Source organism: Athene noctua, chromosome 13 (assembly GCF_965140245.1).
Source record: "Athene noctua chromosome 13, bAthNoc1.hap1.1, whole genome shotgun sequence".
NCBI lineage: Eukaryota > Metazoa > Chordata > Aves > Strigiformes > Strigidae > Athene > Athene noctua.
Window position 1 is genome coordinate 6,982,092 of NC_134049.1, and position 71,904 is coordinate 7,053,995.

Below are 71,904 nucleotides of genomic sequence, written 5' to 3' on the forward strand. Positions count from 1 at the left end.
CCACTGATACCATTTTTAAAAAGCAAAAGCAAAAGCAATCTATTCTCAAGTATTTAGTTTGACCCATCCAAATGCCAAGTCATTGTGCTGATGTGAAAAGCAAAACCCTCGTTCTAGATGGAAAAGAAAAAAATCACTCAAAAAATCACTCAGTTTCACTAAGTACATTCAGTGACAGCACCAGTGTTGCCAATTCTGGCCATTAGGTCTTACAGTATTCCCTGTTTTTCTGAAAACAAGAAATTAGGTGTAGCTCATGAAAAATGAATGCCCTGAATTTCTAGTCTTAATGGCTGTAAAGAGCTTGAAGACCTTGAAATGGGTGTGCCTCAACCTTAGAAAAAACAAAGGCAAATTGAAAATACGCATTTCATTGTTTTTGATCATCCTTGTGATTTTAAGTCACGCATGACTTTTCTTGGAGGCCTGATTCACAGCTTTGAAATGTTCATATGGGGCCATGAAGTGTCCCATGAAGAATGAAATGCAACTAAGACCTTTACCCAGGTGACAGGTATGAGGCAACCAAGCAAACATGAAGCATTTTGTATTTGCCAGCAAATTTTGTTTCATGTTGGCAGACACGAGGATTCTAACGCTTCTGGTGTTTTATGGGAGCAAAGAAAGCTGATGAAGAGCAAGGCAAGGGGAGGAAGGATTCCTGCCTAACTTGAAAATAGGTGAAAGTTGATCCTGAGAAAAAAAATAAACTGAATGTAACTGCTACCGCTGTGTTAATGAATGGTTGGGAATACAGTGAGGGAAGGCATGTGTTTATATCACAGAGCTGGTAATAAGGGATTTTTGTTCTTGCCCTGATTCTGCCACTGACTCATCCAGTAGGGTTAGGCCTATTTCGATTCTCACTTCAGAGTAGATTAGACTTAACTATAGACCCAGCTGCTGTCACATTTACTCATATTGAGTAACGCTTTCTTCTTGGTGACACTACTTGAGAAGGAAGAAACTCCATAGTTCACAGAAGGTGAATGACTGAGCCCCACTGTAGAAACAAAAACTGTAAGAAGCATCTGCAGCACAGAGGTACTCTAAGGCTTAGCTAATTAGGTCTATGCCTAACGCAACTCTTAATTAGTTGAGCTGTATGTAAATACCAGGATCAGTTACTGATCTGCTTCTCTCCAGGCTTTCCTTTGGGAACAAACGATCAGGACCTGAGGAAGGTTTGGGAGTTGAGATGTGCTCAGTTGAAAAGCCCACACACTCTTCCCATGGAGCTGGCAAGGACTACCTAGCCCCTCTTCCATGCTTAACTTTGAACTAGCAACAGAGAGGGTGAAGAATTCACAGTATCTTTCTAGAAATGTTTCTAAAAATCCTTTTACTTAAGTCTAAAATGTTCTGCTCCAGAACTGAGCTGAATTTGGAGCCCAGTATAAACCCCCTGTTCATAGAAGTTCTGCCAGCCTTTAGTAAACACGACGTACCAACACTCAAACTCATTAGCAATCACTGAAAGCATGAGTGCTGTCACCTTACAGGGTGTGCTTAACCCCACATTTGATTGAAAAATAAAGTTTTACAACTCAATCAGTTACATAGATCCCTGGATATAATTTGTTCAGGAAATTATTTGGTTAATACTGATGGGTATTATCAACATAAATATATAGATATTATTTAGAAGTGCCAATTAATATAACTGCTTTTGTCCATGCCAGCACTGCGCTATGCCTCCATTCCCACTTGGAGGCATCCTTTGTAAAATGGCTGCAGATCTGTTAATAAGCACCAGATTAGAAACTAAATCTCATAGAAACTACATCTACCATAATTGTATTATTGTGGCTATGTTTAAATGTAAGAAGTGAACTTTTCTCTTGATAACCCCTGAGATTTCAAATAAACTACATGTAGAGTGAATTCAGGCCAGTGACTCATTTGTGCTCTTACGTTTTTACTTTTGATTTTAAATGTTTTGCATCGTCTTCCTTTGCTCAGAGATCTCAAAGAAAACATTGCCTTACTACACTTCCCAATTCCTAAATTATCTAGTTCACATTTATTGTCATTAGCCTGGTACACAAAAATCAGACTGGGCAGCTAAAGATCATCCCTATTAAACACACACTTCAGAACTTAGAGCTGCCATAAAACCCTTACCTTTATGCTTACTGGCTTAAGAACTCCATGTCCCCCTTTTATTACACATCCATAACTTAGAGCAACATAAAAACACATCATTGTTTTTCCTGATAATTTTGCCATCCTGCTATTTTATGAGCCAGTCAGTTGGTCTGCAAGCACATGCACCAGGTACTGTATCTTGACAAAGGAACGGGATCACTGCCAAGTAAAACAGTCAGACTGTTATTACAGCTAATATGCTCGAAGTGTTTGCAACGGGTTTTTAAATAATCCTCTACATTTATATTGCACCATTCGTCCTGAAGAGCACCAAGGTGCTGTGGAGGCTGATAATGGGTCTTTTTGCTTATTGCTAAAATGTAACTGCTGCTAAACTGAAGAAATAGTGACCCTCCTGCACAAACAGCATTATACAAGTGCAGTAGGTAATGAAGCAAACAATAATATTGCCATTTGAAATTGCCAGCTAATTACTTGATTTGGAATTTGATGAGGACAATAAGTGCTGATATGCTGCTGCTTGTAAACATATGCCCCAAAGTATTTTGGGGGTGTTTCATCGCTTGAGCGATGCCACTTCCACCAGCGTTAGGTTCCCCGTCATCACACCCGGTACACTTTTTCCAGCTGAGGACAAGATTATAACTTGAGCAGTGAAAGCTTCATTTCTAGCAGCACATGAGTTCCTCTAAAATATTTCCTAAGCAGTCCAGTGACTTGTCAAGCCCAGCTCCCTTTGGCTTAGGGGAACCTGAGCATACACAGCTTTACTCACTGCAGCCCAAACACGATACACGTGGAAGGTGCGTGACAGGCAGCCTTCAGCCAGGGATGTGTAGGTGCTTTCCTGATGTCTGAGCTGTAATGCAGATAATGCCACACTATTTAACAGACAGCAAACCTTTCCTAAACATGGTAGGAGGGTATGTAGCTTTCTACTGGACTTCAGAGATACATCATTAGTTCACTCCCTCAGTCAGCTCTAACTTCTGCTTTGGGGCTGCCTCTGCCACACATACTTGTAGGAAGATCAGAGTTGAATATGAGGAGGGTGAAAAATTCTTCTATTATATAATTTTTTTATTCACGGTGTTGCTATATGTAACTATGAAAGGACTTAGTTATTATCCAAAATAACAGATGGTTCCAGACAGACTGTCTATATCATGTTGCCTATATAATCTATCATTATATGCGTGGAACTGTACTGCAAGGGAAGACAACTGACCAGACCTTCCCTTTATAAAAATATTGCCAAAGGCAGATGGGAAGTACCAGAACAGCATACACCAGGGCTGAAATCTTGCTTACAGGGAAGATACTGGGAAAAGTCACTACAGAAGAAGTGGTTTGTGTCCAAATTGGACCCAATGCCAAATTCTTTGCCAGGAGCCCAACTCAGTCAGGAGTTGCCCAACTGACTCTTGAGTCCTAGAGTAAGAAACTCTTAACAGCAGGATAAAATCTGGATCCATGGTACAGGCTTTGGATCCATTACAGTGAGCACTGATGTCCCAGGACATCTTTATCTTAACACCAGTCTCTACCCCTCACTTTCAGTACTGGGAACAAAGGTATTGTATTGCAGTGCTGCATTTTCTCTCTAGCTCCCATGCATCAAGCATAGTTATGTCAAAGTTTCAGATGGTGCTTGTTTTCTCTGCTTAACGAAAATCATTAGGCAAATTATTTAGCAGGGTGCACAGGGATCTAGCAGCAGGATTTCCATCAATATGGGCAGACATACATGGCCAAATCTCTGCACTAAAATTTCCCTGTACCGTATTGCCTTAATCTTTTTAACTTCAGTAGTTTGTTCTCTCTATAAAGAGATGCTATAGACAAACTGAAGGCAAGGCTTCACACATTTTAATCACTCAAAAGTCAATATTCTCTTTCTTCAGGTTCCTCAAGCTAGAAGAAATCCTGTGATGTTGCATGACAAAAGGACAACATGCCAAATTAAAAGCACTGTAATAGCTGAAACCAATTGCTATCGATCAGTCCTTTCTAGGCTGATAACTCAACCGCTCTTTGGAAATAAATTTCTACAAATTCCTTAGGAGTCAACACTGACTGGTGCAATTATTTACTCACAATAACAAGGGATAGCTGTGCTGACTCAGCATTCTTCCCAATTTAAATGTCAGAAGGCACCAAAATCCCAAACTTTAATAAAGAGGGATGGGGACTAGAGACATCAGTGTTAGTTTGTGTACTGTTAAAGGTGACAGTATCTCGTCAGTACAGGGACATACAGGAACATGGGCAGAAAGACACCATCAGTAAAGGTGTTTAGTTTTAATGGTGAACTTCTTATCTATCATTTTGGTGGTTTAACCACTGAACCTGCTGCAAAAGGTACCACTGTACAGAACAAACTGTCACTAAATATCAAACAGGTACCTCAGGGTGGAAAGCTGGTTTACACCATTCAGATAGCTCCAGAGTCACACACAAGGATCATCTATCGAAGGCTCTGATGGACAAGTGGAATTGATTTACAGTAAGGCAGCAAGAGAGATTTGCTTTTGCCATAAGGATGGCTCAGCTCTCGCATCACAGCTACTGCACTACTCCAAACTAAGATCTGGGTTATTACGGACAACTGATATCAGCATTTGTCCACCTTGATCCACAGACCTCCAGGTTGCAGTGGTTCAGATTCTGCTTGTCTTTGCAGGAGGGGGGAGAGGTGGGAGGGAATGACTTCTGGGAGAAGGAACCACAACAGTTGGTTGCAAGTCATCAGCATGTATGAATCAGCACCCGTTCTGGATTGTTAGATCTGTGCAAAACCATTAAAAGGAATGAAAGGATAAAGCTGTGGGGAATTCATCTAGCTAGCAGAGCCTGTCTTAGCTGGGAGTCATGAGCTACACACAAGAAGGTACTAACTGAAATCCTATGGTTTGTGTTATCAAAGAGGGCTGGCTAGATGATCTGGTTCAAACAGCCATACATTTGTCAGAAAGATGGAACCTATTTTGATCTTATTCGCATCCAGTTGCAACCTGGGTAGTGTAAATATAAAGGCAAAGCACTACCAAACCATGACTGCAACACCTACCTGGGGAAATGACTACACAGGGTATAGGGCAACCAACCTAGAGAAAACCCCTTTTTATAGCTGACAGCTAAGAAATAAATATTGTATTTTTGTTTGTAAACTGAGCACATTCGGTCTGGACTCAGTGAGAGCCAGTAATCCTGCAGCTTGGAAGAGACATTTTTAGTGAGTCACTTTTCACAGCAGAACACCACTTTCAGTGTATTATGGGGGTTGTAAACATTTGTCTCAGCACTCTCATGTGGTTAGTATCACCAGGAATCAGGGAATACATTTGCTAAAAGTGAACCTTATTCCAGAGTGTGAACTTCTGGATCATATTTTGTTATCCAGCCCTGCTTCCTCAGAAGATGACAGAAGTAGTTGTAACTCTTAGGAATTGAGACAGAAGCTTTAGAGCTTGAAGTCTGCAGCTCCATACTCCCTCCCTCCACGTGGGAGGATGTGCCATCAGTAAAACTTAGATGTGTGCGTGTGAGGCTGCAGGACAGGGCTTTAAAGCCACAGAAAGGAGGAAAGAGGATTGGATTACATGGATGTTTTAGGATGAAAACATTGATGCCTCAAAGAGACACAACAGCTGGACATCCCCAATGCACCTTAATGGCCTCCTGTAAATTAGGAGGGCATGTTAAATTAGATAGCGTTGTCTGGCAAGGAATTAATACAATAAAACACCAGTTATTTTCTTTGTTGGGTATCCAGCTGGACACAACAAACAGAAAACCTGACTACATCATGCAAGTGTGTTATACTTTAACCTTGTAAGGGAGATCAGTTTCTATTAGATTACAGGTTAATTAACTGTAAATGTAGCTTATCGCTATTACAATTATTTCCAATTTTCACTTTGCAAAAGCTTACTTACTGACAAAACTATTTTAAATTATATTTTTACCCTTTTATGAAATCTATCATTCTAAACTATTTTGGAAAGCTACAAAACAAATTAATTTAGTACACTAAACACTAAAAAATCTGACCATGGCTGAACAAGAATCCACTCACAAATTGACTCTCCAGAAAAAATGATTAGCAAATAACAAAGGAGATATTAGCAGAGGATGATGTTGCTCTACACCAATTTCCAAATTATACAAAATCAGCTTCTATCCAAGTAGTGAAAAAGGAAGAATATTTTCAGGAGCAAGTACCTTGGATCAAAAATCAATGAGCAAGAAAAATTGCCTCAGAGTGTGGTAACATAGTTTATTAGAATAATTTTACAGCTAGCAAGCCTTACTGCAAAAGAAAAGTGACTTGAAAAGGTGAACTTGATAAAACTGCCTTTCAGATTGCCTCACAAGCACTCAGTCTTTGGTGACTTAACCAAAACAGATGCTCAAAGAATTATGAACTCTACATCTTCAGCATCTCTAAGGCAGATCTATCCACTAGCTATGGTGTCATGTGGGAGAAGAATGGAATCCAAGAGGCATACACACACACATATAAATGCCAAAACCAGCATCTCACTCTACAACATGCTACATTAGACTATATATTCAAACTAGCACCTAGGCCTTGCTTAGATCAAGGCCCCAGCACACTAGCTGCTGTACAAATAAACAGCTCTGCTGACTTCCAACAAAGGAGAGAAGAAAACAAATATTATGGCTCTGACTCACACACAGATGGCAAATGACTGGAGTGATGCGCCTTTGAGTCAGCTCTTACCTGCTTCAGCTCTCTTTGGCTCGTGGCCACAGACAAGTTGTCATCGATAGCCCGGGCTAAGGCATCCCAGCACAGCCCGGGCTAAGGCATCCCAGCACAGCCCGGGCTAAGGCCCACACATAAACTGCTAAATATAGGCAAAGGACACACACCTGAATGTAATTCTCTTATTTCCTCTATTTTAGAAGTGGGGAACTGAGTTACAGAGACTAGTTGTTTCCTCAAGGTCATGTAGGAAAGCTGTGGTATAAGCAGGAAATTAAGCTGTATTTGCTGAATCAACAAACCTTTTGGAGAAGCCTCTCCAGCAGATGGGGAAACTAAAACTCTGAGAGTTGAAGGGGTTTGCCAGGCCATAGGAACACCAAGTTTTATATTGAAGATAACGACTTTAAGTTTTGTGGTTTGCCACCTTTTGTAGAGAACGCTGGTCCCTGCCAGTGCATCCAGCAAAAAACTGAGTTGTTCTCAAGTGAGACAACTCTCAATCCCCCGTAGGCAGCCAGAAAAACGAACTCCCTCTGGAACTGCAGTGCCCATTTATTAGCTCAGGAATATAAAGGAGGGATGTAAAGCGAACTAATTATCTTTGATAGGGGCTTTTTGGATCTGGGTTCTGAGTTGCAAAATAGATTGGGAATGGCTATTTATTGTCAAGCCTCCAAAAGGAGATTAAGGGCAAAGAAGAAACAAGGATGTTTCCATTATTTACGTTGCTTGAGCACTGGCCATTGGAAATGTGTTTCTCATTGAGTGATTAACAGTTATCCAGCACAAAGAGCAAATAAAAACCTTGTCTAAATCAGTCAATCCCATTCTCTCTGGTCTTGCTGCATTAAATCATGTGAAACTGCCTGTTTTATTTACTGTTGCTCCTTAATATCATTAGTCTGCTGTGATGTCATGTTTCAAAATCAGGAATAATTAAGAAAACATAAGAGATCTTTAAATAAAGTTCTTTTCTCTTGAAAAATCGATAACTTTAGGCTTCATTTAGCTCCCTGTAGATAGATTCACATCCCTGCACAGATGAAGTTACCAAAATCAATAGAGCTTTGCTGAGGCACAGGGGGTCAGTCTGTGCAGAGCTCCTCTGATTTCATGAGTAAAGCACTCGCTGCTGGGTCCAAGCTTCCATCTGCATTTGGGTTTAAAAAGGTTTCTCGGCTCTAGAATACACTATGAAAGCCCTTGATTAAGTCATTATGATGCATAATTCCCTGGCATGCCAAGAATCTAGTCCCAAATTGATAGAAAAGCGAGTCTGCTAAGGATGAATAAGTATTCTGGGGTTTTATTGTGGAAACTCAAAATTACATACACTGAGCTGCTGGTGTGGAGTTTGCATGCTGTTGCTACCGATAGCCATTAAAATGCCTCACAGATTAAATGCAATCATCCTCACTGTTGCCTAATGAAAGTCTATCACGGTCTCACTCCTGCTGTTTTGTGAAGCCAGTGGGCTTTGTGTCGGCTCAGCGCTTCTCCCCACGCTCAGTGAGCTGGGGCAGGAAACTCCTCCTGGCTTTAATGGGTGAAACACCCAGCACAAGACAATCCCTACTCCCAACCGGGGCATTTAGGTGTTGCTTCATTGCTTATAACAGTCAGCACAAATAAGTAAATGCTTTGCATTGACATTATTTGAAAGGGTCTAAAAGAATTCGGCTTTCTGAAACACAGAGAATTTGAGGGCCTGAGCAGGCACCGGTAGTAGCATCATTACTAACACGCTTACAGGCTTAATTCCCTCATGAACCGGGGACTCTACACGCAGCCATGACAATGAAGTGATGGGCAAATGTAATTCAAAGCACGGAGCACTGTTAAGTTATAAGATTAAAAAATGAGCTCAAAAGCAAATTTCTTTTTGCTTTGGTTAAATAATGGCAGCAGGTTTGGATAACTAGTCATGGTAGCATCAGCTTCCTTCACACTTATTTAATGGGACGTCATTTCACTTAAAAAGATTGAGGGGATAGTATTACATGCTCAGACAGCACAGCAATGAATGTGATATAAATACCTGGGGAGACAGATTAGTTAGCTATTTCTGCTCACAGCCTTCTCCTAGGAGCACAGAAATGCCATCTCAGCATGCTTTTTTTTGAGGATCAGAAAAATCGTAATAAACACAAGGATAAAAATATATCATGGGAGTTACAGCTAATTTCTTGCTATAATTTGCAGCAATTTACACATAATCATTGTGGGTTTGAAAATACTGCACAGTGCCAGCAGCAGAGTGTCTGATGAAATGGTGCAAATCAGAAGAATGAGAAATGCAGTTTGGGTTAAAAAACCCTCCAGAAGGGTTGTTTGGGATGTTAGGTTCACAAGTTTTTCCTTGCGGTTGACTTATGCAGGAGATTTTATTCTACCATATACAGTCCAGTTTCTTAGGCTATGGGTAGATGGAACAAGTTTCATACCAACTGGTTTTAGACTTCAGAAGAGTCTTACCAAATGTCAGTGTAGTCTGTGTCTTCTTTGTATGTTAGATGAAGGGCGCTTTTTTTTTAAAAAAAGACTGTAAACAGCAGGCCCTAGCACCACAATATCTTCATGCAAATACACATTTGAGAAGGTAATTAAATTGTAGCAAAAATGCTGAATTAGGGTTCAGAAATGTGTTTTAATATATGTATTGTCAGCATATGAAAATTACTGAAATCACATTACACATTAATTTCCTTAAACATAATTTCTATTCAAAGATCTGTATTGATTATAAAAGAGGAAAATATCTGTACACTGTACATTTGTATTTTTGTCCATTTTTATAACATAAAATAATTCAAGTCAATTTGAAAGGGGAACAAAAACAAATATGCCCCCAGACTGGAACATTGCATATAAAACAAACTAAAGATGAGTTATGAACCTCCATGAGGAGTGATTTATAGTAGAAATACTAATGTTGCTACAACTCTCTTTTATGGGGTCATCAACAGAGGGGATATTGTAAAAGGGGGGTAAAATGATTTATTAAAAGAATACATTATCTTCTAAAGGAAAGATATTTAATCTATGAATCACTAACACTTGACCCAGTGTAAAGGTTTCTAGTAGTAACGAGAGCAGATGCAGTTTTGATTTAAGCAAGAGACAAGTACAGGAGCAGATGCAGGCCTGATTTAAATGAGGGAGAAGCACAGAAGCAAGCACACTCCTGGGCTGATGTAGAGGACTGCAAACCCCCGAGGCATCCAGGTAAATTGTACCTGGGAAGTGAGCTTGAATTTTAAAGCCATTTATTTTAAAAACATGAGATACATAAGCTTCCTGTGGAAAATCAAATAGCAAAGAATTTAGAAGCATGTCTAACTTTAAACTCTTAGTAGCCTTATTGAATAGCTGCAGGGTGGTTTTTTTTTTGAAGGCATCTAAAGGAACTGGGCACTTATATCCTATTCAAACTCTTTACCTAAATCTTGTTCATATTTTGAAACTCCCATCCAGTGGGACTCTGTATGCCAAGTAAGGCTCAGATACGTTACTGAAATGCTGTCTCACCACTTATTGAGTATCACCACCATCTAAAGTATCTTTAAAGCACTGGTGCAGCTGATGTTGAATGCCTGTCCTCCCAATGGTATTATCTCTTTGGAACGCACAGATCTGAACTAAAGCTGCAGATGTGTACAAAGGACTTTGAACATGTTCACACTGCACCTGCCACAGCAGAATGAACCAAAAGACAAGACCACCCTTGACTTGTGGGTTGCGAGTGACACACAAAGTTTTGGTTATCATATTGAGGCATGAGCTCTTGACCTCTTGTTTCATGAATATGCCCCAGAAGACTTTTTTTTTTTTTTTTTTTCCACCTTCTGGGAGCAACTATTTTCAGTAATCAAGTTGGCTTCAGCAGACAGATGTTTCTGCTGGCATCTGCAAGACCTTGTTAAGCTTCTACCAAGACTTTAGTTGTTCATGCTGCATTGTCTGGGAAGCTTAGGGAGCCTTACATTTCTGTGGCTCGCTGCTGACAACTATGAGTATTTGTTCAAATTCTCCTAACCCTAGATAAACCTTTGGAAAGGCTTATGAGAATGTAGGACATGTGTCTGCACATATGCATATGATGACACATAGCACGTGCATAGTGGAGCAGTGTGTTTGGCTCTCCTTTGACTCATGATGATGAGAGAAGCTGGGATCCAGAAGCCAAGTTCTGAGTTGGGATGAGTTACCAGAGGAAGTGACGAGGCAGCAGCTGAACCCTGAGTAGCAAAGCCAAACCTGGCCCTTCCCATAGTCCCCTTATGTCACTGGAGTGCTATAGAGGAGTCATAAGGGGAGCAGAATGGCCTCTCAGATAATTCTTCTCATGCTTGAGCAATGGAGAGCCACAGTGTGCATCTTCATATGATCCATCTTCCCAGCCTTTGCTGTGTGGTATTTTGGGAGCAGGAGAGAGCTTATGCCATATTGCTCAGCCCTCAGTCATTCTGGACTGCACCACAGCTCAACAGTAAGCTGGAGTAGCTACTTGCTTTAGCTGGGGACCCCTTTGGCTCTACAGTTGGCCCAGAATATCTCAGTTGGCCCAAAAGATGCAAAACTAGCTACATCCTCCTGTCTTTCTTGGAGCTTGTCTTCTCTGCATCTCTGAGATATACTGAATATAAGCTGGCTCTAAGTCTCTGTTTCAATTGCCACAGAATTTGAGATCCAGGATCCTGCTATTTTATCTCCATCCTAGAAAAATTAGGAGAAGGGCTGAAGTGTTTTAGAATGAACTGCTCCCAAAACTTCTTACGGAGATGACCTTTCCAAGCTTTGGACAGGAGACTTTGGTGCTTCCCGGCTGATGCAATTCTTCAGGAAACTCAATATAATTTATCAGTTTAGATCATTACCGGGCCTGAGTCCCAATCCTATTGTATTTTAGTTCTTTGTTGCATACAGAACTTGAAAGCACAGAAGACCCGCACGTGTATTCGAGACGCAGGGAGGTAACGGATTTCTCCTGTGCCGGGCTCCTTCCTCTGCGTGCAGCCAGCCCGGCTGCGACTAGGTGGCAGCACTCCACTGGGCAACCCAAGCCTCTGCATTTAATACCAACTAACCATTTCAGTTCACAGAAAAGCCAGCTTGCATATTCCAATTTACAGAAAAATAGAGGGTAAATAAAAGTCACCAAAGCCTCCTCAAGTCTTATATCAGGGCTATGCAGGACAGCTGGAAAGCTACAAGTGAACTGAGCTGTTCTTCTGCAATGAAATCCAATACCACAAAAAATCACCCTGGTTTGGACACCAAAAAGGGAAGAAAACCAGAAAAAATCTGCAATAATTTTCTCAAGGCCTCAGACTGTTCCTCCAGACAAAGCTCTCAGATCCCATATTCACCTGGAACTGGAACAACTCTGGCAAGGCAGATGCAGCATGAATAGCTCAATGAAGCTTTTGTCATTTTGGCTTAGTTTTGTCTTGAACACGATGAGATAACATCGTCTCTCACAAGTCAATTTTATGAGGATCTGTCAACTCAGTTCCCATCTGTTCTGGAAAATAATCCTTTTCAGGTTAGGGTAGGATGTGAAGTGAAATCCACAGAGCACAGATTTAAATTAAAGTATTTGAGGCCCCCTGCTATTTGCCAGGTAGCGAGGGGAGGGTTTGCATTTGAGCTTCCATGTCAAGCTGGTTTCTGTTTCAAACCTTTTTTTACCACTTATCATTTATAAAGACAAAGTATATACAGCAAAGAGGAAAATAAGGAAGAAGCAGCGCAGTGTATGGGAATGCAGTCTATGCAGCACTGGGGAGATACAGCAGGTAGGAAGAAAAGTAGAGTTTCTTTAAGTTAAAGGTATTCAATTACAGCTACAGAATGTGAATAAAGTCTGGTAGGAGAAAGGAAGACACTGCCTAATGTAGAACATGAGAATCAGAGTGTTGGAGTGGCATGATACAGGCAGCAGATCCCAAAGCTGATTTCTTACAGCGCTCAGAGTTGACCGTTAGAGCTTGGGAAGATTGGTCTGTGCGCTCTGGTCTGACTCTGTATATAGATATATAAACTGTCATTGCTACTAACTGTCCAACACCTGGAATTGCACCCTCAACTACATGCTATTGAAAAGCAAATGTGTCCAACATTGCAGTCGATAGACCTGGGGCAGCTTCAACAGCTACATCCTGAGCTCTGGTCACCAGTGTCACAGCTTGCTGTTAGAGATGTCTGCTCAGAGCTGCCCCCCCCTTCTGGGAGCTGGGCGCTTAGCTTCACCTTACAGCCCTGTAAGAGATCAAGAGACTGTAAGTGGCTGCATTTGCACCAAAATTGCCAAGGTATTAACATTGATTTTTTTCAATAACGGTGACATATTCATAGCCTTATTTCATCACCCTCCTTGGAATCCTAAACGCTCTACTAATGAAGAAATATCTGCTTCTGCCTGTGCTCTGCTGCTGTCGATGGCGAAGAAAACAAAACTTGTCTCCTTAGGTATTGTGCACTATTCTCATATTCAACTATTACTTACATTCACAAAGACTACAAAGAGCTTTTCATTAATCAATTATTAAGAGAGGCAGGAGTGATTTATAACTTCACAGACTGTGCTATATAGAAAAAGGATTCTGGGGATTGTTCCTCGAGTAGCTCTCGCAGCCCTGTTTGCAGCAAGCATCTGCCAGAAGGGAAGCTGTCTGAGTAGAGCAATGCCTTCCCTCTGCCCCAGAAATTTCTGCCCAGATTTAGCTGAGCTGTGAAGAGTTAATGACTGTCACATCCTTTCATCCTTTTTTTTTTTTTTTTTTTTTTCGTGTACATTCCTCATAAAATGTTGGCAGTTTGCTGAAATCACTGAACATAACAAAGGCAAAGCGAGCCTAACAGCTCTGCCAAAGCAGCAGCTGCAGGTATTGGATAGAGGACACCTCTGAACTTTCAAAATGAGCTTTGGTAAGAATGTGAGTGTGTATGGAGGAGAGGAGAGCTAGCTTCCCACCTCCAGCCCATTCCCAGTCCTCGCCTCACATCCTTCCCTAGGGTTAATAACATGAGAGTTTTGCCAGCTCACACTGCCCTCCTAAACCCATTCTCTCCCAAAGGTGAACACAGCACCAAGCTACCTCTTTACTTGCTTCCAAGAGAAAGTGGGGGACATATTTTCCTGAATCACCGAAGTGATTGATGTCTGTGCTATGTTGGTGATAGCTTGAGGTTTCAAACTCTGCTGTGCATGGACGACTACTGTGTCATTCTGAGCCACACTCACCACATGCAGAAGAAAAAAACGAAGAAGGAACTGGAAACTACCCTGGTCTACTCAATGGGTTTCTACGAAACTGTGATGTCAGAGCAGCAGCATACACTTTGTGGGGGGCTAGCTAGGGTCAGCAATATACGGACACCAGAGCTGTATCACGATGTAGATATGCTTTGCTCCAGTAGGCTGAGGTGCCAGTGCTATCCTGACATCTGAGACTCGAGCCCTGTGCTGGCCACCAGGCATGCAGCTTTGCTCATCTTCCATAGATCTGAGCATCAGGGAGTGCTCAGGACCAGGAACAGGCTCACTGACATTCCTGGAGCAAAGATGAGCTGTTGGTGTGTGGGGCTGGGGGTGCCTTTTGCTTTCAGAGAAGGAACAGTTGTGAATGAGAGGTGGGTAAGAAGTAGGGGGATGAAGACAGGGGGATGGAGAAAGAGGGGACCCCAAACATCAAGTTGCTTGCTGCTCTGAAGCCTTTGCAATGGGGTGAGGTCCTCTACAGACACACCCTGACCCTTTAGCAAGATCAGGTTGCCTCGGGGGAAGAGGTCTGTAAGGCGCTAGACATCCCTGCCCCTTCTCCCCAAAAAATAACTGCTTGATTGCAAATTTGAATCTAAGAGCAGCTGTTGTAGGTATCATGACACTTCTTTGTTACTTATCATGAAAGATTCAGATGGTATCACACATCACTGGCTTGGCCCCATATTTTCCATCCCATGTTCTGACATGCTGACTGCATTAGCATTGTCTTTTACAGTAATAATGTCTTTTACAGCAGAACTCCCCGTGGGGGAAAGAAATCTTTGAAGCTACCCATTCAAATCTTCAAAGAAGGACCTTGAGGAGCACTCACAGAGAGAGTGTGGGAAAGTCTAGAATGGGATAATGTTATAAAGCTAGCATTCCCCCTTTTTATCCATACTTGTACCACTGTTGTGTTCCCACTTTTTGCAGTTATGTAAAGCACCCTGAGTGCTGAAGAAAGTTTATCCATTCTTCCATCCTGTTGAAAATGTCTAGCAGCTTCTTCAAAAAGTTGTGAACCAGAAATAACCCATTAACCTGCAATATGGATTGCAGCCTTAACCCCTGGCAATGAAGAGATTGGAGTGGGGGGAAGATGGGGCTGGAGGGAGGGGCTGCACACTCCTATAGCATACACTTTTTAGGCATGCTTTTTCAAGTCAAACGCCTAACCTTTGCTAGCATACACCATTCTCAGCATTTTGTAAGCCAAATGCCAAACCTTTGCCTGTGTTACATAGCAAAAGTCCCTAGGAAATACCAATTTATGCTGCTAAAGAATGTGGTAGAAGCTGGTAGATTTTAGTTGTGGAATCATACTATTTAGAGAAATAATAAATCACTCAAGAAGACGTGTTGTCTCCCTTGAGCACATACTTTTTCTTTCATTTCCGCTGTGACATATTCCACAACCCACACAATCATTAAGTCACTACGTTTTTACAGGAACTTCTGTGGTAAAAGCAAAAAAATTCCATCAAAACCAGATGATACAAAGCTGTGTGCATGTCTTGTGGCTGCTCATTACTGACCCCGATTAAGAGCGCTGCACTGCTCTCTGCATTTCACTCTAAATGGAAACTGCTGAGTTCTATTACGTTTATTACTTAGCTCAAGATTATCTACAATATGTTCTTCAGGAGTCACATCTTGGACCAGCCCAAACCAGGGTTGCTCATGTCTTGCGAAACATTGCATCTTCGCTGCAAGATCAAACCGAGGAGGCTCTCAGACCATTCTTGGACAGGATTGATATTACCTCTGTAGCTGTTGCCAAGAGAATTTTCAATGGTGTCATGCAAGAAAAATTTGCTGATGGAAATACTAACTGGGGACGAATTATGACCATATTTACGTTTGGAGGTCTTCTCACTAAGAAGCTTCAAGAGCATGGAGTTCAGCTCACTGGAGAGGAGAAGGAGCAGATTTCTTATTTCATCACAGAGTACATAATAAACAACAAAGCCGAATGGATAGATGCAAATGGTGGCTGGGTAAGTTTCTCATTTTCCACCAAAGTCTAGATTAGCAGATTTTGTTTAATTAAGGGAAACTATTGTTATAGACACTGACAAAAACTTTTTATTTAGGGTTTTATTTAGTTGTTTAATATTTGATGTCTGGAATGTCTTCTTGAGACTTACAATGTAAGCTTTGCTTATGCTTTAAATAGAACAATGCTAAAAGACAAGTTTATTTTTAAAAATGCTCTTCCTGTACCCGTAACGGTCGAAACCATATAGTCTTGAATTGTAGGACCATAAGACAATTCAGGTTGAGAGGGACCTTAGGAAATCAACTGTTCCAGCCTCCTGTTCAAAGCAGGTTAAACTATGCATCTAAATCTAAATTTAAATCTAAAATTAAGTGGAATCCTAAGGTTAGTGCAGCAATTTTGCTTCCGTAGAGGAGCTGGTCCAAAAATACTGAAGCTCAAGGTAAGGGAAGAATACACAGGTGTGATCCTCACAGCTGAAGTCAATACTTCTGCTGTGGATTTCAACAAAGCCATTATTTAATACCCCAAATCAGTTTTAGTTAAAGAATTCTACAGGTAAGTGCAATTTGGGTTAAATCTTTTCTGTTTGGACTGGGATAATCCTAGAACTTTCATCAATCAATAGTCAACGCTTAGAAAAGCATTTGTCAGTATGTGGATTATTTTGCCAAGCTGCTGAAATTCCCTTCTGCCAGTGGAGGGAAGGTCCCTTTTGCTTTGCAGAGTTTCATCACGCCAATACATTTTTCATTTTCAGTTAGGGGAAGCTGAGTATCAATGACAATCAGTTATTTCCCTGGTACTTTTTTCCTTTACCTATATGTAAATGTTACTTTCTCTTTACACCCCTCTCTCGTCCCACTTCTCTTATACTTCCTATTTGCTATTACATTTGTTCCTCATTTGTTTTCTAGTGTCTTGCTTTTCCTTTTTTCTTTTTGCTTGTTTTGATCTTTCTCTGTCTGGTAGCAGTTTAAAAAAAAAAAAAAAGGTGATAGTGAGTCATGGACCCTTGATGCATCAGATTTGTTGTAAAGGCTTCTCTCTCCATCTCTTTCAAATAGAGTCAATTTTATTTAAGAGAAGTATCAACTCCTGGCAACATTCTGTCATAATATGTGTCTCATCATAGTAGAATAAGGAGGCTTAAAGGAAGATATTTGTAAGTATATTACTACATCAGAAACATAGTACTTGTATCTTCCTTGAAGATCTAGGCTCAGATGATACAGTTCACATTCATTTTCTATTTACACAAGGAGGGCACAGTCTTGACTTGCAGATAAAACAAACGTTCAGCAAGGTGCAGCTATTTGCAGCTACTGTTTTTAAAGCCCTATTCATCTTTTGGAAGTAGAGCTCTGAAAACCTGTGCCTCTATGCACAATGCTCCAGCACTCCGTTACTCTGATACCAGCAGTGGGAGGTGCATTTTTCCTACATGATATTTTTAAGCTGCCTCTAACTGTGTATGTTTTCTTCCATAGGAAAATGGCTTCCTAACGAAGTTTGAAAGAAGATCACTACTATCTTTCTCCAAAATTACAGCCATATTCATAGCTGTTTTCTCCTTATTCAGAGAGTACTACTGAAATAAAATGGACCTGCCATTCATGTATAATCTAGATATTGCCACAAGCTTCATGGCTAAGCTTTCCTCCAAGCAATATCAATGAGAAAATAATTTTCATCCATAATTTGTTTTTAATTTATTTGTATTTATTTTTACTAAATACAATGTTTAACATGCAATCCTAATTGTCAAACCTTCAAACAAGGTCTTTCCAAAGAGGTATCAACACAGCATCATGCAGCAATTCAAGCCACCCTTTCCAGGCAGGTCTGCTTTGAGAGGGCAATCATTCTCCACATCCTGACAGCTCTTGGAATCTCTGTTGCACCTCCATGAAAGGACATTATTTTATTGAAATACAATCCAATGGGTTAAGAAACAAGTTTTAATGTCATTTGTTTTGTAAATGAAATACTACTGTAATGCATTTTATTGCAACCTTTGTATAAGCAAAAGCGGGGGGGAAGGGCCTGTGAAGAAAAATGAAATGCAAATTCCAGGGTAAAAGGGGGTACAAATTACAGAAGCAGACTAAGCAGTTTTTATGGGAAGAACAATTTGTGGAAGCTGGCAAAAAATATGCACTCACTTACTGTTAATGCAATGGTATGTGTTTCTTTGTTGTATTTTTTTAATTGCTCATATCTACAGTGAATGTTCTTTCAAATTTGTGTAATGTAGTCATCTGGCAGAACTTTTCTTAAACTAGATTTTTTTAATTAGGCAAGTACAAAACATTTTTTAAATTATAAATTTGTGTAAATACACTAACATTTTTTGAAAAATACATTAAAATATGTATTAAAGTCTTATGATTGGTCTCACTTCTTTCAGAAAAATTGGAAGATGGGAAAAGTTACATACCTGAGTAAGATAACTCTTAGAAAAGCTATCACAGTGCTACTGGAGAATCCAAGTGGTATTTGAAGTCCACAAATGTTAAGACTTTAATTTTCTATAGTACTTCTTTCATTTTCTATAGTATAGTAATTCTTTAATTTTCTATAGTACTTCTTAAGTATTATCTAGTAGCTTTTATAAGAAACAGCCAGGTTGTGGCAAAATAAATGAACTGGATCAGCTCTGATGACAGTAATTAGTGTTTTGGGATACACTGCAAAACACAGCAAATTTGCAAGTAGGACCTAACAGTCTTCCAGGCTTTTATACTCTGGGGCAAATATTGTTCTGACTCAAATTCCATTTGCTTTCAAAGATTAAACAGTAGTTCTTCAAGAATTCATTCTAGAAGGGCTTTCTTTAGCTGTAGTGACTCTCCATCATTAGGGAACTCAAGCTGAGTCTAAACACTCTTCTTTTGTAGGTGTATTGGGAGGTGAACCAAACTGAGGCAACAATTGCCTGTGGCACACAACAGCATTATTCTCTGAGACAAATCCTTTAGACAAACAAAGCTTTATGATACTGGGAGAACGAAGCAGCCTCCTTCTGGCAGTGGCTTCTCCATCTTTCATCCTTCTGGCACTGGGTTCTCCATCTTGCATCTCAAAGTAAGAAATTTTTTACAGTAAGAATACTAATTTTCAAAACCTAGGTGATGCAATAATTTTAGAACTTGCCTTCATGGTAAGGCCTGGGTTTAATCAAAAGAAACCTGGATCATTAATGGTCCAGGGGCTCCAGATTATCTTCACCAAGGACAAAACCTCCATTTGCTCTGCATTTAAGAGCAAGAAAAGCAGTGGTAAGATATACCACCGAGATTCTAAACATTGTAAAATGTCTGAAAACAACAAGGCTATTAGCTAAGCCTTATAAAATAGTATAGATATGCTTTCTTAACTGTCATGAAATTATCCATACATGACAGTGAGTGGTGTTCAGAGTCTCTGGGCAGCCGTTTAAGGGATCCTTACAGCTGCCAGGCCATACACAGGAGAACACAATGCTGTTTCTAGAGTGAAAGATGAGGTCAAAGAGCTGCGGAGTGGGACAGCTGATGACTTCATCAATGTGCACAGTAGCTAAATTGAGATGTCATCAAATGCCACCGAGAATAGATTTATGAAAACAACTATTCTACAGAAACGTCTCTTTCTGTGCTTACAGGCTGGTTGGATCATTAAATGTGCCGAAAAGCAGCCCCCACCGTCTTACGAGGCCGAGGGCACCCCAGCCGTATGCCCCACCATGTTCATGCACAACCGCCCCTCGGGCCAGGCCCGCTGGTGGATGCCGTAGGGATGTGAAACCATCTGGTAAATAATTAGGTAAAATATCTCGCCGGAATGTAATTTCCCTTTCTACAACAGAATTCGGAAAGGGGAAGTTCCTCGTAATCTAGGCCAGACAGAAAACCAAAGCCGGGCCTTGCCAGGGGGGCGGCCGGGCCCGGGCTGGCCCTCCAGCACCCTCACGGGCAGCGCTGGCTGGCGCCGAGCGGAGATGGCGGCCGGGCAGGCCTGTGCCCCGGCCCCGCGGCGAGCGGCGCCCGGCGGCGGGCCGTCCCCCGGGGGCCCTGCCCGGCAGCGCCGCCACCCCGCGGCCCGCGGGGGCGAGGCCCGGCGCGGCGGGCCCGGCTCACTCGGCGCATGGAGCCGCCGCGGGAGGGCGGCGCGATGGCGGCGGCGCTGCGGGCCGCTAAGCGGGCGCTGCGAGGGGAGCTGCGGCAGCGGCTGCGGGCGCTGGGCGCGGCGGAGAAGCAGCGCCAGTCCCGCCTGCTGAGTCGCAAGGTGGGTGCGGGCCGCGGGGCTGGCGCCGCGCCGCGGGTCCCGGAGAGAGCGGCCCGCGGGCGGCGGGCGGGCCGAGGAGCCGGGCCCGCGCCCGGCCCTGAGCGGGGAAGGCCGCCGGGGACTTTCCAGGCCGCCGCTGGGGACCGAAGCGGGTGACTCAGGGGACCCGGCGGCCCCTCGGCCGCTCCCCGGCGCTGTGAGCCGAGCGCGGGCGGTGAGCTCCGCCTCGGCCCCCGCCTTCCCCCCTCATGGCGCCGGGGGAGCGGGGCTGGCGGCCGTGGGGTGAGCAGCGCCGGCCGCCAGCGGGGGGAAACACGGGGGCTCTGGGACACCGGCGACAAACGCTAAATAAACCCCAGAGCTGCGGGGTTTCGCCCGGGTGCGTGGTGGGTGTTTATCTCCAGTTCTGTTTCACATCGGGCTAGCTTTATGGCCGCCTCCTAGCAACGCACAGGAAAATGTAGCAACTGTCTGGGTTTGGCCTGTGGTTTAACTGGCTGTCCTTTCCCTTCTGCATCTTTCAGCGGTATTTCTACCATCCAATTTTATTTCTAACGTAATTTCTGCACTTTAAAAAGATATCAGGCAGGGTTTACCTAACCGCTATCCTAGCACAGCATGATCTCGTCATGTACTTTTGAAAAGTCCTGTTTGCGTTTGGATTACAAAGTTTTTATATAGATGTAGTTCATCATTTTAATAAACACAATAAAATTTTATTTTGCAGTCACTGCATGTAATAGAGCACAGTTCTCTTTTTTTTTTTTTTTTGCAGCACCAGCGGGTACTTCTAGATGATCTACATTTATATTGTTATTTTCCTGCCAGTATCTCAAATCATTTTATAGACTTCACTTAATACTAATGTGTAGCCATTTCATGAGTGGGACATGGCAGCACACAAACTTTAGGTCTTAGGAGGGTTAACTGGAACTCACATAACTTTTTTTTTTCATTGGGAATGCTTTTTAAAAAAAAATATATATGTAGTGTCCTACTATCATATAATGCATTTTAGTAATCACACATTCTAGACTTAAATCTCTCAATTTTTGGAAAATACTGGCAGACATCCTCTTCAAAAATGCAGAGTCCCCTGTCAACTTTATAAGCACCTAGCCCATGTGTTACCATATTTTTAGGACTCCTCAGCCTTTGTCTAACTGCTGCGGATAGACTCAGCAGCAGAGCACTCATTTCTGCTAGTGAGAGCACGCTAAAAGATACAGCTTTTGTTTTGCTTAAAATAAGGCATTGGGAAATAGGACATATAAATTGATGTTATCTTGCCATTTTAATAACCTGACACAAATTGAAAATTCTGAACTTGCCGGAGACAGAGTGGTATTGTGCAATTTGCAGGAAGCAGAGTCAGCTTCCTTACAGTCAGCTTCCTTACAGGAGGGTAATCCAGCAGACATGAAGAAGTGTTTGAAAATGTTGAGAAAGTATTTGGGAAAATGTAAGGACAAAAATGTACCTTTATAGCATATATCAATGCTTGCAGCTAATAAAAGTGAGTAGGTTATTTTATAACACCTGAACTATATTTTTAGTCGTAAAATCTCATCTCAAAATGGTATTTAAATTCAAAGCGAAATAGCTTCACAGGCTGACTAGTATTTAATTAGCTACTGGATGATTATTCTTTTTTAATGTTTATGTTCATGGTTAAAGTCATGATGTTTGCATGCTCTGATTCTGCAAAAATATCTATCACTTGGTGAACAAAGGGCAGATAATATTTGTTAAGTGTGGAAGTTCTTTCACTCTTCTCAGAAACTGCTCTGGGTCACAGCAGGTTTATCTACACAGTTCTGAAAACATCGAAATTGTGTCTTCCTGCTAGCATGTGGTTTTATATCAACCTCATTTTTTTTTTCTGTATAGCATAATCAATGTGTTACTGGACACATCAGAGCAGATCGGACCTGTGTGGTACCCACAGCACACAGCACCGCTTTGAAAGAGGAGAGTTTGTGCCTCGTTTCTTGTCCAAACCCATGAGAAGATTTGGCTCTGGAGGCCCTCAACAACATGAATCACCAGCATTGTCTGGAGTCTGCAGTTTGACTAAATAGTCTGTTCTCTCAAACAAAACCTGCCATGGAAATTCTGTTGTTTAAGAGCTTAATCACTTAGTTGGAAATATCTAAGTGTAAGGTTGGGCAAATTACAAAAGGAAGTAAAATATGGGTTTGAATTGTTAAGATATTTATATGGCCAAACAACACATTAGCATAACTTGGTCCACAGTGGGGTTTTTTTCCTTACAAAAATATATCCATCGTCTGAATATTTCACCTGGGCTTTTAACTGCTGTGCTGGAAAGAAAGAAAAAGGAGTGAGAACCATATCTCAGCTTGGATGGGGGCACTTATCTCTCAAAACAGGGCCAGGGCAAAGGCTAAAGCTCAGAAGAGCAGGTTACCCTGCAGTTATGCAAACACAGAGCAGAGGATTTGGTGCTCTCTGTTCTGTAGATAAGCACAGTTTCTCAAGTGTCTGATACTTTTGACAGATTTTTGCAAGTGCGTAGAATAAGAATAAAGCACATTTAAATGAGAAGAGACACATTTGTGTTTGTTTTGTCCAGATGTAAGTAACAAAATTTGCAAGGTACTAGAGAATGAGAAGACAAGCTTTTAAAAACCTCCTCTCAAATTTTAAAGTGGAATTCAATCTGGAATGGGATGGAGACACAGTGAGATATGAATCTGCTAACACTTTTTCACCATTTAAGTGTTTTTTATTTTCCTTCTATATCCAGTCTTTTATAAGCCCAGCACAGAGAACCTCATGAAAATCAAAAAATGGCAAGGCCATCTTTCTTTCAAGCTCTGAAAAATGTGTGGTAATAAGATCACCTATTAGAAGCAGGTGATGTTTGAAGTCATATATCTAAACTTGCTGTAGGGAAGGCGTTTCAGGTTAAAAAAAAGACAGAGGGACCTGGTCTTGGAAGACTTTGTGCTCTACAGTCATCTACTCTGATGCTAATTTTCTTTTGAATTATTATCATCGATGTGCTTCTCATTCTACCTAGGCCTGGATGAGAGATGAGCCATGTAAAAAGGATGGAAGAAAAGGAATGCAGAAACCTTATGTCTTGCATAAGCTGTCTGTTCTGACCCGCTTTATCTTTCTTCGGTTATGTTGGGCATTTGCGGATGTCTGTGCTATATGGCACAAATATTTAAAGGATCAGAAGATCGTCTCCAAAATTGTTTTTTGCTGACCCAAACCTGTGTTACAATCTTTTGTTCACTAGGTGCAAAAATTTGCCTGTTTTGATTTTGCTGATATAGAAATGTTGGAGTAGGAAACAAAGTCAATTTATTCTCTTTATATTGCATGGTTGTTTGTGTCTCTACCCTTTTCAATTAATATTTTGCTCCAATTGTGTGTTTAATTGAAATAAATTAAGTCCATCTTTTCGTAAACTGATTGCATCAGTTTTCCATGTAGGTGATTGGCCATCCCAAGTACCAAGAATCCAAAAGAATTGCAATCTTCCTGAGCATGCCAGATGAAATTCAGACAGAAGAAATCATTAAGGACATTTTTGAGCAAGGCAAAGAGTGTTTCATCCCACGTTACAAGCCTCACAGCAGCCACATGGACATGCTGAAGTTGTCATCAGCTGAAGACATTTCTTCACTTGCTTTGACATCCTGGAATATTCTTCAGCCTAGTGATGATGACAGTGCAAGAGAGGAGGCTCTTGCTGGTGGTAAGTATTTTCTTCCTACATTGTGGGGTTGTTGAGCCGGAGTGGCCTGGAGGCCAGTAGGAAATAATCTGACAACAAGAGTGAAATGAAATGTTACACTTTGGTTTTATATGCTGTAGAGGTGCTTAAGTCAATGTAAGCAGATGCTCCTTTTTCTTGACTGCTTTTCTCTACCCTGTGCTACCCATGTGATACATCAGCAGGGCAGGAACAAGACTGCACAGCTGATCCAGCTGAAGGAAACTCAACTCTCCAGATAAATCAGCTTCTTAGTCTGATTCATGAACATCCTCACTGCAGTCTCAGCAAGCATAACATGGAAGCTCGTGCAGGAGACAGGGGCTTGCCAGGAGTGGCTTAGGCTGCCCTTGAAAGTCATGGGGATTCACAGTTTTAGGATGCACTCTGAGAACTTTAGTTTGTGCCACCTGAAAGGTAGGGGACTTTTCAGGTAATGCCTGTAGGCTGACACAAGAATTTCCTGAAAACTTTGATCCTGCAAATTGTATTGCATGGGTGAATCACAGTGCTGATACAGAGCCTGTCCATACAGAACAGCTCTCCAGACTGAGACCTTAGACTGAAAATAAAAGGACTTTCTTGTAGGCCTGGATGAATATTGTAAAGTCTTTTCCATCATTATTCTCTCACATTTTTATTTTGATCTTACAGTGCTGTCTCAAGCACTGGATTCTTCATAGGGTTGAAAAGTTAAATGTTTGTTTAGATCTAGCTAGTGGCATGTGTGTTTCAGTCCCAAAATAACCTCTCTTTTCTAAAATTCTAACCTGAAATTCCCCAACTTCTACAAACTTGTAAAAAAACTTTCTGTGTCTGGATTCATTATTTGCATACTTTTTGTAAAGACATTAATATCTTTCTGAAACATCTGCAGAAATATTTAATGTTATTAATGGAAAACTCAGGTTGAACACATGCTTGAAACCTCAGTCAGAAAATTTTCTCTTAAGAGGAAATTCACCCTGCAGACAGCTTCCACACCTCACAGACTTGCCAGCTTTTTAATGCTTGATAAAGGAACATAATACTTATATGACTCTGTTTGGTTGAACTTGGGTTTGTATTTGCTTTTGGTACTTTCCCAGAACGCTTCACTGTGTTTGTTTCTCCTTTATTTTCAGTCTCTCTTTCTCAATTCAGAATCCTTTCTGTGTCCATATTTTAGCTAGCAAGGGATTTCACTGCTTCATACAACCATCTTTTTTACATTTAATACTTAACACTGTTACTTGTTTTCCTAATTTTTGCCAAAAATTTGTGGGTATCGGTGGGATTTAGAGGCTTCTGAAGGTAACCCTTAACAGGGTTCTGTTGATTTAATTTAGTTCAGGCACTTGGGGCAAGCTTTTGTACTACCATTGAGCTGCTATTAATTAATTTAACAAGTCCATTGCAGACATCACAGAGTAAACACACAACAATTTTAGTTGTGATGGGAGCGAGGACTGCCTGGTGCGGAGCGCACTGAGATGTACCTGCTGGGGACAGCCCAGGTGTCCGGCAGTGAAGGTGGGGGAGGCAGGAGCAAGCTTTGGTAGCTGTCTAGTTCTGGAGCTGCTGTTTTGTCCTCTGCACCAGGGTATGGTTATGGGCACAGAGCAATGCCAAAATGCTGCTGCAGTCTACAGAGAGATGCCAAGAGAGCAGTTGTAACAACTGGTGTATGTCCATGTCAGACTTGTTCTGCCTGAAGCTTGATTTTAGTCTATTTGTACTCAGTATTTTAGGAATAATTTGGTTTGAATTGGAAGTCAGAACTTGGTCCTTTATCCTTGGTCAGTTTTTGTAGTCTAGAGATTAAGTTTAAGGTTTTTTTCACTATTGAATAATCAGACTCCACCCCCCTCCCAATTTGTCCCCACAGAAACACACACTGCATCTCAGTGTGTCTTTAAATTGCTGTATTTTTTTGGTGTCAGTTATTATATTTTTTGAACTTTGGTACATTTTCAGGAATGTAAATTGCCTTGCTACTACATCCATCCTCCATTGTTGGAATTATGCATGGATGAAACATTTATCTCTGTGATGTTATCAAATACTGTGGTGATCTGAGGCATTTACATTGTTATAAGGAGATAACATGGTGTTACATTAGTAATGTTCCCATTGCTGGCATAAGTTGCAATGTAATTTCCAAGAAATACCCTGAAGGTACATAAATAAGTCATGTCATTTCTGAGTGTATTCATTTTGCATGACAAAAAGCTTAAATTCACACTGTCCTTAAAACTTCAGGCATGGTTATTGCGCGAAGAATAACTCAAATATAAGACCAGGTATAATTTTTGCATAGAGGTTCCAGTCTTTGTTAGGACTCGCAGACAGTGTTGAACAGACACGAACCCTTCCTTTTGGAGATGGGCCTTTTTCTGTTGGATCAGGGTTTCCGCATTTTCATCTTGGCAGTACACCACATTACACCTTGTTGGCATAAACAAAGATCACTGCAGTTTTGGTAGTAGAAAGTCTGTCATCTTCTCTACTATGCGTAGATAACAGTAACTCATGCAAAAAGTTTCTTTCTTCAGGCTAAATGGACACAGTAACAGAAAGAACAAAGGTGGAAGAAGCTCAGATGTTTTGTTTGGAGTAGGGGTGTATGTAGGTGCATGACTTGGTTCATTTCTACCTGCTGAAAGATTTAGACAACTTCTGGAGCAAGCCAGTGGTACATTTTCTTAATAGGTACCAACTCCCGTTTGTATCCTTGCCCATCAGAAGTATAAATATGCACTGATTGCCCAAGGTAATACTTTTGATGAAAGTTCAGGTGGGTTGCAGTAATTGTTTACAGGAGTGTAGATACCTTGCACAGCTTTGGAAGGAGTAAATCAGATAAAGCCGTGCTCCCTGTTTGCTTTTTAGCACAACTCCTACAGAAATTTAAAGGACACTTCCCCAGCAGCTCTAATTTCAATGTGGTTTAGGGAGGCGGTGTGATTCAGCGGGCTGGACATGGGTTTCCTCATTTGTAATGTTATATATTATTACTTAAACCTGCTCTGAGAACTATGGGCAAAAAGCTAAGTCGTTCCTTTGAAAAAGAGATTATTATTCCTGGGACTCAAACAAAAATGACTGGATTGAGTATCTCCATTTAGTAAAATTCTTGGAGGTCGCCTCTTTGAAGGGAGGCAGGTGGCCAACTTTGGACTGAGGAATCTCAGCTGGAAGTCTTGAACCTGAGCAAATATGCTTAAATGTTCATAACTGAACTGAACTACTGACTAGTAGTTGAAGGTGTACAATAAATTATAGACAACTTTTAAAACATTCACCTGGGTGATGGGGAGAGGGGTTTTGGCCTAGACATTTTTCTTTGGCTGAAAAATGAAGACTTACTAGAAATTATGTCTCTGAATCTGCTTGTTCTAATGGATTGTGAGATGCTCTCCTAAGAAATGTAAGAAAAGAGATTATGTATACAAACCTAATTCAGCCCCTTTATCTGTGTAAATTCTGCCCCAGTGTTTAAGTACATTATTATATAGTCCTTGCCTGTTGGATCTGGGTTCATTCAAAGATGAAACTAGATGCAGTGATCTGGGCTCTTTCAAAGATGCAGAAGATGTGCACTGCTTGCTGTTAATGAATGTGGCTAACAAGTATGCAGTCATTTGCTTTTCCTCTGAGTTAGAGCTGCAGGCCTTTTTTTATTGTGCATTATTCAAACCTTGGTGTGGGGATGAAGGTCTTCATTTCTGTATGAGCTCTTCATCACGTCAACACTCTACGACTTAAAGATTTTAACTGATGTTTGCTGATGGAGACGCAGCAGAGGCTCAGGGTCCTGGTTCCAGCCTGAGCTGCCCCTGCTGAACACAGACTCTTTTGCTTGTTTTTCCAAACATCACTTTTTTTTTCCTCTGTTGCCTCCAAAATGATCGTTTCCCAGACTTGTCTCATCCTTGGGCTAGATCCCCTTCTCCAAGTTTTAATTGCTCTGCCACCATAATGCCCCTTTCCATGCTTCCACTTGTTGCCCAGTCTATCTGAATCTCTCTCTCGCAAGTGTCCGTTTCTGGCCCTTCTCACCATATTCCCCATTTCCTTCTGCTCTCAGTCCTAGCCTGTCATTTCAGGGGCAGCTGGGCCAACATAAATAGCTTGCCCCTGCCAAAAGGGAGGAGATCATGTGCTTTGTCTTCTTTCACTTGTCCACTTCCAGACATACAAGATTCCTCATCTCAATTTACTCATTTCCTTCCTCACTGTGCTGGCTTCTTTCTCTTTTTTATTGGCTTAGAAAAACTCTTTCTCTGTTAAATAGTACTTTTTGTACTGAACTATACAAAAGACATGGTTTTGTGATTGTTTCTTTTGTCCAGTGCCTGACTGAATAAGTGGCTGCCCTCTCTCCTTCTCTTGGTCCTCACCCCTCCTCTCCTGTGCTGGCACAGATGCCCCTGCAGCCACGTTGGGAGCTATACGGGGAAAATAGTCTTAGTTGGAAGTAACCCAGCCCCAATAAAAGGCTCTTCTCTCAGACAGGGCCACCACACAGATTTGGACTGATGCAGCTGAAGGGCTGGTAGGAAGCTGGTGATGAGATCTTGTGTAAATGCTGGTGTGCCAAAAATGTCATAGTGAAACTTCAGTCTTCATTTCCTTCCATGTTTCAGTTCCCAGTCTTGCCCCAGTCAGCGGGACTAGGAGCAGCCACAGAAATGAAAGTCCTTCGGAGTCCTTGCAGCGGAGAGCAGGGCTGGCAGGAGGAGCTGAGTCTGCAGCTCCGTGTGCTCGGTCTTTGCAGCAATACTGGCTTAAGGTTGTTTTCCCTCCTCATGTTTTCAGTATATTCCTGCCTCTCTGTGGTAAGCTCGATCAGTTTGCTGCTCTAGATGAAGGGTATTCCTCCTCTCCTTCACCCTCCAACCTGTTTTGCTTGGGATGTTTTTAGCCCAGATAAATGGGTCCAGTTTACTGTGCAGCCGTATCAGTGAAACATGTGTGGGGTGAGAATGAGTATCCAGGGTGGAAGGAACATCCCCTGTAAACTGGCACTGGCTCCTAGAGAGAGTTGTGAGGCCACCTCTGCCGCTGTGACTCCAGCAGTGACACAGAGAGGGTAGCATCTTCAGAGAGGCCCTGCACTAACCCTGACACATCTCTCCTTTTTGCCTGTGCAAATGACAGGTTTTCAGACATTTACAACATTGTATAAGGCCAGCTCAAAGGCACATCGTTGACTAAGAGGGTACTATGATCAAGATTTCAAGTTCTTGCCTCAGAGCATGGAGCAACAGAGCTTTCCCCATTGTTTTTTGCTAGCTTTGTTCTTAGAAACCAGTGAACCATTTTGCCTGAAATAAAAGAAACATACCTCCCCAGCCCCAGTTTGGCATAAATACCCAAGCTAAAAAATGTCAGCACTTGAAAATATAGCATCTTATATGTAATGGGGAATACTGAATAAGCTGCTACTACTCTACTAAAGCACAATGTAGTTTTGCTCATGGAAATGAATGTATTAAAAACTGGACTTGTATTTTGTAATTTAGTTTGGAGACTTCCAGCATTTTCAGTACTAGAAACTGTGGCCTACCAATCGCAATATTTGTGTTGTACTTTCAAGATAACTAGTGAAATATTAACTAGATAATCCGTGCTTTAAATAACAGTGTATTTATTATTAATAATAAGGAAAGATCCAAATTTGAAACAAAGTAAGGAAATACTAACATATGTCTAGCAGCAACTTCTTGCAGCTTAGTTTTCACATAACCTTTTGAATGTTGGCTTCTAAGATTAGGATGGTTATATCTTTCTCCCCTTATAACTTCCAGAACACTTTGAGACTTACTGTAGCATACATGACAACAACATGCTGGTAGCAGAAACAGACAGGGACAGCTTACCTGTGTGGATTGTATTTGGTTTTTAAGGGCGATTTATGCTGGGAAGTGTGACCCTCTTGCAAGGAAAATGCTGGCTATCTCTAGGCTACAGTTCCAAGCAACCTCAAGTAGTTTGAAATTATTCATGAGTGACCATTAGCCCTATTTTAAACTTTGCCATTGGGGTTTGCCCTGCAGAAACATTGTAGTCCACAGAAGTTCTTTTCTACCTGTCTTTAAACTCCTGCTGTTTATTCATACATTCAAAGAGGCTGTATGTGCTGCCAGGACTGATGGCCTTGTGATGCCATCAGCATTCTTAGTTATTCTGAATTTTAGCACAGTTCTCTAGAAGTGTGACTGAAGTGGTGACAATACAGTCTTAAGAGGAATAGGTTTAACTTAACAGCGGCAAAATAAAATGGGATGTATAAAAAAGATAATGGGTTCCCCCCCCCCCCCCCCAGATGCACCAGAAATGGGAGTGTTTTGAAATACTAGGCACATTAATGTTTAGAAATAAAAAGCAGTGTGAGGAGAAAATGCTATGTCTTGAAGCACAGGAAAGATCTAATACACTACTTCAACTCCATTAGATGTTGTATAGCTGTACATGAAGGCATAATGGGACCGTACAAAATGGTGCTAATCATTCTGAAAAAAGACTTGTAGTAAATAATGCTTAGGGGTAACTGAATATTTAAATAGATATATGCAGATTGGAATGTATCTGGAATAAATGAAATATGGGTATGTGAAAAGCAGAGAAGTTAAATATTACTGCTTAGGAAAAAACAAAAAAAATACCCCAAACAAGATTGTCAAGTGATTGAGGGTACTGTTAGATTTTCTTTTCCTCTGGGACACTTGATTAAAACTTACAGTGCAAAATATGTCAAGGGATAGATTATAATTTAAAACCTTTTTACACTGGTCATAAAAAAAAGAAAACCTGAGAGCATGGCACGAAACAAAATTGAAAATTGAGGCTTAGCTCTTAATGTAATTTATTTTTTAATGAAATGATTTGAAGTTTGGAATGAACTTCTGCTTGGAGACAATGAGCCATAGTATTTTGATATGCGTAAGGAGAACAAATTCAGTGCAAGGGAGGCATTAACATTCTGGTGATGTCTTCTTATGGAGAGGGGATGGTTCCCCTCACACAGTGCAGGATCAGAGCACTGGACGTACAATCCAGCATCATGTGTTTTACAGGAGACAGGAAATCTCACAACTTGTAGCTATGGAGCAATAACTGAAATGTCTTCCTAGCTCTGCAGCTGCAATCCCCAGCTTATCCCCTTACAAACAAGTTCTGTTTTCTCTTTACCTGTGGGCATCTGGAGCGTTCCTCTAAGCATCTAATTTTATTTGTATTAAGCCCTTGGCTCCCCTGCCTTCTGACAGCTGTGAATTGTACTGGTTAGTTAGTTGTAATGTGAACTATTAGGTTCCTTATTATGTTAATATTATATTATGTTCCTACAATGTGTGAAATACTATGTTCTTTGTATTCCTTTTAAATTTGTTGCTTTCAGTTCATTCTTCTATGATAAGTAAATAAGGATGTTCGGTTTACTTACTTTTTATTATTCACTGTGTAGTTAAACCTCTATTATATCTACTGCATTTATTTTTTCTCTCAAACTTTGCCTGTTTTCTTACTCCAGCCATTGCTCTTTCAACCTTTGCAGTCTCTTTGATGTGGTTTTGGAGAAAAGATGCCTGAGAGAAAATTTTATGCCCAGGTAAAGAAATACTGTGAAATATATGTAGTGGCACTGTAGACATTAATTCTTTCTGTATATACCATAACACTGCTTTTGAAATCAGTTCACTGGGCCACCTGTTTTGCTGGTTTCCACACAGGTATCCCACAATGACGCATCATTACAAATATGCCTGTTCCAGTATTAAAGATCCATAAAATAATTTTACATTATTCTGTCTAGCATGTTCTGTAACATGTAGAGCTAGGAAAATGCTTGCTTGGAGATAAAATATTTCAGGTGTTGGACCGAGCTGTGATAGCAACTGTTTCCCTCATGGTTCTTCTGCATCCCAGACTTCGGTTGAAAGATATGGGACTCCATCCCTGGCACTGGGATTGCTCTCCCCTTCAGCTGGCATCTGCCTTTCCCCTTGATGTCTGCACCAGCTTCCTCGTAACAACTCTCTTAAACAGCTTAACAATTTCCTAGGTGAATGCAGACACTTTGCAGAGCTTCTCCTGGTGAATCTTTAGAAACAGGTATGGCATAATTAGAGTCTCTCTCTTTGAAAGGCTTTTGAAAAAATGCTCTGAAATGCAAAAGCTGATGTGTTTATGTGCCATCACTTTGGTGTGCTTCTGTCCTGAGCTTACTTGGCACGACTAAACCATGAACACTGTGTGGTTTAATTTTAATACCGCTGGTGCCAGGGTATCCTGCAGTGAACCTGAAGGGCTAAGAGCTCTGGAACACTACAGCTTTATGCTTTCATAAGGTTCATTAAGGCTTTAAAAGAGTGCTTTTCCTTGTAATCATCTTGAGTGTCACATCAGTGTTTGCCTTCTTGCAGAAGACATTCTCCTTGCACTCAGCAAAACAACTAAAAAGATTACTTCTGCTGTAATCAATTAAAGATTAAAGAGAAGTGAAAGCAACATAGGCAATGGCTTTAAATTAACTGCAAGTGACTCTCAAGTGTTTTGTTTCAAAGAGCTAATTTTGCTAAGGTGAGTGTGAACAGTAGCATTGTCACTTTCTTCATACTGTTTCCTAGAAACGAGAGTCTCTCAAAAGCAAATAAGAAGTTAGGTTCATTTCTGGAGTGTGGCATGAGTCTGTACAATGAACTCATACAGGGGAAATGCAAACATGCAAGGATCTCTGGATGTGGTAATTAATCCGAACAGACATTTTTGTCTCCCTTTATTTTCATTTTTGGAAAGGAAGAGCCAGCACCAAGCTCATCTCAGTGCCATTGTGCACGTAGTCGGTGCAATCTGAAGAACAGGAGAGGAAGCTCTTCCCTTCTGCCCACCTGTGTGGACCAACGATGTGGTTTGGTGAGACAGATGAGCCCTGCTGGCTGGTGCCAGACAGGGCAGTCCTGCTGCCTTTTTCTTGCTTCCAGCTCTTGTGCTCCTCTCACCCTCCCAACCCCAGTGCCATCTCTGGTGTTCACTGCTGAGCAGATTCAGCTCATGGATCTGGCAGAAAATTACTACTTTTTTTTTTTTCTTTCTTTTTCCTAGTGTTGGTTTTCTGCCAGTTTAGTGGGCTATTAAATGAGGTCAGCACTTTTCCAGCTACAAAAGATTTTTCTTCCTGGCATAGTTAATCCCTGCTGTCTTTGCTGGGTTTCAGAATACACTGTCATTTCCTCTGTATGGTGGGAAATTCCTTGGACCTGGCCCGGAGTCACTGGCTTTCAGGGAGCAGAAGACTCATGCTGCTGTTTCACTGTGTAAGGATAGCTCTTGGTCTCCATGTCTGGCATCTTAACTGGACTCAGTTCCTGTTTGTGCTGGCTGCTGTGTATGTGAGATGGGAATCGGCTTTTGCGGGGTAGATGGAGGGCAAATTCCTGTCCGGGAGTGACATGAAGCCCTTTGCCGGCAGGTGTCAGTGTTCCATACACTCACTGTGGAGTATTAGTGTCATTTAGGCTGGGTTTCTATAATTAAAACCTCATCCAGACATTGTACTCACACGCACAGGAGAACAAGTGCTCCAGCCTAATGTCTTCAAAAAATCAGGGGTTGGAGTGAGAGGGGTAGAGGATTCCAGGGAGAGTTGGGTTTTTTAAGCTGTGCAAGCTTAAAAAGATAAAAGAAAATCTTGTGATGGAAGAAGGAGGATTTCTCAGCTGTTGTGATGTTAACTGGTTTGACAGTAACAATGAAGGTGCCATCACCTCCAAACCAGCTGACACGACAGGTTCAATAAACCCTGCCTGTAAGCATGCCTAATGTTCCCATCAGGTGGTGTAGCTCCTCAGAAGAGTCGAGTTTGTGCACCAATGAAGAAGTTGGTATCTTAACTGTTCATATTTCACAGTTCTGTGTATTTTATGATAGGCTATCTGCTGACTGAGTCAAAGGGCGTTGGAAATACTGATAGTGATGCATGATGTATTGAAAAAAATCCCCAAATGATTCACTTCTGTCATATTTTGATTTAAAAATAGCCAGACAGCAGCATGCAAAAGAGGACCAAGAGTGAAGAAATGAAGTAGTGCACATGCACATGTACTGGGTGGAAGTATTTAAATAAGTGCTCAGATAAACACTATGGGAAGTGTAGCTGATAAGATCTTAAAAATTTCACATAAAAACACATAGAAACACAAAGATCTGTATATTTTAGGCTGCAGCAGTGTTATGACAATCCTGACATAAACAGTTCAAGCACCAATGCCTTTTGAGTTTCTCTATAGGAACAGATTTGCAGTCAGCATTTGCTGATTTAACAAGATGTGTTGATGTGATGTAAAGTGGCTCTAATGCCGTTTGTCCTCTCTTTGGAATTGCTCCTTGGTACATCTTGTTTCAGAGGATTTTGGTGGTTTAAAATCACAGGAGAAGTCAGGTGCAAGCCTTTGAACCAAACATTTTTCGTTGCCCATGTTTTCCCAATCAGACTGTTCTAACTCTGCTCACATATCTGAATATCAGGAGCAGTTAAGTCATTTTTCTCAGACAGATAACTAAAGCATTATTTCCTTTATTCTGAATTTGCAAACCCAGACATTTTTGTAGGTGGCATTGAGTGATTATGGTTTATTTACAGGTCTTACGCAGACTTGATGAATAATAGTGAAACAGAAAAGTACTTGTTCAAATTTTCTTTTAGGTAGACATTTGGCAAATCTGAAAATGAGACACTAGTTAAACCTCAGGGGAAATGAGTGATGTTTGTAGCCTCACACAGTCTTCCCACGTTGTGAAACCAGCTAGATTGGAACACAAGTCTTAGCGTTACGCAGTAGCTTCCCTGATGACACATGAAAGGATATTTATTTGTGGAGCAGGATAGGTCTGCAGGGCAGACGTACTGATGCTGTGCGGTGCACTTAACCTTTCAAATGCATTGGCACTAAATTTATAAGATTTTAGTTTAAATGAATTCAAAATAGGAGGTTGTTTGCATGATCACAGCTTAGTAGCACAGGACCTGATCAAACGGCTTTATTGTTGTGTTTTGTAGATTTAATAGTGGGAGAGTGGCTGCCACTCACTTGTTTTAAACCTGTATGACTGATGGCTATCATGTAGCTTCTCAGGGAGAAGTATAAATATTTTATTCTGTAGTTCAGAAGGGCAAGTGTGAACTGTGGATACCAATGTTTCATGCTGACACAAAGCACTGACATGGATGAGTAGACAGATAAATGCTGAGTTGCTCAGTGCTTGTTTGTAGATTCTGCTGATGGTTCTATTTTCTGCAAAATACTTTATTGAAGTAATAACAGAAGCTGTCTCAGTCATACTAGTGGACCAATTACCTGGGGCACATGGGTTGCAGAGGAAATAGTCTGCTTGGCATCTGTATGTATAGAAAAGGTAGATTGGTAGGTTAGGGGGTGTGTGGATTTGGGTAAAAAGTTTATTAGAAGACAAAAGGACACAAAACCTTCCTGGTGCCTGCCATTCCCATACGCAAATAGGAATGAAAATAAAGCAAGTGATTGCCCCTGGTGTTGAAAGCATTTCTCTCTGGATGAGGTGAGCCTTGAGGGCCTCAGGGTTTGCCGTAGCAGGAGACCATGGCTGAAGCCTGTGGGATTAGGATGATTGATTTTTGATTCCTGTGCCTGGCTAGTGTGTGCTGGGTAAAAAGCGAGCATCTCTCTGGCTCTCCTAAAGCAACAGATGTCTATGAATAGTTAGAAAAGAGTAAGTCCTGCTGAAGTGATGCGGTATTGCACAGTTAAAGGTGTTCACACAGGGGAAACACCCGGAGAAAAATACCGACTGCAGTTAAAATTACCTGTTTTTTCAATCAGATGCAACTTTTAGTCCTGTTAGGTAACCGTTTGGAATCATAAGGAGACTACAGAGTGAGCACTAGAGGAGAGCTGTTTATGAAGAACCAACAACAAATATCTGCAAGAGGAAAGATTTGATTTTTCTCAAACTCGTAGCAGTAACCCGGGATATTTTTCATGTGGTTCCCAGGGCTGGTGCAGAGGGGAGTCAGTGGGGCAGTGCTGATTTATAGTAACTGAGGTTCTGATCCTTTGTGTTGTAACTTGGGTTTCCAAGAAGACGAGAATTCACGCTGAGTTTCTGATACTGGTTTTCAAAGGTGGTATGATGTGATCAAATAGGAATTATCGGATAAGAGTTTCTTTTTTGTTTAAGGGATTGCATTTGCGTTTTAGCAGACTGTCTGGGGTAAAGTTAAGCAATGTAACTGTGTATGTCTGCGATCCCCTGTGTTACTGGAAGAAGTCAGCATCATTGTTTCTGGATGAATTACTTTTTTTCAAATTCTTATCAATTGCAGGAAAGGGTAATGTTTTTGTCTCTTTGCTCATTTGATTGGGGATATAGCAGTATCTGGCTTCTCCAGGGTTTAGCTGGGATAAGGAGTTGGTTTTCTCTGGAAGCAATCCCAGCCCTTCCAGGAACCTGTGGTGGGGTTTGGATTAGGCCAGAACAGATCTGGCATTTCCCTTTTTGACTTTATACCAAGGTAAGTGTGTAACAGCAGAGATGCTGTGCTTGAAACCAACGGCACATTTTTTCCAAAGGGCAGAAAACTTTTATCTGGAAGAAAATACCAAGCTATTTGCAACATCAGTAGTGGTGCGAGGGGCACCCAGGATGTTCTAGGGAGAAGGCTTTGCACTAGTCATAAAGGGAAAGGGATTTGTTTTGCTGCTGCATAATTGAAATATTTACTTCTGTGGAGTTGTTTTCCCTGAGGTCTGGTGATTAACCCAGACCACAGTGTTAGGTGCTCTGTAAATACAGAACAAGAGGATGATCTGTGCCCCATAGAGTATATGATGAGAAGTTAACACCTACCCCAGAGGCCTAACTGTGCTGATGCTGACAGTAATTAAGGTTACAGGAACAACTCTGTCATTAATTAGAACTTTCTGAGTTACTCCATCTCATTGGCTCATATTCTGCATGTCACTGAGACTGATACTTAAAATGTTAGTATCAAGTGATTGAGTTAATTTTTGCCTCTGTGCTGGGGTAGCAGATACAGAGGCAGCAGATGGTTACTGCACCTTTTTCATACTGAAAAGTAAGGCTTTCCTACAAAAGGATTTGGGTTTTTTTTCTCCATTGTGGTCCTTGCTAGATCAAAAAAGAACCACAGTAAGTTTTCATTCCTGGTGAATGAACAGCTTTCAGACATTCGTCAGCTCCCCAGAGGTTGTGCATAGACTGATCTGACATTGTTATGGCATAAACACTCCTTTCCTTTCAAAAGAAAGCTGTTCATGTCCTGGTTCTCTGGTCCTGCACTGTATGTAATCATTTACACCTGAGCAAAGCAGGGGGAGACCCTGACTTCCACCGCAGAGTGAGCTGTGTGTGGAAAAAAAACAACCACTGAAAAGCAGGTTCTTGCCCAAAGTACCAGGCTGGGAGGATCAAGCCATCCTTGTGGTGATGGAGTAAACGATAGACAAACTTCTGTGCTTGAGGGAGAATCTCAAACTGCACAGCTGCTGCTATGAGGCACAGCAGCGGTGGCATACAGAGCTGACTGCTGTCGACCTCTTGTAGGCTTGAGCTCAGGAGGCGTCTGTGCTGCCAGCATGATTTTTATGAGCACATTGCCGTTCTTTACAGGGACACAGGAGTTGCTGCAGCTCAGCCTCTGCCTCATCCTCTTGTAAGTGCTTTGGAGGAGAGGATCAAGAGTCCTAGCTTCTGCTTTGATGGGTCCCAAGCGCTTCACTGTGTCCAGAAAGCAAGTGACGGTGAGGGATGAGAAGGTGGGATGACAGAGTATTTCAGTCTGATCTTCTGTTAGAACCGTCTGGCTGTGCAGGGGGAGATCAATGACCCACACAGGGTGGGTGGCAGTGGGCTGGTGGAGCCCCTTGAAACCTGGGAGGAGAGGGGCCATGCTGGCTGCTCTTTCTGAGGGCAGGACAAGTCCCAGCAGTCTTTACTACATGACCTGTATCTGTGCAGTTTGATGGACTCTTCTATAATTAACCATTGTCAAGAACACTTCTGAATATACCGGCTGACATTTCAAATAGGAACATCAGATTAAGAAGAAGAGAGGTAATGAGGTGCAAGGAGAAAATCCTTCCCTGGGGAACAAATCAAACCTGATATGATCATGAAGGGTAATGAGAAATGCACCGCCGAACCGAGGAGGTTCACCACAGCTGCCCGGAGGAAGCGAAACCAGGTACTCCTATTTAAACCACCAGAGAGGGTATGCTAGTGTTTTGGTCTGCTGGTTAAGGCAGGGGACGCACAGCTTGCACACCTGCCTTTTGTGTCTAGTTTTGCCACACATTTCCTGAGTCCTTGGGCAAGTCATTTCACTTCTCTGTGACATAAGGTATGTCTTCATAGATGTACGCAAGTCAGTGCAAACAGAGTGTGCCTGTACACCCACATGGCAGGTTCTGAAGCTATGACTGCATCTACACTGCTAAATAACACAGGGCCATACGACACAGAGAACTTGGTCTGTCTCTTCTTTTTTTGGTCTCACATGAAGCCTCTGTCGCCCTAAGGCAATACTGTTTTTTTTCTCTTTTCCCCAGTTCGTAGTATCTTTAATAGCATGAGGCCTTGTGGCAGACCATCGCAGCAGTATTTTTGTAGCATCAGTCTGAGGATTTGTGTTGCTTATTCTGGCATGAGGCAGGAAAGCCTGTGTCTGGAGAAGCAAAACCAGTTTTGCTGGTGTAGGAGGACTGCACAGTGTCAAAGGAGCCAGATTTGTACTTTTCTGTCTTTACTGCCTATGGGAATCCTGTCCCCCGGAGCCAGCGTGGGTGTCACTTGGACTGGCAGTGCCAGACAGTGTGCTGACAATTCAACAGTATTGACCACCTGTGATCCTGTAAATCAATTTGTTTTCTGGCTCTGCTGTATTTAGCTGTATAAATGAAACCTGTGTGGCTGTGTCAGCATGGCTGTATGCCCACATTGATAGATAATTCAGGGTGTATTATTTCACGCATGGTACTACACAGTTGAGCTGTGGCCATAAGAGCTTGTGACATAGATACAGTATTAGGTTACTGTCATCATAATTGCTAACCTTTCCAGGATACCCAGTAGCTTAATTAAAGTGTATAAGAAACATGGATGTTCTCTACATAGAAGCTGGAACAGTACATTGTGGCTTGAAACAGTGTTTTCAGCCTTTAGCAATTTGCAGACCACAAGCAAGTATTCCAGGAGAAGCAAAGAAATATTACCTATAGCAAAACCCTCTTGGCTGTGGGTATGCTTTCCTGGGTTTCTGGCATGTAGTCACAGGACCCTCAGGGATCCAAGCACCACTAGTTAATTATTTCAGACACCTGAGGGGCAATGGACATCGCAAGGAGAGGGGTAGAAGTAGGTGTCAAATGTGAGACCTCCATTAGCGTGTTTTACAGGGCACTAATAGCTGATGTGGTGTTTGACGCCCGAGTATCTGCTCTGTCTTCCGAGGGACAAGGATGACTTTTCACACAGCAGTCTGTGGGAGCACGGGGAGTAGGATGTGAGAACAGACAAGCCTGCAGGACATCCTGAGTGGCCAGCAATGTCCTGCAGGGCTGGAAGGGCTGAGAGCATGAGGGCGCCGTGCCAAGAGGGTAAGATGTTCTTACCCTCACCTGCCATCCTGTTGATGTACTCTCATTGCTGATAGTAATCTCATGTGTCTGCAATCTTGGTCTCATCTGTGTGTCACCTCTCATCCTGTGACAGCTCTTCCCCCACGCTGCCACAGGCACCACAAGAGGTTTTGTTGCTCCCCGAGTTATGTGGCGGGGAAGCGTTTTCTCCATACAGCTCTCTGCCATTCATTGTAGATCCTAGGGTAGGATTTGGGGCTAACACTGCTTGAGCTGCCCTCGGGCTCCTTGCAGGGTAGCTGTGTCATTTTTCTACAGAAAGTCTTGCTTGGCGTTTTACTTAAATCTTGTGCAGTGTGAGTTGCATGGATATCAGTGTGTTGTGAGTCAGAACAAAGGCAGTCGGTATCACAGTGCTCCAGTAGAAGAAAAACAGAAGGGTAACTGTTACAGTCCTTACAGCGTAATTTTTCATATTGAGATTTGCACAAGCTTGTTCGAGTTATTCAGCATAAAAAATCCATGATTATAGAGGAGCTGACTCATTAAAACACTTTCTGTTTCTCCAGAGAACCCAGGAGAAAACACAGTACTTTGATACATCTAAATTCACTCGAGTGTGCCTGGTGCTATCAGTTAAGCTACATCGAAAATATCTTTCTTCCTTTCACTGTTCCTGCCAATTCCCTCTTTCCTTAGTGCTCCCCCTGACTTGTCTGCTTCCTGTCTGTAACACAAACGTAAGGAGAAAGGGCACCTTTTTACTCTGCAGATTTGCCCCTTGTGTACGTTCTTACCTGCCAGCAGTAGTGACTGCAAATGTCTCCTGCTTTTTGCCATGATAGCCACATGGAGTGAAAACAGCTAAAAAAAAAAAAAAGTGTAAGGCAGAGTTTATTTCTTTCTGTGCATCATTAGTGTTTGGTACATATTGGTTTCTGGGCCTCCTGAATACCTACACAAAGCTGATGTGAGGCAAACTGTGGGGAGGGTAAGTAGTGAGCGCAGGAGTAACTTGGGAAGACTTGACCTGCAGAATCTCTTACTGACTGTGCTAATGGGGAGATGATCAGCTGGTTTCTAGGTCCTAATCTGTATGCCTGACAATTGTCAAATATGTATTTTTACTTGCAAACTGAGGAGATGTGACATGATACATCCAACATGATGTACATGGTGATACCATAACAATGGCATCTCTTTTCAGGTGAGACCGTACTTCTGCCCCTGTGCCTCTTTTCCTCTTTGCCATTTGTCTGTCCTATGAGTCAAAAGTTGACTACAGCGTGGTAAAACACTCAGACTCCTTTTTATTTCAACCGATAATACTCTGTGGTCTGCCCTTTGGCTAATTCCCTCCTCTTACTCCCCTGACCTCTTTAAAAAAGCCATGCTTCTTAACTGTATGATGCCAGATTTGCAAGATCGATCTTCTCTAAGCGTTTCACACTGTGTTGTCTTGCATATTTTATATCAGTGTTCTAATTAAGTCATCAGGTCATGATGGATGAGTACTCACATCAGTGAATTTTCTCTGAACAATGAACAGTGGAAGGAAATCCCCAGGAGCCTGGGAAGGGTGTGCAAATGAGTTGGTCTTATGTGAACTTTTAACGTGCTCTTCCAGGCTCAGTTAGTTCAGAGTCGATATGTGATCTCAGATGGGATACCCTGGAAAGTGAAAAACTCTGCTTAGCTCTGGTTCTTGCGGTACATGTTCCCACACATCTCCTTGAATGCTGGGCATCATTCCTTAGCCAGATGTAGTGAGAGCAGCTCAGTCCAAAACGGCAGGAGAGAGTAGGTTTGGACATAGGAAAAGTGGAAAAATACCTGCCACATCCTAGCCCTGGTGAAGGAGCAGAAGCCAGTTGCAGAAAAGCTGCTCAAGGCTGAGTACCGTTCCTATAAGAAGGAAGAAGCAGTGGACTGCGATGCAGTATTTGCTTTCTTTCCAGACCCATGTCAGCTGTGTTTTAGTCTGCGCCGGCTTTCCACCCTTCTCTCCTTAAGTACCTGTCTGCTACAGCAGCAAGTAATGAAAGCCTTTCTTCGCATTGTGAAACTAGTAAGTGGGATGTTCCTGGGTTCAGCGGGCAGAACCAGGCCAGCGAAGCTCATTTGTTTAGAGGACATCCTTGCAAGACTTCTCACAGTAAACGAACAAGTCTCGCATAAGTAATGGGAATGTGCGTGCTGGCTGCCTCCATGCCTGGTGGTCGCTCAGCGTGGCAGCCGGTTTCTTTTGCCTACCTGGCAGTGATGTGAATCAACTCCTGAAACAAGTGGACAGCCAAGTGTAAATTGTCGCTGGCTACCTGGCATGATGCTGATCCACATCTGTTTGCAGTGTATGAACAAAGCAAGAAAAAAGGGCCTAGCTGATCTTGCCTTTTTATCAGGAGCTGGTTGGTGGGGTCTTCTGTCCAGATGATTGGCAGCTTATGCAGCTTGTGTCATTTTTTTAACTGATTTTTGAGTTCCAGTCAAGTGCAATCTCAGGAAAGTCTTGGGGAGCCCATACCCCACACATCCCTCCAGAAGGAGGGATATTCTGGACAGGCAAGCAGAACGCGTGTGTGTGCTGCTGGAGCAACAGTGGAAATTGTTGGAGGCTCAGGAATTTGGGAAAAATTTGGGAGGCTCTCTCCGTTGGGAGAAGATGAATCTGACATTAAAAGAGACAAGCCTTCAAATCTTGATATAAGAGGGCAAATACCCACTTTCAGAATATATTATATTCAAGGCTCATTGGTTTTGGGAGGTTGAGCGAAGGTTCATGACATCTTACAGTTACATCAAGAAGATGCTTTCTCTTCTCTTATGCATCTTCTTTTTTTTTTTTTTCCTTTTCTATTTTTGTGTCTGATGTTGAAGTTCATTTGATTTTCTGATTCCTCCTGCATTTAATTTCCCTGAGTTCAATCTCTGCCTGGATTTAGAGTCATAATCATTAGTATTTGGAAGTGTGGGGTTAAAATGATAAAATAAATTTATTATAATGTAGGTTTTTTTCCTTGCAGCTTTTCAAGATCTAATTATTTTGCAGCTGATCTAGTATGCAATTGATAAGATGAAAATATGTATTTACAGGTTTAGTATTCAAAATATTTTTCATCTGATCAAAGAGAGGGAAGCATTTTGCAAAACACAAAGCTTGCGTTTTTGCAAATGTCTGAAGTTATGTAGTCAAGACATCAGGAAATCCATAGTGCATTGACTAATGTTTATTTCATTTTTCTACAGGAGGTCTTGACCTTGTCTTCATGCCAGGCCTTGGGTTTGATAAAAAAGGCAACAGACTGGGAAGAGGGAAAGGATATTATGATACCTATCTTGACAGATGTATGAAACATCCCAGTGGAAAGCCTTACACGATTGCCTTGGCTTTTAGGGAACAGATTTGTGAATCAGTGCCTGTGGCAGAAAATGATGTCCAAGTAGATGAAATTCTTTATGAAGACTGCTGAAAGTATCTTCATACCAGCCCACCTTCAGAGTGACCAACAAAAGACATCAGATCCATCAATCGTGACTTTTTAATAGTCATATATGACTTTGGGAGCAATAAAATACACTGTTTGTGTTTGAACAAAGAAACAGCCCAGTGTAGATGTGGTAAAAGTAGCGAGGATTGCATTGATTTGCTTCTAATTAGCAAATATCTGGTGTGAATTCTTTTCCTACGATCAAAAGAAACAAGAATGTGTGACTGTTTATTACAGTAAGGACCATTACTTCTCATCGTACTTTTGAGGAACAAGCTGCTTAATACTTAACAGTTTTATTATTCCAGTTTAAAAGTGAACTGTCTACTAATCACAGTTCCTGATCCATTCTGGAATTAGATACTTGTAATGGTAGAAGTTCTTAGTAGTTAAATATTATGTGCATCTATGAGCAAACCAAGAAACTGCCAGTAAGTCCTATAGTAAGCTGGGAAAAAGAGGGTGATTGGAGAAAAGCCTTAATTGATTTTAGTGTATACAATAATTTTGACTGTTTACTTGACTCCTTGAAGTTGTCTTAAAATAAAGGAATATCTGTTAATAAAAAAAAGGTTCATGGCTTTGGTATATGGTTCTTTATCTGAATACAAGATTGTAATGTAGTCTAAAATGCCGTCAGTGAGTTCTCCATCTGGAGAAAAACAGCTCTTATTTTGTAAAATGGTATTCAAAATTACTTTAAGTTCTATGATTTTGTACATGGGCCATTTATAATGTTTCCAAATACTGTGTGAAGTATGGGTACTTTGTTCAAGGATAGAGAGAGATGCTAAGAATTGCAGAGAGCAGGTTTTATGGATTAAGTTTTTGGGTGGAACATTGTTCTCCAGTTCTCCAAACTGTCCTGGAAATCAGGAAGAAGATAGTGACTTTTCCTCTGCACTCTGTCCTCATAGTAATAGGACACAATGTTTCCAGTCAGGATCAATCAAACTGTCAAAATTTTGTGTTCCTTCTTCAGTATGACTTCACTTTTCCTATACATCAATCAATAAATCAATACATTTATTTTCACCAAACTACTCTGTGTCATCATTACAAATCCATGACTTCTCAAGAACCAGCTGTGGAGCAGAGTGACCTTAGGACTTCCTCAGCGATAACTGTTTTTGTGAACAAAATCATGCCTACAGTACGTATGAACCTTTTCATCTCAGAATGCTTATATTCAGTTTTATTTCCATTTTGCTAATACAGTAACTAATTAAACCCTCTTGCTGTGGGATGAGCATAAGCTTAGCACCTCAGATCTCCCTGGCCTGTGCTCCCTGGTGCTTCTCCATCCTGTGTTAACAAAGCTCCATCTGGTTGGGGTGAAGATACCTTCAGTGTTGGCCTGCTGGGCTTCCCACCAGTGTGTACTGAAAAGCTGCAACCTGAACAAGACAGCTGGTAGCAGTTTGCAGTGTGGGCTATTTAGTAAAACGATGGCCATCAGTTCTTTATCAAACTATTTCACTCCACCAAATGGAAGATGCAGAGTAAGATGTGTTCATGTATCACGAAGGGTTGTGTGAACAGAAGCTGAGATGACGGTGTCAGTGGCTGGTGCGTGCGGTGGAGCGTCCTCCAGCTCCTCTTGGCAGTGCTGCCAGCTGTGCTGCCTGACAGAAGGGAGACAGGCTCTTAAGATTCAAGACCTTTGGGGAATAGATGTGATGAGAAAATTGGACCCTTTTTTTCCCCACAATGTCTCTCCTGGCAGTAATTTAAGCCCTTCCTCATTTCTGAACCTCTGTTAGCATATGGAAAGCAACAGCAACAACAACAAAAAAAAGATGGGGCAGGCTTTGTGTGTGACAGACCTATTTCTAGATTTGTCTGCAAGGCTGTTTGAGTTCACCGATCGCATTAGGCTCAGCACTGTGCCATATGGCACGGCCTGCCACGGACATCAGCAAAGCTACGCTGAAGCCAGTAATTTTCACAGCGGAAATCTGGATCCCAAATCTTACTGACAGATGTTTTAAATGTGGATATTAAGTCCAGCCCCATCCAACAAGCTACCTGCTTCTACCCCACCAAAGCCAGTGGATGCTTTTAGTGGAGTCCTGCCTCAAGGTTTAAGCATGGAGGTTTATCTGGGATCCTGAGACATGTTTACGTGGGTTTGGTTAGTGTGGCACTAGGCGTGAGTGCGGGAGTGCTGCTTCAGTTCTACTTCAGACACAAAAATTAGAGAAGCCGTGTCAGCACAACAGAACATAATCAGAGGCTAATGGCTCTTGCTGGCTATGTTCAAGATGAGAGGAAGCCATGGTGTTTGGTTTAAAGCTGAATACTAATTTTTTGAACTGTGTTTTATTGGGATGCTTTGTGCCACATAGATCAAATGGCTACCGTGAAAACAAACTTTTTATCCAAAAACTCTGCACCTTGTGGCTTAACTTTTCTGAGGCATTCCTTATATAAGAGGGTTTTTCTGCTTTTATTATTGTTAGCTCAATTAGATACGAGTTTAGTCACAACACTTTACAGCCCTTTGAATTAGCTTTTGATCTTGCTATCTGAGCTTTCATTTATTCACTAGAATAAGGGCTAGCTTGATGCATATGTATTTCGCTACAGATGATACCAGGTGAACAATTGTGTACAAAAAGGCCAGCATATGATGACGAAGAGACTTCAGAGCCAGCACTAACAACTCTACAGAAACAAAGTGCTTGGAGAGAAGTGAGGATGTGGTCATAAGTTTTGCTGTGTGGGAGTTCAAAATGGGGAGGAAAGTAAAAACCAAGAGTTTGGATGCATAGTACAGGCCCCCGTTCCAGAACAGCCACGGATAGGCACCAACCTTTGTCCTTGTGGGCTATCTGGAGTTGCTGGAACTAATTGGTATAGGAAAAGCAAGCGAGCTTTTAGGACTTGAGGCAATGAGTGTCCCAAACTTCTTATCTGGCCAATCACGTTTCAATACATCATGGAGCCATTCTCTCCTGTTTTCACTCCAAACTGCCCTTTTGGCTACAGCTGCAGCGGGAAAGGATGAGGAAACTATTTAACATACTGTGTCATTTGGACCAAAAGGAACTGGTGCTTTGTTTCTCGCCAGCCTCTCCTGGGTAAGGAGGAGATCATCACAGGCTCATCGGCCAGGCTGGGGGAGCCGCAGGACCCTGGCTGATGCAGATAGCTCTTAACATTTGGCTGGTGGGGATAGTAAAACAATATTTATGTATATTGTCTTGAGAATCATGGAGCTAAATAAATGTGACAGCTTTCATTTGACATTCCCAGCCTTGCCGCTGTCGCTCAGGGTTTTTCTTTTTGCCACATAACATGAAATCACTGTCAGTTTGATAGTATATAGCTGTGTTTCCAAAGCACAAAGGTTAGGGGGTTGGTAGGTGCGTCAGAATTATTTACGTTTGCTATGCATAAAATGGCACTTGGGGAGCAAGGCAGACTGCCAAGAAGGAGAGGAATCGAGGCTGTCTGGTTGCTCTCTTGTATCTCTCCATGCTGGATTGTCAGGGTAGGATTTATAAAAATTGCTTCAAAACAGTATCATCTTTCCTCAAATGGACATGCCCCCGTCTGTTGCAGTGAATTCCATTATTGCTATTCTCATGACAAAGCGTCTATCAATCTCTACTTTGTTTATAAACAAATCTGCCTGCCCTGCATAAGAAATGGATAGGGTAAGGCAAAAAAAAAAAAAAAAATTAGCAAAGGAATAAGTTAATTATATTTCAGGATCTCAGCAGGGAATGCTATCTCAGAGTATTCGGTAAGATCTGACCAGTGGAGTTATAATTAAAAAATGTCCCCAGGGAGGAACTTGTAAATTATTTACTGTAAGGGGCTTTTCCAGCTCTTTTAGTTTAATTACACACTCTGAAAGAGAAAGGCCTCAGAAACAAATTAACTAAGAGGTTGAAATGGCTTTGTTAAAATCATGTTCACAGCTAAGCAAGTGAAGACTGTGAGCAAGGTTCAAATATAGGACAGATCTTTGGAATCTGGCATTACTCACGGTTTAAAAATCACATGGAAAGCACCAAAATGCCTATGCATAGAAAATGGAGTCACTGGCCAGTATTCCCACTGGCCTCAGCAGACTTTGTATGTAGTTCACATCTGACAGTGCCTCATGTCCTCATGGCCATTTGCTTTGTAGGGAGAGGAACTGACTTCTGTGTGCTTTTTGATAGGGTACGGATGAAATCCTAGCAGGGGGAGATGAAAGATCAGAGGTGATGGAGAGGCAGAATACGAGGGTGCTGGGATGGAATGACTTTTCCATCACTCTCACACCCCCTATGGCATTTCAGCTCAAAAAGCCTGGTTAACCTTCAGGGGAAGGTGGGTTGAATGTGGCCCTTGGTGCCAAGAGTCGGGCACCCGTGCTGTTAGCAGTTGTCTCTTTTTGAAATGCATGAGTGAAATGTGACTCCCACATGGAACTCGGCTTAAGTGTTTGCTACTGAAGTTGGCCCCTGGAGTTGGCCTTTGCTGGAGGACAGCTGGCATCATCTCTGGTCAGGTGTGGAGAATGGAAGTGAAGAGACCAGAGCTCTCCCCTCATCTCAACCATTGACTCATTGCTTGGCCAAGAGGGAAGCATTATCTAATATCTGTTTGCTAAGGAATAAGGCAGCCAGTAATACTATACCTGCCTGCCTGCTGATGCCAGATTTTATGTATGTAATGGTCTTTCAGCTGCGGTTGTCCTTGCATTTATTTCCTTCTGAAAAAAATCACACCTGCTGCGGCCCCCTTACCAAAGAGCCAGCCAGCAGAGCAGCCAGCCAGGCACAGCTGCTGGTGCATACGTGCTTGTTAGCCCATATACATGCATACAGCATTTCTCTTTTCCTTGTGTCTCTTTTTTTCTTTCAGATTTATTGCGCTTACATGTCTTGCTTAGATGGAAACCACCACAGAGTTAACAGTCTCTCTACCTTCCGCATGTGTACAGTCTTCAACACAGGCCATTTGATTATAGCCTGAGGGTGGCTTTATCAGGTCCTAAACAATAAGTTCTCCACCTTCAGGCAAACTAGCTGAAAATCCGCAGATGAAAACTGCTTTAGTCATTCATCAGGCGAATGAGATCTCTGCTTTTATTTTGTTATATTGTAAATCTGCTGCTTAGTTTTCTAGTCTCTCCGAAAACTACTGAATCATAAAAATGCTTGTAGCAAACGCCAGCTTGTCTGTCACCAGAATAATACATTAAATGGCTTATCAACTCCAAGAGAAGACTACAATACTTTTGAGATGATTTGGATATATAGTTAGGGAACAAAATATGTTGACAGCTTTAGAATTGTCTTGATCAGTAGATTTTATTTTGTGTTTTACTAGAGCGCATCCAGGAGTACTTGGGGAGGAAAGAGAAGATAGTCCTAAATTTGTGCAAATGTAGCTTGTTGATGGGGAAACCCACAGAAGAGTAAAGTAGAACATAAATGTAAAACAAAGGATTGTTCTCGAAAGGGCAGAACTAGAATGTTTGAATAGTCTCAGCAGAAGTATTGCCACTTAATTATTAGTAGTGGTGGGTCCGTATTAACCTTTATGGAAAAGTACTGTAGACTACAATAAAGCTGAATACTTTTCTATAGCCTTTTGTTATCACCTTGTCAAATTTAATAAAAAATTACTAATAAAGGAATGCTATTAGAATGGCTAAAAAAGATTACTGGAAAGGATCATTTACTATTAAATAGTTTAGATTCACAGAGTAATTGTTATTAGACCATATTAAAATACGTATGACTTCTTCATTCAGGATACATCTGGAAAATGTAATTACAGATAAACTGTGCAGGGCCTTTGCTATTGCTGCCTTGCTGGTGAGTGGGATTCCCTGGCTGGTTTTCTATCACTGCCACCCTGGACTCCCAGGGTACATCAGAGTGGAGCTAGGGACTGCCTGAGACTGAGCCAGGCAGGACAAGGCAGGGTTGAGACGGTCTCATGTGTATATCCTTCGGCTGGAGTAAGATATCACGGGGTATAACAAGGGTAGGGGAGGCATCTCTGACCATGCTGGCTGAGGGAATTGGTCCAGAAGTCTCATCTGACAGAGCAAATTACCTTCAAGTCATGCTAGTTGACTGCGAACCTGTGCTTCGGGTGGACGGATGGTGAAGAACAAGGCTGCCAACCCTTATCCGGGCTGGCCCCGGAGGGCAGCTCACTGCCTCCAGCCCTCGCAGAGAGCCGTGGGAATCTCTTCTCTGGGAGGCCCCAGAGGCTCCTTCAGTTCCGTGTCCAAGGTAGCATATCAGGCAGGGATGGCAAGAGAGAGGGAAACGGCTCCCTTTTATCTCTTTAAAGTCTATAGGATGATCAGGCTGTGCAGAGCCTCTGAGAGCTGCAGAGGCCAGACTTCGCTCTTCAATCTTAGAGGTTTTGCATCATTTCTGGTGTGGGGAAGGTGTGTGGTCCCCTGGAAACATCACTCTTGGAGCCCGCCAGCCCTTTAATATGGTTTGAGGCAAGAGTAAAAAATATATGATGAGAAAGCAGGTAAATTTAACAGGAAACAGGGACTGAGGTAGGAATTTGGGGAGGTTTAGATACAATCAAATCACACTGGAAAAAGAGATTACCCTCCATGACCTGAACTGCGGTAACTTGGTGGGAGACGAAAGGGCTCAGCTCAGACTTCAGCAGTTTTGCAGCCACCCTCCTGGGGACACCTTGCAAGAATCACTGGCCAGATGGAAACTATTCTTTTACGACTGTGATAAACACTTTGCAAAGGCTTAGAGAGTAACTTCCACTTTACAAGGGCTAAAAAAGTAACTTCACAGCTTGTTAACTGGGGGTGACTTGCTTCCCTGAGATTTTGGCTGCCTAAACTGGTGGGACTTTAATAGACTTCATCTGCTTTAATGCTACCAGACGTGCTGCTGTCTCCCTACCACGAAACGCTCATGTATGAACACTGTTGTTGTAATAAATTAAGAGTAGTGGGAAAGGCCCTGGAAGTTAGCCATAAATCTGGTGGTAAGCGCCAGCGAGCAGCAGGGGCTCGGCTGTACATCATTAATAAAGATGTTGCAGAGGTGCAGGCAGCGTGTTGCTGTGGTTATTGTTACTCTGGTCTCCACCACAGCAGAGCTGAGATTTGATGCGCACAGGACAATCAGTCAAAAACTCTCTGCTGTTGTAAAAATTATGCAGGTTACTGTTGGTAAAAGCTGTTGCTGACAGTGAGGTTAGTGTTTTGCTTTTATTTAAAGAAAGAAAAAGAGTCCAACTCCCTTTTTCAACATAATACAAATTCCTGAAGTAAGCCCCCAGCTTGTTGAACAGTGCTGTGAACACTTTGTTTTACATAATTTGCACCAAAATTAAAGTGAGGCTTAAAACTCTTTAGGGCACTGGCCTTGGCTTTGTAAACACAGTATCCAGCACAACAGTCCTCTGGCTGGGATTAGTACCAGCACAATGCAGATTGTTAGAGAGGGAGAATAAAGAGGCAAGAGGAGGATTTGAGTGCAAGAGACTTAAAACTGATTTTGCATTAAGGTCTGTGGCGCAGCAGCAGGACTGGTCAGGCTATTTTCTCACCACCTGAATAGTTCAAATGCAGCCTGGATATGGCATTTTATGACTTTGCTTCTGTCTTCCCTGGTGGGCACCCAAATTTTTGGAGTAACTGTCCTCCTTCAACATTTGTAGGATGCTCTATGGTGCATGGATAGAAGCCGTGAGGGGTATAGCAGGTATCTTGCTCAGTGTGTCACCCAGATACGAAATGTTTTTCTTTCGGGACAGCAAGGAGAGGACTGCAGCTGTCTGGGCATCATGGCAGGGAATGAGGACCTGAAAGGGTGAATGGCCAGGGAGGAGGGAAGGGATCAGGTCTGCACTGGGGGCTGTCACAGACTCATCTCCTGTCAATCAGGAGACTTTATATAGAGAGCCATGGGGAACACGAGTATTTGTGGCTTTTTTGGGGGAAAACAGAATGTAAATTAGATTTTAAAGAAGCATTTGGCTAAAATTAGAAGCCATGGGCCTGATATGCTGTAGGTTGTGACAGGAGAAGTGGCTAATTGCAAGAGAGTTTTCACCCCACTTGATTATTGTTGTGACACACAGATCATTAACGTGATGGTCTAAACATGAAACAAATTGTTTAAATATTAAACTGTCAAGTCCTTCCTCTGATCTCTAAATCACTACCTAAAGTAGGGGGGTTGTGTGTGTAAAAAATTAGTTTTGGGCTCTGCCACTGTCTGATGCCGCGTTGCTCCCTGTCAGCATGGTGATTGCTGCCAGGAGGCTGCGAAATGGCATTTTCAATCATCTGCTTTGTTTGCGGATGTATTTAATAACTGATCACACAGGCTGCTCTGCAAGCTCTCACGCATGCACAGAGGCTGCTGCCTCTCGTGCGCCTCCCTCTCCACCAGGTCTCCGACACGACTGGCCCTGCCCAGAGATTTGGGGCATTTGGAGCAAAGGAGATGGGGAAGGAGAAAGGCCAATTTGCCAAACTGTTGCCCCAGCCTCTTTTGCTGTTGCAGATCCAAGTGGGAGCTGTTCAGTGGTGAACACCAACAGTGTCTGACTGCTGTACTGGCACAAGAGGTGGCCAGTGAGGAGCTCCTTGTGTTGCAGCTGGTTGTGAAGGAGCTAACTGGCTTGGAAAGAAACTTTGGGGCAGCTGCAGACAACTTCTGTGCTTCCAGGTACAATATTTCCTTTCCTCCTGAATCTGCAGGATCCCTAGGTTTGGGAAGATGCCCTCAATGCCAGTTCATACACTTTCAAACAGCTGTCTTCAAGTAGAAGAGGAGGAGACCACTGCAGACAGCCCTTCTGATGCAGGAGGTGTGTTGGAAGGGTGAGCAAGCTCTACAGCATTTTCCCATTTTCTTAGCCTATGAAACAACACTGACACCCCTCCCTTTGGTCCTCAAAATACAGTAATGCATTTCCCAGAGAGGAAGAATTTGGCTGTAGCTGAGCACCCCACTTCTTTGCAAGGTCTCCGCAATGCTGTTGCTCCATGAAATGACTTCTGTTCAGTGTCACCTTAAAGATGGGACAAGAGCAGTGTAAGCACATAATTTACAGTTCAGCCCTGTTGAATTTTATTTTTCAAATAGCTGTTGTGCCATGCAAAAGGTGGTGTGCATAAAAGACTCAGTACAGAAACTGTTTTGCAAGAGAACAATGCTGTTGGGAGAAAAATACACTCATATTAATGACATTCAGCCAAGGGATTATTAAAGACAATGAGCCCAGGGCACTTATTTAGGAAACTATTTGTTCAAGGAGGAGACTCTTAACAGCTTTGGCTTTGTGATTTCCTTCCTGTGTAACACGTAAGAGCGCAGGAAGCCAGCTCTTGAATTCATGGGTCATAACCCTATCTGCTGAAGAGCTTGAGTAGGATCGATTGAAAATGAGACCTAACGCTGTCCTGCCTTTCCCCAAAAGCACAGCAAAATTAATCCACCACTAAAGTTTCTCTCTGTCTGGAGTTAGAAAATACAAATAGAAAATTTGTGCTGATAATTACTTTGACAGCTGTCACATGTGCACGTTGTAAAGGATCAGCACAGACCCAGCTTCCAACATGCCGATAGCCCCTGGTAATAGCTATGATTAAGAGGAAGCTAATTAGAATGCATTACATGTTCAGTCCCCACAGTTCAGTGCTCTTTAAGCCAATTTGCATTTGGGAAGAGAGCCTTATTTTTAGTATACATGGATACCATTGCCTGCAGACTTCCACTGATTTACACCATAGCCATTCGTACCAAAGCATTTTCTTTGGTAGCTCACCAATTACAGCAGCTTTCTTTAACACAGCAACAAAACTCAGAAAAAGATCTGTCCTAGTTCTCCTTACAGACAAGCACGTACAAATATACCGAGCAGTAGTTAGCAGGAGGAGAGATTTTAAAGGTTACCTGAGGAATTTTATCCAATGCTCCTTTTGTAGAGTTTCCTTGAACACTACCTGGTGTCAGTGTCGTAGGTAGAATAATGGAGTGAGGACAAGTTGATCTGTTTCTTACACACACATATCCCAAAACCAGACACAGAATGAGTTAGAAGCTTTTGAATAGTACTTTGATTTCTAAGTCACGTAAGTATTTGCAATTTTACCCAGTATCAAGTTGCACATGCAAACAGACTCGTTTCAAGCAGCATGAACATATTCAAATTCTTTTGTACTGGAGGTATTAATCCACATATGGGTATTCAATTACTATCAGAACAAACTGTGCAACTGCACTAGAATCAGATAAAAATATGCAAAGCAGGTAGCTTGAGGCTCATTTACACTAAAATTCCTCTAGCTGTTTGAAGAGACTTTGTAATGTCAGTATACTCCCACCTGAGTACATTCTTTATTATGAGCGTTGTGGCCTTCCTGGATGCAAAAGTTGGATCTGAATATATTCAGTTCAAGGATGCAAGGGTTTTGTTTTTTCTCTTAAGTAAAAAATGACCAAAAAGGAAAAGCAACCTAATTATTTTATTTATTTTGAGAAATTATGGAATTTATAGAGTGAGAATTTGTGAATTAAAATCTGGATTATCCCTTTCTTATTTTCTCCTGCTCATCTTTTATCCTTTCTTGTCCTTGTCATCGTCCCCCCCTCTCCCCCGCTACGTTATCATCCTTGCTATCCTTATCAGCATTATTACTTCTGTTGGCATCCAATTCAATCCCATCACGGGTTTATATTTTCAGATGCAGGGTGGAGGTTTTGGATAGCATCCCACCTTTTGGGGGCCCATGGAGATGGATGGGAAAAAAAGGCAGATAAGAACAGTAAGTCTATAAATCTCCACATCTATAAATCTTAAAATGGATTACTGATGACAGTGACTCTTTAATGGAAAGATTGACAGTCCATGTAGACAAAAGGCAGTGTAATTCATGGAGGCTATTAAATTTGAGAGGCCTTTTCATTCTCATTTGTCTTTCAATGTTATGTGTCGATTTCTGGGAGATTATTCTCTGGGGAAAGATGTGCCCTACTCATCAGGACCTGAAGAACGCCTGTGTTTATTTGTCTGGCATTTGCCATGGTGGGTAATATATTTGCTCCTCCTGCACCAGCGAGGAAAACTTGCAGTGCTGGTAGGGGAAGGAGAAAAGGCTGCCCTGCTTGTGATGCGTGAGAGCCTCCTGGTTGTACACACTGTGTTTTTAGGGTTAAAAGTGTCCAGAAATCCATCACACAGCAGTAGGAGGCTCATGGCCAAGTTCTCCACGTGTCAATCAGCTGTGATGTGGCTGTGCCCGGGCACGTGGCGGTGCATGGTGTGACTACCCCAGGACAGGGCTCACCATGGGATGTGGTGGGGGGGCTGTTTTCTGGGAGCTCTTCTGCCTCAGCTTTGCAGTGGGACTGAAGTCTATGCTGAGAGGTCAAGTCACTACAGAAATATACACCCAGCAAAAGCAGTTTGTGGTTTATAAATACTAATGCATCAGAATAAGAGCGCAGAACAGCGAGCAGGCACCGGGGGAATTTACATCTAAAAGCCCTCGCTTTGCCAAGGTTGCATTCCTTCATTTTGATCACGGATTATGAAATTACAGTGCAACGTGTTCCCAGGGGAGACTAAAGGCCAGCAGAGTTTCATCAAGAAATGAGTTGCTTCTTTGACTCCGAAGAGGCCAGGAACAGGATGGTTTCCCTCCATGGAGCGGGAGGATTTACTGTAACACAGTCATTTCATGCAGGTGATTGACTGTTACTGCTACCTGTGACAGCCAGAAATCTGTTGCCTCTGCGTCCTTGCTGTTAGTACAATTGTTCATTCAGGGACTGAGACGCTCACAGCGCATCCAATTCCTCCCTGTGCAAGTGGATACGATCCCTATCAAAATCAATTGACTGAAGTCAGACCTTGCGTCTTCAGTTGCTAAGGAAAGAAAAATCAGCGTTGCTCATGAGAAGACCGCTGGTGCAGAAAGTCACTTAGTACTAGCAGCTGCTTTATAGCAGCAGAGCCTGGCAGAGGAGATTCAGAAATGCAAAAAGAGGCTGGAGCAGGATCCTATATTATGTAGGAGTCCTGGGGACATGCACGGGAGGAAACCTTGAGTAGAGTGTTGCTCCTTGACCGTGTGTGGAAAATTACCATTCGTTTCTAAGGGAAAGTGCGTGTGTATAATTTATTTGTTTCCTTATTTATACAGCTAAAAAGATCAAGGACTCTGCTGTCAGTCTACAGAGCTCTAGATCCATGCACTCTCACTGCACCCAGGGAGCTGACAGGTGCTCCAGTGCTCTAAATTACTTATTAGCTAATTAGCCAGTTACTATGACTTATTAGTTTGTTGCTATTAGCCAGTTAGCCCCCGGCTGGCCATTGTATCAGCCCTGTCTTGACCATGCCCTGTAGAGATGAAGGCTTCTTCACTCTCAGCTCTGTGTTCAGCCCAGGTTAGTACTGGTTAACCTAAAATTGCTGTCCTTTCCTATGGGAAGTGTGTGGATTGGTCTCATGCTGAGCACTGGTGCGGAGTACTTTTGTCACAACACCTCACTTGTGTTTTGGCAGCTTTACTGTTGTTTTGGGGATGAATCACAGAAGACTGCGCTATCTGGTCAGGTCTAGGAGAGGCTCAGTTTCGGTGCTGAGTCACCAGCAAAGCAGTGTGGGCAGCCTGGGGTTGTGTTTGTATTGTGTGTCCTGCTTTATAAAGGCTTTTGCTTAGTTTTGCACATCTAAAAGGTCATGCATCCTCATACATCCCTTTATTGATGTTCCTCCAGCACATCTAGCCGAGGATGGGTCTGCTGGTTCGTGGTCCTCGCTGTGTATGTAACATGAGGGGTTCATCACGTGCATAATCTTCATCCACGTTGTGGCTGTCTCTAGCCTGGCTCTGACACCAAGACAGATTCCACTTTTTCCAGACAAAACCAGTATTGTTGTTGTTATGTATTCTTTCTACTGTGGAAAAATGTTGAGAGGGAGAAGTGGGAAAAATTAGCTCATTCTTTCTGGAATCTGTGAGCAACTAAAAGACAAAGAATATAGAATTTTTTTAAAAAAAAACCCTCAGCTAATTTTGGAGCATGTTTTATCTTCACAAGAACCGCTCATTTTGTAGCTAATTCTTTGTAAACCTTTATTCCTTTTGTTGCAAGTTTGGTATAATTTTACATTATACCAAGTTCAATGGAAGAAAAAAAGGGAGCAATGGTTTGAATTATTCCCCATCCCCCCATCCTGCAAGAAAAACTCGAGTTTAAAGATCACTTTTTAATATGCAAGGATCCAGCCAAGGACGCCCTTGCTAATCTTTCAAAATGCAGCATTGTGCTCCTTCAAAGTATTAAAAGCTGCTTGGATTTTGACTGAACGTGTAACCCTGTATTAAACTTCTAATGGCTAACGAGACAGAACTTGGTTATGAGGACTAAAATACAGAAAATATAAATCAGCAGCCTGGAATGAGCACTCATCCTCTTTTACTTTCATTAAATCCATTTTAAACTAACTTTACCATTTATCTTTCATGAGATTTTCATTACTTTCCCATCCATTGAGGACAAGATGGAACAGTCAGTTTTATTGTTCATTTGTCTAATCTTCTCTTCACTGTGGGTTATTCAGGCATTTGAGTCTGATATTTCACTGCCAGCCCAAGCTAATGGTTTAATCTGTGCCATCCCTTCTCCTCCTTCTGTACTCTGTCCTTCTTGCAGTTGGAGGGACAAAATATGCAACTTTAAAAAAAAAAAAACAAAACAAAACACAAAAAAAACAACAAACCAACAAAAACCCCCATAACAACAACGAAACAAACCCAAAATCACCCTTGCAGTGTTGTTCTAAGCTGGAGCAAATAATGGAAACAATAAAAAATGGCTTTTGTCAGCCCTTTTTCCCTCTAGACATTTACACCCTTAGTACATATAGATTTTTTTCGTAGCTTTTCCTAGTGATCTCCTAGTTTTCCTGTCCAAAGATGCCAAGCTACTGCTCTGGATGTCCCTTAGGTTACTGTTCATGTGTAGTCCATAAGAAAGCTGAAGCCATATATCTTCAGTGATGGTTCACTGCTCAATCCTTCTTACCTCATTTCGGCAGAAAGTTGCATGAGTTACACAGGGTTTATCTTGCATGCATAAAGTAGCAAGGTCTGATTTGGTAATGTCAATGCGATTTCTGACTTTGGCCATACTATAAATCTTTAATTTTGTTAATGCATACCTGTGAAATCCCTCGCAATGATGGCTGCTGTTATCTAGACAACATTTGAAGGACAATAACAGGGTTTATATAAGTCAATTGTATAGTTGTTTGTGGGGACTGCACTGTAGCTCTGCTGGAAATAATGGCAATTCTGCACTTACTCATGTCAATGGAGTGATGTTATTCCCTGATTGCTCTGCAATTAACTTGTGCCACTGCTGTAGCCCAGGAACGGAGTAGATAGGGTACGTCGTTAAAGAAAACTATGCATTTTTGAAGGGGTTCCCTTATGGCCACCAGTCCCCAAATAGTTGTTCTGTTTAAGCAAGAACTGGCTAAGCATTAGCAGTGAGGATCTGTGGCTATTTTTTTTTTTAAACCAAGCTCTGCGTTCGGCTCAGTATTATTGATGGGGTCGCGTGTGAGGGAGGCTTACACCAAAGGGAAGAGTAATGGCATAAAGAGAGAGAATGGCAAATTGGCTGGCTGAGAAATTACCTGCATTCAGCCCCGCTGTGTGGAGTGCTTACGGCTGGGTAACCCCTTCATGCTCGGGGCTGGCTGGAAGGGTAAGGCATAGCACGCAGCTCTGCTGTAAAAATACTGGAAAAGCCATTTTTAGTGAAAACACAAATACCAGTAGTAGTTAAAATGGAGAAGTCAAGGGGCATGGGCTGTTCCCTATGAGGCAGGGTTGGACTGAGGGTAGAGGTTTGTTTCCATCTTTCAGGGGGTTATTTATTTTATTGGGGAACAGGCACCTGTTACTGAAGTGTGAAGAGGCAAAACCCACAGCCGTGAGAAAGGCACACAAGTCTTGGCAGCCACTCTTCAACCTGAGCGCGGAGGGAGAATTTACAAGCGATTGATCCCTTCATACAGAGCAGGTTTGGTTAAAACAAAGCGTCGCAAGAAGGCTAGATTTGCTGCAGACGTTATTACCAGCAATAATTCCCTCACTTCCACTCCTGTCAGCTCCCTCGGCAATAACCAGCTGCTGGAGCAGAGGGGAGGAGAAGATGCTGAGCAGTGACATGTGGCAGGGACAGCATGTCCAGTCGTGGGCCTGGGGGTGGTAACTGGGACAGGCAGCTCCCGGCAGGACTCTCGGTGGCTTCTTAAAGCCATTTCTGGGTGCTGAAGTAGGCAGAAATAAGGTCACACGGCTGCAGGGAAAACAGATGATGCTGTTTCTATGAAAACAGATGTGCATTCCTGATGTGTGCTGTTGTTTTTGTCTCAACAGCTGGATTGTGTCCTTGCTCCTGTCGCTCACTATTGCTGCACTGAGCTATTGCACATTCGGTATGAGTCTTTTAGTTCTTTTTATGGAATGTCTAACGCAGCAATACATCTGCATGTGTTGGTATTGGGCTGGTTTCCACACAGAGATCCAGTGCTAGATGAAGAAACCTGAGATGAAAGTCTTGGTCCCCTCAGGGACACCACACAGGTGAATGGGGTGCAGGCTCTTCACTCCAGCGGGCAAGGAGTAATTCACTGTATTTTTAACTTTAGCAGCTTGTTTCTTATAATTCCTTGAGAGATAATAATTAAATATCCTCACATTAGAACCAGTATGTCCCAAGTAGAGAACAAACTCGTACTCATAGTTATGTAGCCATCGCATTAAACAAACGAGCTGCTCATTAAAAATAGATGCAAAAGATTCAATTAGATCTAATGCTGTATTAAGGATTTGATGGCATACTGGCTTTATTTCCATTGGTTCTAGGCAATAATGAAACAGCTTTTCATAGTGACCCAAGAGGAATATGTTTCTTTTTTAAATACCCATTTCTTTCTTAATCTTAAAACTACTATTAAGCATCTTTTTCTTGAAGTAAAGAGGGGGGGGGAAAAAAGAAAGAAAAAATGGAGCTTTGCTTTCTAGCATTCCAGCTGGATTTAGAGGCATAAAAGAATGAGGGAGCCCAATCTTTATTCTGTGAGCTACCTCTAATATAATTCAGAATGATGTAATAGGGAATCAAATCTCTGTAAGGGTGATTATTGAATGTGCAGAATTTCTTCTAACCGTTATCTGCCTCTCCTATACGTGCACATCATCGCACCAGAAGAGCTGTGTGGTGGTTGCTTCGATCCAATTCCCCTGATGGAACTGTTGCCTTTGGTCTGTCCTCCCCATCCAGCGGGGCGCTGGCTGCGGCTTCAACTTAAACTTGGCAATAGATCTTTCTCTCACAAACTGGTTTTATTTAAACCCTTGTCTGTGGCCCTGCCCCTTGTGTTTTGGGAGCACGTTACATTTTGCCAAGCGATCAGGATTGCACTTGTTCCGTCACTGCTCTCCTTTCTCCAGAAAGGCTGCCCAGGGGACAGAGCTGTAAATTGCATCCCGGCTCCATCTTAATCCATCACCTGGACCAAGCAGCAGAGTCCTAGCAAAGACTGAAACAAAATCAACTTTGCTTTTTCCCTGAATCTCTTGTCTAGCTCAAATACAGACGCTGTCAATTTTTAATTATGTGTGGGCAGATTATCCAGTTGCAAATTAACTGTGTTACACCAAAAATAAAACTCCTTTATTCCTGTCTTTGACCTTTCTCTGCATTGACACTCCAATTTTTGCTAAGATTAATATTGAAAATAAAACATTTATTTTCACAATCATCTGATTTACACCGGGTTTGTTCTCCTGCTTTACTTTATTTGGGTTAGTTCAGCTCCCTCCTTAAGTCTGGATAATCACAAGTTGACTGACTATAGTGAGGAATGACATATTAAAATTTATAGTTATAAAATAGCCTGATGCAGCGTCTGCTGTAGATGGCAAAATAGATTGGATTGATTGGGCATTTGTCTCTGAAGCAGAGGGTGGTTTTGATGTATGTGCATAATTTGTAAGTGAATTTACTTCTCCCTAGTACTGCTGCGGTTGATGCTGCATAATTAAGAATTTCATCACCAATCTGAAAAGTGCCCTTTGGTTTAGAGTGTGGTTTGATTTCACAGAGAAACCACCTTCTGAGCACAATGCATTTGGAAACCCCAAGAATCCCAGTTGCTCTGGGATGTTTGCTGTGATGGAAATTCAAGGGCTGAATGCTTATGAGTGATGCTATTATAAGGCCCAGTTTCTTGGGTCCACCTTGTAAATCAGTATATTCTAGCAAAGGGCACAGGCCTGAAAAGTGGTCCACATAATATGTTAATCTAAAAGAGCGATGAAAAAAGAATATTTTAGGTAGCGTTTCAGTCGAATTTCAGCTCTGGCTTCTGTGCCCAGCCTATAGATATCTGTGAAATCTCTCTTGGTTTTCAAGGTGCATTGTAATGTGGGAAACAACTTCGTGATGCCACCAGCGCAGAACAGGAGATGGTGGTGGTGAGGTGGGATCACCGGACTGGTGCTTGCTGTGTTTTTATGTTCTCAGGAAGACACTGACTCCTTCAGAAGTCTAACAGATGCTGATTTGGTCTGTAGCACATAGAAACTTGTGTTTTTGGGTGGAGAACTGCAGAATGGAACAAAGCAGACTCTCAGTCTCTGCTGAAAGAATGTACTTTTTTTCCACTTTTGCCCACATACTTTTCCCTGGCCAGTTCATTTCCCTTTTAAAAGCTTTTATTTTGGATTTTTTTTTTTTTTCCAAATGAGTAACAATTCCTTATGCGCCATCTCACTGTCATCTCCAGGAAGAAGTTGCCATGAAAGGAGTAGAAGAAATGTATCGGAGCATTTCTTCTGAGAAGGGGAAAATTGTGAGCATCCTTAGCTGAGTTGCTGTTGGCGTTTCTCCTTCACACCACTCACACCACTCTCTGTTCTGAAAGCTCTTGACTGGAGGAAAAAAAATATGCAAAAGGTTAGGTTTTCTTTACACTTATAGAGCCTTTCATCCCCCAACGACTGAATTTATTTCATCCATAAAACAAGAGCCTCGAAGGATCCCACCCTCCTGTACATGGGGTGGGTTGATTTGTATTCTGCTGCTGTATTCTGTAAGATAACAAATACAGGAAGAGAACATCAATCCTGATTTCTTTTCTTTCTTTATCTCCCCTCCCGTTCTCTGCTGTGCCACGACTGCTAATAGCATTCTGGTTTAGTGGTGGATGTAATAAGATATGGATGCTGGATATTGTCTTTTTATACCTGTTGCGCCTATATGAATGCTGACAGCAAGCTTCCCTCCTCCTTTCCTGCTTCTCTCTGAATTTAATTAATTTACCACAAAATTACAGAGCTGTAGTCACAAATCTGTTGGGTCAGAGAGATATTTAGAAGAAAGATGAAGTCCACTCACTCCTCCTATATGTTCTTACATTGTTATCACTCCCCCACTTTGCTTTTTTTATCTGAAAAAGAGGGACAAATACTCAATTTTTTCACTTAAATTTCAGATCATTCACTAAAGTTGTTGTGTGTAACCAACTTTAATTATTTATAAAGGTGAGACTTTCTGTACCTGTAATAAATTTCTATACTCATAAAAAGCCAGGGATTCATAACACCCAGAATTAAATTATTTAGCATTCAGAAAAATGGTTGGATCCACAGTGCAGGGTTTTTCTAAGGAACTCAACTGACCAAAAAGGCCATATCCTTTGGGTTGAGAAGGGATTTGACCTTGCTCTTTCTGTTCCCTAGAGCTTTCCTGACAGAGGAAAGTAGTGAGCATTATTCAAGCACAGATTGGGTTTTGAAAATTATACATTTACTAGGAAAAATATAGTGTGGAGACATGTTGTGAAAGTTTGGAACTGAATGTCTGTCCCTCATCCATCAAATGGGAGGAGGGAGGGTGACCATCAGAGCTTCTCAAGGCTGGTGATGAAGGACAACACCTGCTGCTGTTGCTGCTCATGTTTTGCCCCAAAACGCAGACTTTACTAGTGCTGAGTCACCTGAGCTCATGTGATCCAGTCTGTCCGTGCTCTCAGTATGGTGTGACCGGGTGGGTGTTGAAAAGCCAGCCCAGGACCACTTGATGTGGGCTTGAAAGTGTGATTTTGGAGATGGAGGTGGTGCAGATTGGTCCCCACAGTCAACAAGCTGGTGTCCCCAGTGGGCCGGGCTCCTCACCCATCTCCCCAGGCGGCTCCATGGAGACCAATCCCTGATAATGCTTCATCACCCAACATGTTTTTCACCCATCATGTACACCAATCCAGACTACATCTGCCTTCGCAGCAGTGATGTTACCTGGAGCTCCAGCCCAGACCCTTTGCCATGCTAATCCTGGGGTTTTTTTTATTCTGTTTGTGAAATTGCAAGATAAGATTTTCCACCTGTGCCCAGGAAAGCAGAATTGAAAACAAAAACAAGTGAGAAAAACAGACAGAAGAAGAAAAATATTTCCACTTACCAGATTTTTGAGATGAACCTCATCACACATTCATAACTCTGCCTTCCTCCAGCAGCAGCAGGGCTTCAGGAGAAAAGTCTCCATGGCAGACAGCAGCACAAGTGATCTAGTGCAGGGAACCCAGGGCAGGAAGTTGTCAATAGATTTGTATTTTTATAAGTAACTGAGATTTTTAGCTTATTTTCATGATGAAAGAAGCGAGCAGAAAAAAAAAAAAATCCCAGCTCCTTCCATCATGAAATACATATTGTGGCAGAATGCTGCGTGCCTTGTGTCAAAGGATCCATAGTATTGATTTTTTGAAATGAAAAATAAGTTTAAGGTGGAGTGCTTGGAAAAAAAAAAATCAATAAAATTTCAAGTGACTGAATAGAACTATCAATTGTAATGACAGCAGTCAAAAAGCCTTATCCAGTTCCATAACATTTTGGTGTCTGGACCTTTATTTTCATTAAATTTGTCATTGACAGAATGCTGACCTTACCTTACCAACCTGTCTGAAATAAGAATAAAATTAGTGCAGCTCAAAAATGCGTGTTCTCATTCCACAAAATATTTGTAAGCAAAAAATGGAAAACGCAAAGTATAAATGTCTGCAATGCAAATTAAGATGATACAACACAGTCGACTTGGAAAAAATATTCAAAAATATCTCCTGAGATTTAAGAAACATCCCGAGCCTCCAGCAGCTATCACCAAAACCATCTCCCAGGCTGTTAGCAGGAAGTCCAGAGCATGAGAACCTGGGTCTCTTCCAAAACCCTTGGTTTTTTGGTTGCTTTTCCCCTTCGTTCCTACGAGAATTGAATTATCAACAGTCTGTAAATAATCACTCCACATGGACTGAGGGCTGCAGCTTTCTGGGAAGGCTTCTCCCTGTCCACCTGACTCATGGTGTGGGACTAACATCTGAGCTGTGCCCATCACCACCATCACTGTCCTCTTGGGGCTCCCTAGGCGGCTGGTGGGGACTCAAGGCTTGAGCTATCCCTGGGGCCTTCAACATCCCATGGGAAGGATCAAAGGGCAGTTTGCTCTGTCCGGTGTTTCCAAGTACCTCCCGCTGGCCTTGGCCTTGACCTGCCCTCCTCTTAGGAGCAGGGTCAAACTCATTTTGTCCCCTCTGCAGCACCGAGCACATTGCCAACATCCAGCAAATAAAAATCATTAAAACGATAGGAAGGAGACTGCTAGGGTGCTTGCACACCTTGCAGAACAAATGCAGGAGACAACTGAGGTGCAGGAGGCAGGAGGCAGGGTTCGCGATGCCTCGTGGGCTGGTGCAGCCAGGCTGTCCTGGCTTGGCTGATCTCCTGGGACCCTGTGCTGCATAAATATTAAACATGAACAAGGCTGCTAGTGGGGCAATGCTGGGAAAGGAACGTGTGGGGAGACAGGGTCGAAGCAAGTACTTAGCACTTAGGGTATGTCAGGTTTGTGCTGCAGCTCCAGTTAACGTGTAGCAATTCATTATTCATTATTATAAATCATCTTATCGCACTATAAATCACCTAAACAGCACCATCCTTTTCCACAGAGGATGCTCCTGACATGATACAGCGCTGTAACCCTTGTGTGACTGAGGCAGTGGCTTCTCTGGGTGCCTTGGGGAAGAGCCAAGACCAGGCAGGGACCACCAGGTCTTCTCCCGGTGCTTGTTGCTTCAGAGCCTCACTCCCTCCCTCAAGCTTCTCCCTCCTTGGCTGCTTTCCCTGGTTTTCCCCCTTTGTTCAGTGGAACGAGGCTGCTCTGTGCTGCCAGCTCGCAGCTTCCAGGGAATACACGTAGTGGGTCCCCGCAGCAAGAAGAGTAGCGACAGCTCCGTCCCCATCACGCTTTTGCCCCACATACTCATCTCCTGTCCCCTCTCTTGCTACCCCACTCCTCTTCCTTCCCAGAGAGAGCAGGAACAAAGGGACCCCCTGTTTTACTCTCATACTCTACATCCTCTCTATTTTCTGTCTTGTTTCTATTTCTTTCTCTCTTTTTTTTCCTCACTACTTTTTTTTTTTTTTTCTTCCCTGTTAAAGCTTTCCAAAGCCTTGCAGAGGCCACCTCACCCTCTGCAGCCCTGGAGCATCTCACTCTGAGCAGCTCCCCACAGCCTGGTGCATCCTTCCCCCTCCTCTATTTTTTAGCAGGCTGTAGCCAGGTTCCTGTCTTGGGCAGGAGAAGGCACCTCTCCCATCTCTCAAACAAGTTTTCCTGCTCTGCAGTGAGCAAAGCATCCGTCTAGCAAAAACCAGACAAATCCAAATATTAGAGCAATGCTCATCTCTGCCTTCCAGGTACCGAGAGCCTGTGCTGGCCGGCACATGTGGGATTTGCTTGGCTGCCCCCAAACACCTCCTTACTGCTCGCAGCCCAAGAGGTAGTGAAAGTGTGGTTTCTGGCTGACCTTCTGGAGGCTGCAGGGACTCTGTTGTTTAGATACTGCCTTGCACACCTACAACAGCCTGAAGTGGGGTGTTGATATCACTGTTTTGCACTCTTACAAAAGCCCTGTATTATTTCTTTCAGTTTCCCCGCTGACCTGCTATTGCTTGCCTTCTCCTGGGGCAGAGGCGATGTTTTTTTTGTTTTCTAGCAGTAAGTAGGAGAGGAAGCCATCCTGGCAAGTCTGACCCTATTGTGTCCCCTGGGAAAGTCATTCCCAGCAGTGAGGCACAGCAGTATCTGCAAACCTGGCACAGTCCTATCCTGTCCTTGCATTTCTTAGCAAAGAGCTATTCCTTAAGTCTCCCTGAAGTCCAGGGTGTGCATCTTGCAGGTGCTGGCCAACAGAAGGTGCCCCTGCACACACCTCTCAGGATAAAGCACCTTGGCCACCCTGAGTCACTGCATGGGGTCCGTGCCCATGGCTGAGGCCTGTGCCAGCAATAGAAAAGGGGGGAAAAAGAGCCTACATTTTCCAAACTTCTTATTTGTCTTTTTTTTTTTTTTTTTTAATTTGTGGATCTAGGATGGATTGTGGTATGACTGCACAAATTGATTAAATGCAAAATACTTGCTTTTGCTTTGAATTGTTTCAAGACCGTTCTTGTAAGACATAGCCACAAGGAGATGCATCTCAATGCACATGGCAGTGCCTCTGATTTGGGATGCATCAGATGCTCTTCTCTTGGCTGTCATCAAAGGTTTCATGTCCTCCAGGATCTAGAGGTTCAATCCTCCTCTCAGATGGAGAATTTTGGCCTTTTCTTGTTCCAAACAGTGACACTGAATTTGTAGCAGGTCCCTGGAAATATTTCTTTTTAGTTTAAAAAAAAAAAATCAAGACTCTAAATAAGAAGCTCAGTGGCAAGTGATTTTATCTTTCTTAAAGCCTTTTGAATTTTTCAAAGCTCAAAGTGTTTGATTTACTTCGCAGTTCAGATGCCAGCTCGGGCTGATTATTTTCAAGACTTGTTCTCTTGTCCTGGGTCACTGAGTTTTGCACTTTATCTTCAAGAGCACCTTGGCTTCCACTATGGGGGTTCCTTTGGGAATATACAGGCTTGCACTCAGCTGCAAGGAAAGCAAGTACAACACACCCCAAAGTACTGGAGTCAATTTACAGGAAAAGGGCCAATTTTTTCCTTTATCGCTTCTACTGTTGCAGAGAGATGAATTCTCCATGGCATAATAGCAGAACAAAAATAGATTGCTTCTGTAATACACTACACAACAGGCTGGAATACATCAGACTTTTTCCTCAACAGTTCTTTGACAAATGAAACTTTATCTACCCAAGCTCACCACATCATTCTCGTTCTCCTTTTTGCTCCCTTTTTCCAAATTCCTGCAAGTACCAAAACGGTTCTTGTGCAACTAATGCCACTGTTAAGGTCGTGCATCACCAGTACTGCTGTGCTGCTGCTACCAGAGACATGCAGAAGGACTCAGTGAGATTGTGAACGCTTAGTCGCTTGCTGGACAGACAGAGGTTCCCATCTATGATACTGCTGATGAGCAGCAGTGGTTGGGTGCTTGGGCTCTCAGTCAGGTGCCACCCAGGTTTCCCTTTATTTTGGGCTGTATTTGTTGTCACAAATAACTCTCAGCAATTTTTGCACCAAGTTTCCCATTCTGTTCAGTCTCGATTCAGGGAAAGTATTAGGGAAATGCCCTTGTCTATAGAAAACCTAATTAAAACAAGTGCTCAGCTCTGCGCTATTGAAAATAAACAACTCTGAAGGGAGCATTTGCTTTATCTGTATGTCGAGAAAAAGCAATAAGTGCTCACAAGCTGGCGAAAAATAGATGGCACAGTGAAATTCCTATTTTTCAGGTCTACAAAAAGTAAAACCTTTTTAAAAAAATTATGCTATTTGTCAAATACGTTTCAGACTCTGGGGAAAAGCCATTCCTTTTAATCCCAATGAAATGTTCCCTTCAATACAAGGGCTTTATGGTTTCACCCTCCCCCAGCACATCAGCCTAGTGTTTCTGTAGGGAGGGATATCAAATGAGACTAGCAGGAAACTGGTTCCTCCATATATTGGGATTTTGTATCAAATACGTGTGCTTTGACCACTATTTTTTTTTTTTTAACTTGACTTAATCCTAATCTCCATTCCATGTTCACAAGCTCTTATGGATGTTTTCAGGGCTGCTTGCTGAAGGCTACTGCCCATCCAGCCCCAAGAGAAAATGCATCTGCTCCTGTCCCATCTCCTTTCTGCTGCTGCCCAGTGAGCTTTGCTCTCAAATTCAGAGGAATCACCTGTAACTGCAATATTCTATAAAGGTATTTGGGTCCAATTGGTGTGACAGGCACTGCACTCTGAGCACTCCTATTGCTGCCTGGGGCCAGCGCAGACTGAGGCAATGCAAACAAAATGCTCTATCAGGAAAATGGGTGTTTTATGATGGGTGAGGCTGACAGTTAGGTGGTACCTCAAATCTCAGCAGACTTCAAGTGGCTTCACACAGAAAGAACAGGCAAAACTTTTCTGTAAAAGCCACCTCAAGCAGACTTTCTTCTTGGAGTAAGAGCTAAAAGATACCGCAGGGTTGTGTGCCCTGAACAGTGTGTTAAAATATTCCCTGCATCCCTTCATTGTCATCCCTGGGAGTGTTGAAAACACATCCTCAGATGTTTCAGACAAGCCAAAATGCACCTTCCTCACCCGATCTGCATTCCCAGAGCATGGTGACAGCCTAGCTCTGCCCCTGTGACATACCAGGGTCCCCGGGTGACCATCCACATTGTGGCACGTGGGGTTTGCCATGGCGCAGGAGCCACATTGTCCCAACCCAGGACAGATGTGCAAAGATGCTTGCGTGAAACTGCTGGTTACCTTCAAGACTGACAAGCTGCAAAAAAAGTGATGGGTTTTGGCATCGGTGCAGGATAACCCACCTCTGACTCATTCTGCCCAGCTCCTCAACGCCCCGCACCTTGAGCAGCGGCCTCATCGGGCGCTTTGGGTGAGGGCTGCCAGATTTTGGGTGAGGGCGGGTGGGATGCAGATGGCAGGCGCAGTTTGTGAGCTTACTTTTCTACCCCGGGGCCTGCTGGGCAGGATTGATTACACTGCTCAGAAAGCGACATTAGCAGATGTTATTGATGTGGGACTGGCGTTATCCACAGCACATGCTGTTGATGTAGAGAAATACCACAGATGGCATCATTTTTTAAAACACCTCTGCCAAAATCTTTTAAAACGAAACTTGCCATTTCTGTTTGCATTGATCCTCCTTTCCTGCTATTGATTTTTGCTCTTTGCCATTACTGATGTGAGGAGCGGGGAGCGGCCATTGTCGCGCCAGCACGTGGCTGGAAGGAAATAATTTTCAGAAATTCTGTTAACGGTGGGGGAACCTTGTTTTGTTTGGGTTTTGATTTTTGTTTTTGCTCTACTCTTACTGCTCTATTTAACATCAAAATAACAGGGCTGTTAGACTGGCTACCAAGTCCCCAGATGGCCATAAAGAGAACTTGGTGCTGTATTTATGTGACGGCTGTACTATAAAAATGGATCAGTAAATGCTTCAAGCGGAGAGCTTGGCTTGAGCTGAGTCTCGTGACCTGACACAAGCTGGAGCTGAGGAAGGATTTCATAAGCTGAACAATGTATTTCCAGGAGGACAAGGAAGAACAGGACTTCGGGATAATCCAAAAGAAAACCTGAGTCCTGCAAGGTGTCAGGAGCAAGGCTTAGTCCAAACTTTCCTCCAAGAAGGGGCACAAGGTAAGTTTGAAACGTTGCAGTGGTTTTGAACTTGCTTTTCATTTGCATGTTGCAACTTCAGTCTTCTGCTCTTCTCAGTCTTAATGATAACGCAACTGCAGAAAATAGGACATAACTTTGCCCTACAGTTTCCAGGAAGAGAGTCAGTCCTGAAAGGGTACCCCTAAGGTCATACCATAAGGTATTCACACAGAGTCCTTCAGCAGCAGAGCCCATCTCCTCTGGACCAGCTCCCTGCCTTCTCTGGATGTCCCAGTGCAACCGAGGAGGCAGTGATCTGCCACAGGGCAGGATTTAAGGAGCAAAGAGAGGCTGTGGCACTCCTGACCTGAGACACCGTTACAGCGGTTGCAATGTGAAACGGTACCTTTGGGTAGTGCTGGGACTACAGTAGATCCAGGACCCCGTGGTGTCTTCCCACATGTAGCTACAAGCTGGGCCTGAAATGCAAAACCATACCTTGATCTTTCCAGGCAAGTGTTGTGACCACGAGTCCTCGCAAGTCCCATGCAATCCAGCTGCCTTTCCCTGCTTTGCAAGCAGTAACAACACCATGTTAGAGTAGAGAGAAAAGCATAGGATAGGTTCATCCCTGCTACAAGTCTGATTTTGGCCTTTGGAACCTGTCTTTTATGTAAAATCTGTGCTGTCTTTTGTACCAAGAAGACTAATTTGTGGTTAATGCATTCTATGCTGGCCAAGCACAGCTGAAAGGAAGGCCTGATGCACTTCTGTGGGATGTTGCTTATTACTGCCTTGAGCCTGACAGCTCAAAAGACACTCGTTTTTAACTAGTCAGTTATTGTGCACTGCTTGGTCAAGGACTGGGTAGGGACCCTCCCAATGGAAACATTTGAATGCAGATGGGGTGTTTTCCTCAGTGAGTTGTTCTGGTGCAAACAGGATCTTCTTTGAGAAAGACCTATAGACTGTGCTAGACCAGAGGTGGGGCAGAGGACCCCTCCTGGCTACTCCAGTCCCTGTAGCAAAAATCATGCACGGACATAAAGAGGTCCACATCTCATCTGCCTGGTGGTGATCATCTCAGGAGAACTGAAGGGAACATTAAAGAAAATCGATCTCTGAATTTATTCTGAGTTGCTCCATTCATTGATATGAATAATAAAATATCTCGGCTCATCTAGGATGTAGACCTGATATTTTCAAATGAGGGAACAGTGGATCAAGCTGCTAAAATAATTACAGCTGTAACTGCACCAGAAATACAGTTTTGCTGAGAGGTCCCGTATTTCAGCCCTTAGCTACCTGGACACTAGCCCTGAATTGGGGACAAAAGGCCAAAATCCCCTTTTTTTTCCCTGGAAAAAAGTTTCAGAATTGAAAAATAAGACAATCCAGGAAAGGCAGATGCCTGGGAGCCCCAACATTAGATGCAGAGCATAAAGATTGTGTATGTTTTCAGCACTATTACACTTGCAGGAACAGACCTTTTCTTGCAATGTATTCACATGAAGTTTTGTGTCAAACAGCAGATAATGGAAATCATCCTGGTTCCCATTACTTTGGTGGCAGCCTGCCTTGAATACAGCATTCAGTTCTGGGCCACCTCATTACCAGGAGAAAAACAGACAAATTGGAGACAATTCAAAGAGCAGCTAAAATGATTTTGGTGTTGAAAAGATTGATTTATGAGAAAAGATGATGAACTAAATATATATAGCTTCACTGAGTAATGACTAGGGTTATGGTTACTATGTTCAGGCAGACAGAAAAGAATTATTTTGCTTGCACAAAAATGTGATGCTAAGGGGAGCATGATAAAAATGACAGAAGGGAAAGTCTGAGCTAAGAAACAGGACCAAATCTCTGTGAAATAGTCTCCTAAAAGGCATGGAAAAAACTCCCATCTTCTTACTGACATTTTAAAGAAGACAGGGAAAAATACAGACGATACAGTTATTCATCCAATAGAAATATAAAAATTAAAAAGGGATTAGTTTCTCCTATCCTCAGTATTCCTTAAAAATACCAACTGATACTTTTTCAGTAAAACTATGGTGGAGGAGAAATTTGTTCAGACTATGTAACTCCCCGTGAGAGATCTGGATTTTGTAACGTTGGCAGTCCTTAGAACCCAACAAATACTCCCTCGCACAAGGGACAAAATATCTAACCTGATTAGTCTGTGGGTTTTGGGGGTTTCTTTTGTTTATTGCACCCTGCAGGACCCAGAGTCCGTGGGTGACATGTGCCTGCCCCCGTGCTCACAGCCGTGCGTGGAGCCGAACCAGCGCTGGAGCTGCCACCAGGCAAGTTCTTCTTGTCGTGTCCGGTCCCCTTGCAAGGAAACGGCCATAAAGAAACCCGAGTCCTGCCTTCAACCTGCTCTTTTGACATTGTCAGATATCTTCATACATTTGCCAGCAGTGCAAAACTGCTTGCCTAGCCCTGTTATATCGGAGGTATTTAGGCACCGTGGAGACTGATAGCTGGATGATGTGGACAAAATGGACAAGATCCTTTTATCTGATGTCCACAGGGAATGTCTGAAGCCATGGAGGAAATGCATGGTGGATGGGATGAACTGTTTTCATTGAACCTGGTTTATGTACAGAAAAGTTCTACTTTGAGAAAAACTACTTTGGTCTGGACCATCTTAGTTCATTATTATGGGTAACCTTGGAGGTGGCAGCCATGGGCCACTGTGCTTGGAGATGCACAAAAGACTGTTGTTGGTGCTGTGTACAGCCAAGAATTTCATGAAGAAAATCTGCACTTTTAAAATTAGCTAATCAGCAGAATAGCTGAGGAAGTAGTTATTTCCTTTGGATCGCAACAATGCCGACACTTTGCACAGCAACGCCAGTAAAAGAAACAGCATGCAACATTAACTGATATAAGTGAATGTGTCATTAAAGAACCAAAGGGCTAATTTTTTCTAAAGATGTCATTTAAAAAAAAAAAAAAAAAAAAAAAGATGCCTCATTTAAACTTGTCCAAATGCTGTTAAACCAATTTAACACATTGCTG

At 42.5% G+C, this 71,904-nt stretch overlaps 2 protein-coding genes across 2 annotated transcripts; both read left to right on the forward strand.

Moving 5' to 3' along the window:
- Window positions 1-15,688: 15,688 nt before the first annotated feature.
- BCL2A1 (BCL2 related protein A1) lies at window positions 15,689-18,405 on the forward strand. The gene is made up of 2 exons (XM_074917398.1): window positions 15,689-16,108; window positions 17,601-18,405. The coding sequence occupies exons 1-2, from the start codon at window positions 15,689-15,691 to the stop codon at window positions 17,703-17,705; spliced, it is 525 nt and encodes a 174-aa protein (XP_074773499.1). The 3' UTR covers window positions 17,706-18,405.
- Window positions 18,406-20,225: 1,820 nt separating this feature from the next.
- MTHFS (methenyltetrahydrofolate synthetase) lies at window positions 20,226-44,265 on the forward strand. The gene is made up of 3 exons (XM_074917008.1): window positions 20,226-20,379; window positions 23,848-24,112; window positions 42,994-44,265. Exons 1-3 carry the CDS (start codon window positions 20,239-20,241, stop codon window positions 43,215-43,217), a joined length of 630 nt encoding a protein of 209 aa, XP_074773109.1. The 5' UTR covers window positions 20,226-20,238; the 3' UTR covers window positions 43,218-44,265.
- Window positions 44,266-71,904: the final 27,639 nt, after the last annotated feature.

Excerpts from the sequence above, each read along its gene's own strand:
- MTHFS (XM_074917008.1), top strand. The coding sequence starts at position 20,239 with ATGGAGCCGCCGCGGGAGGGCGGCGCGATGGCGGCGGCGCTGCGGGCC. Across the intron at positions 20,380-23,847 it reads CCCGCCTGCTGAGTCGCAAG|GTGATTGGCCATCCCAAGTA; the intron begins GTGGGTGCGGGC and ends TTTTCCATGTAG. Across the intron at positions 24,113-42,993 it reads AGAGGAGGCTCTTGCTGGTG|GAGGTCTTGACCTTGTCTTC; the intron begins GTAAGTATTTTC and ends ATTTTTCTACAG.
- BCL2A1 (XM_074917398.1), top strand. The coding sequence starts at position 15,689 with ATGGAAACTGCTGAGTTCTATTACGTTTATTACTTAGCTCAAGATTAT. Across the intron at positions 16,109-17,600 it reads TAGATGCAAATGGTGGCTGG|GAAAATGGCTTCCTAACGAA; the intron begins GTAAGTTTCTCA and ends TTTCTTCCATAG.